This window comes from Peromyscus maniculatus, chromosome 23, assembly GCF_049852395.1.
Source record: "Peromyscus maniculatus bairdii isolate BWxNUB_F1_BW_parent chromosome 23, HU_Pman_BW_mat_3.1, whole genome shotgun sequence".
Taxonomy (NCBI): Eukaryota; Metazoa; Chordata; class Mammalia; order Rodentia; family Cricetidae; genus Peromyscus; species Peromyscus maniculatus.
This window is the reverse complement of record NC_134874.1, coordinates 41,861,208-41,932,485: the sequence shown is the minus strand read 5'-3', so window position 1 is coordinate 41,932,485 and position 71,278 is coordinate 41,861,208. Positions and strand designations below refer to the sequence as shown.

Genomic DNA, 71,278 nt, shown 5'->3' with positions numbered 1-71,278 from the left:
CCCATAGGCTCCGAGAGGCTTAAGTGGAAACATCTTCTGATTGGGAACCTGCTTTTCAACAGGTGCGTGGTTAAGTAAACCGTGCAGTGTCCATGTTGTGAATGAGCCCTATGCAGGCAGTAGAGAGGGAGGGACTCCTGGTGTATGCAGGGATCAGGCTGAACCCCCCCCCAATGGAGCAGAAACCCCAATCTCAGATGTTTACCCACTTTATAGCCTGACTCACAGGACACCTGCGAGACCAGGAGACACGGCACGGCCTTATGATGCCACTTTAGCGATGGCACCGTCTCCTTCCGATAGTCACAGGCTCACTCAGAACTGAGGGAAGAGATCCACGCTGCTTTCCAAAGGGAGGAGTCTAAGGCCTCATGGAGAGGAGGGCAGATGGGATGGAGGGTGCTGTGCAGCCATCTTGGCTTTGTGAGGAGAGCAGGTGGGTAAAAATCCAACACTGCCCCAGAGGCCTGAGGGGGGACGGGGACAGGAAGGGTGACAGGGAAATGGAGGAAGAGGGGAGACTCTTCTGTATAACACGGACCTACAGACCCAGACGGCAAGACACACGTGGAGCATTCATCAAAAGATGAATGACATCAGATAAGGATGCTGGTTTTCCTTCAGACATGAAACTTGCCCATGTTCTCTCCCACCCTGTGGTCATCACTTGCTTCATAGCGTCCCTTGAGGCACTGTACCATGTGTCCCTTCCCCTCCCCCCAGACAGGGTTTCTCTGTGTAACAGCTCTAGCTGTCCTGGAACTCGCTCTGTAGACCAGGCTGGCCTGGGACTCATAGCTATCCGCCTACCTCTGCCTCCCAGGTGCTGGGGATTAAAGGTGTGCGTTACCACGCCCGGCAACATGTTGGATTTTTTGACAAAGCCTAACTGGCTTATTTTTCCTTGCTTTGCTGGAGCGTTGTCCCTGAATCCAAAGCCATGATTTCCTGCGGTATCTTCTGCTGAGAGCTGTACTCACTCAGTTGTAGACGGTGGGGGTTGGGGGTGGTGGTGGTGGTGGTGGGGTGGCATCTGGCCTGTGTCACAGTGTGACGGACCCTGAGGATGTTCAGCGTGACACGAAAGTCTCAGCTTAACTCTCGACGCCCGAACCGGGCAAATGCAGTTAGAAAGGAGGTTGTGAGCTTGGGGCTGGAGACGGTGGCATGGTGGCAGTTTTTGACAGCACGGTGGGACATGGCAATGTGACTGCTAATCCAAGATACCGGCTATATCTCATGCCAACCAATACAGTTAAAATGAGGGGCAGGGGGCGTGGCACAAGGCCCTCAGTTCCACCCTCAGCATCAGGGGTGGTAGTGTACAGAGGTGATCTTAGCATTCAGGAGGCTGTTCAAAGTAACCTCACTTACTTAGTGAGTTGGAGGCCAGCCTGGGATACGTGAGACCTTGTCTCAAAAAAAAAAATTTGCTTTAAAGGGGTTAGGGAGATGGCTCAGTGGTGAAGAGCACTGGCTGCTCTTGCAGAGAACCTGAGTTCAGTTCCCAGCACCCAAATGGGAGCTGACAGCTATCTGTAACTCCAGTCCCAGGGGATCTGGCGCCCTCTTCTGGCATCCTTGGGTACTGCACACATGTGTTAACAGGCATACATGCAGGCAAACACACACACATATAAAAATGCTTACAGGTAAGAGTATTGGGGATGTTTAAATTAAAGTCTAACACCCGCTTAAAACAGAGGGGAAGTTAAGCAAGATTAATAGGTGTCAGAGAGTTTGTGTGTGAGGGAAGGTTGTGTTCACCTGTCGCTGAACCTGGAGGCTCACTGGCAATCAACAAGTCCCAGTGACCCTCCTGTCCCCATCCTTCACAGTAGTGGGGTCTCACACACACACACACACACACACACACACACACACATTCAGTCATACCTGGATTTTTACATGGGTTCTGGGGATTCAAACATAGGTTCTCATGGTTGTACAGCCTGGGTTCTTACCTACTGAGCCATTTCCCCAGTATGTATGTATGTATGTATGTATGTATGCATGTATGTATGTATGTATTGACATAGGGTCTTACAATGTAGTTCAGGCTGGCCTGAAACTTGAGATTCTCTCTGCCTAAGCCTTTGGAGCACAGGGCAGCGGCTCCTCCATCCAGGAGTGCCTATGTGGCACTAAAGTGTGGGAACAGCCTGGGTGCCCCCCTCCCACTATCCCCTCTTGTGTTCTGCTGGAGGGGGGTCTGGGGTGTAGGGAGTTGTGTGGACAGGGGCAGTGGGAGGTGGTACAGATTCTATGAGCACTGGAAGGCAGAGCTGAGAGGCTGTCGTGTAAAGGGAATTGAGGGTCAAAGGAGACCCCTGAGCTGGGGCTGAACAGTTGGAGGGCATAGAAAATAGTTACCATGGGAAGGAGGGAGCAGGGTGATACATGTGGGAAGTCGAACACCTGGCCTCACAGACAAGGTCACATCCACATCTGGATCCTCCTCCCATCACTAGAAGGCTTGGACTGACGACTCCACCCGGAGGCACCTGTCCTGTCTCCTGCCTTGCCTGGGTATACATGTGTCCCTAGTGAGAGTCCTAACCAAGCTCACATTTCCCTTCTCTAGACAGTTCTGAAGGGCTGCTGTGAGTTTTACACTTGAAAAAACCCAAAGGGAAGCTGAGTACTACACACCTTGATATTCCAGAACTATCCACTCATTCAGCCTCTTTTATCTCCGTAAGTGTTGCGTGGCCTTTCCTGGGGAGATGAGAACAGGCCCATACAGATCAAAGAAAACATTCCACCCAGGTCTAGCTCAGTGAAGCAATGAGTTTATTGGGGTTCCCTACAAGCACATGGCCCAAATGGGTGACATTCAGAAAAGTTGCATCCTTGGAGTTCCCTGTAAGACTAGCCCAGGTTTACCCTGTGGGAGCAAATGTTACTGTTTGTGTTACTCTGGTGAGGGGCCTTGTGAAGCCTGTAAGTTTGAGGAGCTTCCTGAAACTTGTGAGTTTGTTTACTTCCCAAGTTTCCTGGCAGTCTCCAGGAGGGAATGATTCCATCCCTGGGAATGGGTTTACCCATCAGGAAGCAGACTCATTGGACAAAACAGCATTTGTCTCCATGATGCTCTGGCAGATGTAGCCAAAGACCACTGTGCCATGCACTTCATCTCGAATCCCTGTGCTTGCATCTGCCACGGGTGTCCTACCCCCATTCTCACACCCAGGCAGCATGGCATCCATATGATACCCTTTCATGGCCCCATGCAAACCTGCATAGTCATGATGAATATATGACCAGTGGTGGTTTGAATAGGAATGGCCCCTATAGGCTCATATAATGCTTGGTTATTAGAGAGTGGGGATACTTGACAGGGATTAGGGGGTGTGGCCTTGTTGGAGGAAGTGCGTTACTAGGGGTTGGCTTTGAGGTTTCAAATGCTCAAGCCAGGCCCACTATCCTGAGGTGGAACTCTTGGCTCCTTCTCCAGTACCATGTCTGCCTGCATGCCACCATGTTTCCTGCCATGATGATAATGGGCTAAACCTCTGAACTGCAAACCAATCCCAACTAAATGTTTTCCTGTGTAAGAGTTGTCATGGTCCTGGTGTCTCTTCACAGCAATAAAAACCCTAACTAAGAAATGATCAGAGTTCCTGGTCCATGTGTTTCTGGATCATATGTGAAACCATACTGCCATTTCACCTATCCTTATTTAATCTAAAACAGACACTCACATGTATGCTCATGAGAACCAGGGACAGAAGAGAATCTTTGTCCATTCTGCTAAATGCAGATAACATTGACTGTAAATCTATTTTTTAAGATAGTCTCATGAACTCACAACACAGTCTAAGATGGCCTTGAACTTCTTTTTAATAATTTTTCTTTTTAAAAGAATTTAGTTTTATTTATGTGTATGTGAGTGCATATATGTGCATGAGTATGGTGCCAGAGGTGTCCAAAATCCCTGGATCTGGAGTCACAGGTGGTTGTGAGCCACCTGATGTGGGTGCTGGGAACTGAACTCAGGTCCTCTGAAAGGGAGATAACCACTGAGAAATTTCTCCAGCCCTGTTTTTGTTTTGTTTTGAAGACAAGGTCTCATATATCCCAGGCTGGCTTTAAATGCATTATGTAGTGTGAGGCCTTGGTTTGCATTCCAAGCATTGCATGAAACAGGGATGGGGGTACACGCTTGTGTTCTCAGCATTGTGAAGGTGGAGGCAGGAGGGTCAGGAGTTCAATGTCAGTATCAGCTATTAATATATAGCAAGTTTGAGGCCAGGCTGGGCTATAAGGAACATGGTCTTAGACACAAAACAGAACATCTGGTGGTGGCTGCCTGTCCTTGTCCCTTGAGTACCAAAGACCTAGAGATTGGACAGGCGGAGCCAGGAGCTCACAGTTCCAAGTCCCCAGAACCAGGGCCCTATTGCTCCTGGCTTTAGCAGCCACAGGACTATGCCTCCAGGTGCTCAGGTTGGAGACTTGTTGCTCTGAGATTTAACCACCAGTGACCCTGGCACTTGGCAGCTTCCAGCAGCAGTGAACGGCAGCAGAGGCAGCGGCGTCACAGCTTAGTCACAGCAGCATGAATGTCACAGCTTCCAAACTTGCCTTGGGTGCTCGACAGCAGCCAGGGTTTCAACTCTCAAGGCCTAGGTTGGGACCCTGGGCCCTTGAGTCTTGGCAGATTCTTGGCACTCTCTCAATCACTGTGGTTCTCAGTTTTTAGTCTGTGGTTGTTCTCAGTCTTCCATCCTTGGGCTCTCTGCCCTCTCTACTTCTATTCCCTCTCATTGTCTCTGCTTCCTGGCATTGCTTCCCCTCTGGGACTCTTCAGCTGCCCTTCTGTCTCTGTCATTGAATCATCATCATCATCATCATCATCATCATCATCACCATCATTGCCACCACCACCATCATCATCACCACCATCACCATCATCATCATCACCACCATCATCACCATCATTACCACCATCATCATCATCACCACCATCACCATCATCATCATCACCACCATCATTATCACCACCATTATTATCACCATCATCACCATCATTACCACCACCACCACCACCATCATCATCATCACCATCATCATCATCACCACCATCACCACCATCAGCAGCAGCAGAGCAGTGGTTCTCAACCTTCCTAATGCTACGACCCTTTAATACAGTTCCTCATGCTGTGGTGACCCCCCCAAACCAGAAAATTATATCATTGCTACTTCACAACTGTAACTTTGCTACGGCTCTGAATGATAATATAGATATCCGCCGACATGCAGGATATCTGACATGCAACCCTTTTGGAAGGGTTGTTCAACCCCAAAGGGAGTTAGAGTAAGCTGTTTAACAGCTAGGAGAGCATCTTCTGAAGCCAGAGTTGTGCTTCAGCAAGCGTCTGTGGTTGCTGTGCGGCTTCCTCAGAGCATCTGTCGTGTGCTCAAACCAACTGGATAACCTCAAGGGCCATCCGGCTAACTATTAGCTGATAGTCCTCTATGCAGTCTATCCAGGCACCAGGACAGGTTTGGTAGCAGTCGACTGGACTGTCAGATCACCCCAGACCCAAACATTTTAGGTGACTTCAAGGAAAACGAAACATTAAAAAGGTGTGCCATCGGCTTTGTTCACACCCATGGTGATTTAACAGTGTGCAGCTACTGTCTGTGGGTTCTTGTGGTCTGCCTCGCCCACTCACTCACATGAGAACTGGAGAAGGTGTGAAGACACTGGTTTAGAAGGCGGCAGCGGGCTGACAGTGGCACCTAATTTCTTGCCCACAGTTGTTGCAAGCTTCCAAACAGAGATGTGGGTCACCCATGCTTTTGACTTCCAGGAAGTGGCTTATTGTGCCAGCACACTGGCTTTTAGTGGATTAATAATCAAAGGCTGGAAAAGCCCCAGTATAGTGTGGACATACCTTTAATACTATTTCAGCTTCCTTGTCTTCCATATCGGATGGTTTACATTCTGCTTTGGTACTTTAAGCTGCTTGGCAGCGAGGCTAAAACAGATAGAATGTGGAGGGAGGGGAAGGAAGAGGATTTCAGGAAAAAACAACCCAGTGAAACTGGAAGTGCCCACACATACACTCAAGGACACCTACCAACAGTGATCAGGTCCTTTCTCTTGGCTTTCGGGGCCCCTGCCACATCCCCAGTCTCTTGACGTCATTTTATTTTTTATTTTTAATGAATATGAGTGCTTTGCCTACATATGTGCACCATATGCATGCATGCCTGGTGCCCCTGGGGGCTATCAGAGGGAACTGGATCCCTTGGAACTACAGTTATAGATGGTTGTGAGCCACAACGTGCATGCTGGGAACTGAACCCAGGTCCTTTGCAAGAGAAGCTCTGAACCACTGAGCCATCTCTAAAGCCCCATCACACATTTTCAAAATCTGTTTTATTACGTGTGTGTGTGTGTGTGTGTGTGTGTGTGTGTGTGTGTGTGTGTGTATACATGAGGAGGCCTGGTGTCAACCTCTGGAATGCCGTCCACCTCTCTCATTGGCCTGGAGCTCACCAATGAGGCAGACTGGATGGTTTTCCCTCTGCCTTCTCAGTGCTAAGATCACACAGGGTCTGTTTGCTGTGATAACTGAAGATTTTGAGGACAGTCCTGCTTTAAGACCTGGGTCCTCGCAGTAAAAGGGACAATGAAGTTTGAACTCAGAGCCACAGAGAGACACCCAGGATACACAGTCACTTCAGAGGCCACATGACAGTGGGCACCAGAGAGGCCACAGCCTGAAATGTCCCAAAGCAGACAGAGTGGTCAATTCTGTCCACACGTTGGTTTCAGACTCACAATTTCCAAACTGTGAGAGAACACATTTCTGTTGTTTTAAGCTACCAGGGTTGTGATCCCTTGTCATAGGTGGAACTGACCTTGGGTCACCGAGCAGCCGCTGCTAGAGTCTACTGTGAAACAGCTGTATTCAGGTCATTGCATGGACCTGTACAGTAACTCATAAAAGTGGAAATAGTGAAGATATAGAAATGCAGCCAGAAGATCATCAGGTCCCTCTGGGTGAGTGTGAGCAATTACAAACTGATGGAGAAGTCTTTAGTTTATGTAAAACAGGGGTTCTCAGTCTTCCTAATGCTGCAACCCTTTAATACAGTTCCTCATGTCCTGGTGACCCCCCAACCATAAAATCATTTCGTTGCCACTTCATAACTGTAATTTTGCTACTGTTGGAATCATAATGTAAACAGCTGATATGTGACTCCAAGGGGGTTGTGACCCATTGGTTGAGAACCGCTGATGTAAAGCCACGGCATGGTCTACTAGTTATCTATCCCTGTAACAAACAACTGCCACTTTGCTGGCTTTAGCTAGCAAGACAAGTGCTTATTTCTTTATTGAGCATGTGTATGACATATGTGTATATGTGTGTGTGGTGTATATGTGTGTACATGTGCATGGGTGCAAGTCTGTGTGTGCGCGTGTGTGCATGTGCAAGTGTGCGTGTGCGTGTGTGTGTGTGTGTGTGTGTGTGTGTGTGTGTGTGTGTGTATGCCTATGGAGGCAAAGATCAACGTTGTTCTTTGCATTTTATTGTAAGATGCACATTTACCTGAGCTCACTGATTGGCTAGCCTGTCTGGCCAGTAAACTTCCAGGATTTGCCTGTTTACCCTCCCCCCCATGCTTGGGGTATAGACATATGCCACAGCACTTAGTTTTTTATATGGGTGCCAGGGATCTGAAGCCAGCTCCTCATGCTTGTATGACATGAGCCATCTTTCCAGACCCACATGGAGCCTGCAGGCCAGGGCTCCTCAGCCCTCATGTCTTTCTGCCACATGGAGACAGCCTCCCACAGAAGAGATCAAATGTATGGCAGCTCAGGCATCTTGTAACCTGTGTGGCCTCCATGCTCCTCCCTGGCATATCCTCCTGTGGTCTCACAGCTCCCTGGACTGGGGTAAAAGGCAGGTGTGAGTTTCAGGAGTTAAGGTTCTTTGGCCCCTCTAGAGGCTTGTGGTACCCACAACAGGGACTGTGGGGGTGAGGATGATGGGCCAGGAGGATGAAAAGAAACAGGTGTGGCCAACCTACCCCCTGTGCGCGCAGGCTGAGGTGAGGTGCCATGAAACCCAGTGAGCGCACAGGCCAGAGAAGAGCAGGAAGACGGGCTTCCATGCTGCGGAGCATCTGCGTTTGACCCTAGGCCACCGCCTGGGTTTTGCACCAGCCCGAGTATCCATGCTGTCCTGGAGTAGCCACAGCAGATGCCTCCATGCCTCCTCTTATAGACCTCTTGATCCTCTCACAGGGAGGGAGGCCATACCACTCCCAGAGGGCACCAAGGTTCTGGACCCACTCCAGTCTTTGCTCAGTACCTGGTCCCGCCATTTGCATGGATTCACTCTCTGTTCTCTCCTTCCATCATGTGGGTCCTGGGGATCGGATTTGGGTCATCAGCCTTGGTGACAAACACCTTTACTCACTGAGCCATCTCACTGGATTTGTTTTATTTTTGAGATGGGGGTCTCACTCTAGCCCAGGCTGGCCTGGAACTCCCAGCCATCTTCCTGCCTCAACTTTCCAAGTGCTGGGATTACCTTATAAAAATGTTATAAGGGCCCGTGGCATTGGAGTAGGGGCCATCTGTGTGAAGTCAATCACCCTTTTTTTTTTTTTTTTTTTTGTTTTGTTTTGTTTTGTTTTGTTTTTCGAGACAGGGTTTCTCTGTGTAGCTTTGCGCCTTTCCTGGAGCTCACTTGGTAGCCCAGGCTGGCCTCGAACTCACAGAGATCCGCCTGCCTCTGCCTCCCGAGTGCTGGGATTAAAGGCGTGCGCCACCAACGCCCGGCGTCAATCACCCTTTTTACCTCCATCAAGCTCCTGTCCCCAGTCACACTAGCAGCTGGACATCCACCTGTGGAGGTGGGGTGTGCCTGACATCTTCATTCCTAATGACAGACGTCTGTCCCGGGTGATGGCTGTCCATTCGCAGTTCTCACAGGTCTAGTGACTTGGTCACATCTCTATCTCCGTCACTTCTGTAACCCAGTGACAAAGACTCTCTTTTCAGCCTGGCCTGCCACAGGGTCCCATAGGCCTGTTGGTAGTGGATGACCTTAGATTGGAGTAATGGTGATGAGATGTCCTGGGGCCCCTGTGGCCATGGACAGGGACACCTGCACAAGCCAACACTTGTGGCCTGCCTCCTGGGAGCCTGCACTGGAGTTGGCACACTGGGCAAGGGAAGTTGATCTGTCCTCAGCCAGACTGCCCAACGGTAGTTCTGTTTCCTCCTTGAGGCATGGGGCAAATACCGGGCCTTCTGCTGAGACAGGAAGATGGGAGGCAAGTTTGGGGGCCACTTGATCACTGTTTAGTTCCCTGGTGGTTCAGTGGCCTTAGGCCATCTGCTGGTATACTGTGCAGAATGTTCCCTGAGCCCAGGTGGGGACCTGGGGTCCAGCAGGCCTCAGCATCCCCAAGTGTCGAAGTGCCTGGCACTGAGTTTCCCAGCTCAGGAACCTACCAGCTTAGGATCTGACTTCTCACATCTGAGCCTCAGTTTCCCCCATTAAAGGAGGAAAACAGGGCTGGGGGAGACGACTCAGGCCACGAAGTGCTTCCTGTGCTAGGTGGAGGCTCCGAGTTCTGTCCTCAGAACACACACACACACACACACACACACACACACACACACACACACACACACACGGCATGGAGGTGGACACCTGGAATTCCAGTGCTGGGAGGCAGAGGCAAGAGTATCCCGGGACTCCAGGCCGAGCAGTTAAACCAAATTGGTGAGCTCCAGGTTCAGTGAGAGAATCTGTCCTAGAAAACAAGGCAGAGGGTGGCACAGGAAGATAGGTGACATCAGCCCCTGCCCCCCACCACACACACACCTGAACTGCATATACACACATACACATTACACAATAAGCTGGCCTTGTACTATTGCATCTGAGAACATCAGGGCTTTAACTGTTGGGTTCTAGTGCCACTACTGAGCCTCCCTCTCCCCCCGACACACTAAGGGAGTGGCATGTGAACAGGTCACAAGGTGACAGCTGGGAATGCCTGGAACAGGAGCAGGCCATGTTTTTTTTTTTTTTTTTTGCATTCTTGTGACTCAGGAGTGCATGGGTCCGTAGTGGGTCCTCGCTACTGTCCTCTCCTGGACTCTGCTTCTGGGAGGAGGCCCAGCCCCTGACCAGTACAGCAGCAGCTTACTGGAAGGAGGTAGATCCTTCCAGCAGATGGTGGGGGGTGGGGGAGAGTCTGTGGTAGTTTGAAAGAAAATGGCCCCCAAAGAAAGTGGCACTATTAGAGGTGTGGCTTTGTTGGAGTGGGTGTGGCCTTGTTGGAGGAAGTGTGTCACTGTAGAGGCGGGCTTTGAGGTCTCATATATGTTCAAGCCACACCCAGTGTCTCAGCTCACTTCCTGTTGCCAGCATAACGAGATATAAAACTTCCAGCTCCTTCTCCAGCACCATGTCTGCCTACATGCCGCCATGTCCCACCATGATGATAATGGACTGAACCTCTGAAACTGTAAACCACCCCAATGAAATGTTTCTTCTTTATAACTTTATAAGAGCTACCACAGTCACGGTGTCTCTTCACAGCAGTAGAAACCCTCCCTAAGACAGGCTCTGAGCCCTGAGGCTAGCAGCTCTCACTGGGCCCCTGGGCAAGCCCTTCTATGCTCCTGCTCGGGTATGTGGTGGCCCTACAGAGGGCTGTGTGGATGTCACCCTTGGGGTAGCCTCCTGTGGCTCAGGAGCAGGGCAGGATGTAGCTGAGCTCACATCACCTCCCTTGCGCTGCCCCTTCGAAGCACAAGCCTTGCATAGCCTTCTTATCTACTGGAGGCTGTGCAGGCGGATGCCTTCACAGCCCTAACGTGCTGAAGACCCAGGTCACACAGAAAGCGTAAGAGCAGACCTTGGCCACGTTGTCAGGCTGCCTAGGAGGACAGCTCAACCAAACACCAAGTCCCCACCCCAGAGAGCCTCGGCACACGCTTGCTGTATCTTTATTGCACTGTTACCTCACTGCAAACTACTCCACAAAAATGTCCCAAGGTGAGCCTGCTGCTCTGGGGCCGCGGGCAAGGCCTGCAGTGTCCACCTCCAACCAGAAAGGCCTGGCTACTGTGGGGCAGTGGACAAGTGGATGGCTGGTCGTCTGTATCCAAAAATCCGTTCTTGGGTGCCCAGCTGCCCCCACACAGGCCACGATGTCCAGCCAAGCTTCCCCTCCCTGGGGCTCTGCAGCCTCGGAGGGAAGAGGACCCAGGAAAGGGAAGCAGACAGTGCATTGTAATTGAGAGCTAGAGTGTGGTCACATCACAGAAGGCCCTCCAAGTGGCCCAGCGGTGATCTCTGGTCCGCTGGATGGTTCTCCATGGACAGGAGTGTGAGCCTTTTGTGAAGTACAAAATAGTAAGGAAAGGTCCCTCTGCTGCATGTCCAGAGTGCTTTGTCCGGTCTCTGCTGGACCCAGAGGCCCACACATCCCTATCAGAGCCGTGATGGAGACCTCAGGCTCCCTGCCGCAGGTCACGCTATGGGGATGACCCAGCCCATCCGAATTCACTGAATTCACAGGTGGCTCGGCTCTGCGCTCCTCCTTCCTCACAGGCAGCGCGGGTCACTACCTCTCGGTGGAGGCTCTGTGCTCAGTGGCGAGGTCGTCTTCCACCACACTGCTCAGCCCGTCCTTCTCCACGCAGTCTCGTACGGCCTGCAGAACTATGCGCAGCCGCCGGTCCAGGGCCTCCAGGTGCAGCTGGTAAAGCACCGGTGCCACCTTGTCATGCTGTAGGGACTCGGCCATCAGCAGGCTCAGTTTGTGCTCCTCCTTGGCCAGCAGCTGCAGCCTCAGGTAGGTGGACCTCCGGATCCTGAAGAGAGAGTGGGGTGTCACCACCGGGAAGGAAATAGGGTGGGGGCTCTGGCTGGGTGGCATCTGGAGAGAGAGACAGAGAGACATAGAAAGGCAGGGCATGGAGACACACAGACAGAGACATGAAGACAAGAGACAGAGATATGGAGACACACAGACAGAGACGTGAAGACAAGAGACAGAGACATGGAGACACACAGACAGAGACATGAAGACAAGAGACAGAGACATGGAGACACAGACAGACACATAGAGAGAAACACACAGAGCTCAGAGTCAGAGATGAAGACACAGACAGCGGTGTGGAGGAGGGTAACGGAGACGGAGAGGCATGGACAGAGCCAGAGAGATGAATTAGAGGGAGGTAGACACGGAGTGGACAGGGAGGCCTGGGACCCCAGACTCCACGGGTCTAAGTCATCTGGAAATGGGTCATTCTAGATCGGCGGTTCTCAACCTTCCGAATGCTGTGACCCTTTAACACAGCTCCTCATGTGGTGGTGACCTCCCCACCCCCACCACAAAATTATTTTCGTTGCTACTTCCTAACTGTAATCTTGCTACTGTTACAAATCGCAATGTAAATATCTGATATGCAAGATATCCGATATGCGGCCCCTGTGAAAAAGTAGTTTGACCCCCAGAGGGGTCGTGACCCACTGGTTGAGAATTGCTGTTCCTGTCCAGAGGGCAGGTGACAGGACAGGTACCCCAAATCTTGAGGACAGATCCAAGACTGGGGTAACTGCTCACCTGGGAGACTGTCCCTCCTCAACTGTCCAGTGGCCCTGGCCAGATGTACTCTGTGTCTCCAAGGGACAAAAGTAATTTGCTCTGGGAGCCTATGTCCAGCCACCAGTGTGTGTGTGTGTGTGTGTGTGTGTGTGTGTGTGTGTGTGTGTGTGTGTGAGTGTGTGTGTATGGGGGGTTAGGTTTGTGAGGCCGTGGGAAGTGGGCAGGATGAGTCTGGCAGCCATGGGCAGGACAGAAAGGACCCTTTGTCTGGACTTGCAACCCGCTGAGAATCCCTTATAGGTGGGAGGTGCCCAGGTGAGGTTTAGGGAAGAGCGGTCAGCAGGAGCCTGTGAAGTGAGGTGGGCGTGGTCTGTGGATGCCTGCCCACCGGTGCTACAATGGGAGGGGCAGGCTCCGCCCCCTGCCTCTCAGGTAGTGATTGGCAGGGGCTCATACCTGCAGCACTGATGAAGAGGTGCTAGAATGGAAAGCTCATCGTGTGAATATTTCCCAAACCTGCAGGAAGAAGGTCGAGTGGTCAGCTGGAAAGCCAGAGAGGGTACAGGGCCCCAGCCCTGCAGGGTCCCACCTCTCAGCACCATGGTGCCGCAGTACCATGGCAACCTCGTAAGGACCACTGGGGTCAAGGCTGATCCTGGCCATGTCCAGCATTGGCAGTATTGATTTTTTTTTTTAAATTTAATTTGGGGGTGGTATTATGTCTTATTAAGCAGAGGTTAACGGCCTCTCCCAGGCAGAATCCCAGGCAGACTGCTTGCTGGCCCTTCTAGTCAAGCCACAGGATCTCTGGCCTCAGTTTCCCCAGGGTAACAGGAAGGTATGATAGGAAGTACTCATATGACCACTGCCATAAATCCAGCACCCTGTGGGAGTTTTCCCTGCCGATGCACACCCTGACGTGTCTTAGACCCAGCCTCTCAGGTGATCCCCCTGCCCCAGGGACTGCTTCTCAGGCTAGTCTGGTCCCCCATGGGTGGGGGGTGGGGGATGGCTGGCTTCCCAGGGTCTTCAAGGGCACCGAAGACCCACCCGCGCCCATTGTCCAAGTGTATGATGAAGGTCTCATTCCCGAACTTCTCAAAGGTCTCGTAGTGATGTCGGTCCATGTTCCCTGCGGGGACAAGCACGCATAACTGCTCAGAGGGGCCTCGGCCCTTCCTGAGCTGTGTGGGTCACCAGGTGGTGCCCCCAGGCAAAGGTGTCTAGGCGTTCCTGGCAGCCAGCACGCCCTGTAGGACGTACCCATGAGGAAATCGAAGACAGTCATGTCCATGATGTCCAGGATTCGGTGGCCGCTGTCGTAGGGTGGCGTCTGCTTCACCTCCTCACAGTAATCGGGGTCCACTTCCCACCTGTGGTGGTGGTGGGGGAGGGGACATAATGAGACCAAAACTGAGGGCCTCTCCTCTGAGTGAAGAGGGAGGTCCAGGCCAGATGCTTGGTGCTTCCTGGCTCAGGAGATCATGGGCCAGCAGGTTCTCATTTTGTAAGAAGGATTCACAGGGGGGGTGGAGTCCCTGCAGGGACCCATCTTGGGACAGGCTATGAGGCTGAATTCACAGGAAGGAGGAGGGGTCTGGGAGGTGATGAAGCCATTCTTCCCGCCCTAGCTGGGACCAGGGCTGAAAGCACCTTTGGCTGGTGTCATTGGTTTTTATGGGGATGGGCTGTCTTTTCTAGCACCTGGCAGACAGGGGTGCGGGGGAGGTGGTTGTGTTTTGAGAAATCCCAGTGGCGGGCCAGCACCTCCCCTACCTCTTGGATAGCAACCCTGTGGTGGTGAATAGTATCAATTTGACTGGATTTAGAATCACCATGGAAACACACCTCTGGGCGTGTCAGTGAGGGTGTTTCCAGGGAGTTTTAACTGAAGCAAAGACCCACTCTGGATTTTGTGTGTGGGTGGCACCATTCCCTAGGCTGGGGTCCTAGGCAGAATAAAACAGGGAAAGTGAGCTCAGCATCTCATCTCTCTCTGCTTCCTGACTGTGACCAGCTAGCTACCTTGGGCTTCTGCTGCCATGCATCCCTCGTGATGACGGACTGCACCCTCAAACTGTAAGCCAAAAGCCATCTCTGTCTGCAACACGTAACCGGGACCCACGGCTGCCACTGTCTTACAGCGGCACAAGCACTGTCCTTGCTGTGCCTTTTGACCCTGAGCCATGGGCTACTGACTCTCCCCTCCAGGCCGGGCGTCCTCGGCTGCGCAGTGGGCAGAAGCTGGCCCATTAAGTCTCTGGGGTGCCTGACTCACTCTGCCTTCTTTCGCTTGTGGTAGGAGCGACGCCAGGGGTTCCGCCACGTCTTCCTCTTGGCCAGCGATAGGTCAGGCAGGAAGGCCGCCAGGGAGCCTTCAATCTGGTCGGGCTTCCCGCACAGGGCATGCTCCGTGGAACAGTAGTACGAACACTCCCCATAGAAGCAGATGTTATTGGCTGAAGAAGGGCAGATGCAGTCAGTCAGTGGCCGCCGCCCCTAGAAATGCCCACAGTGCAGCTCCCCAGGTACTTCCGTCCTCACAGCCACACAGTGGCTGCCACGACTCCCGATCCCACACCCCGGAACACCCTCGGAGCAGTCACGGGGAGTCAAAGTCAGGACTGCTTGCTGCTCACACTCCAGTCCCCTAAGAACGACTCGGGCTCTTGAGAGCAGAGAAAATGTAATCATACCCCTGAGGAAGCTCTAGTATTTACCTGCAAAGAACACTTTCAGGCCAGCCATGAAAGGAACCCCTTACTCGGGCAAAGACATGAACAGACCAGGTTCCAAAGAAATACAGATGGGGTCTGGACAGGCAGAGATCAGTGGCAAAGGCTGCCACAACCATGAAGACCTGGGTTCCAGCCCTGGCACTCCTGTAAAAACCCGGGTATGACAGCGCATGCTCAGAATCCCAGAGCTGGGAAGGTGAGACAGGAGGACCCTGTGGCTCACTGCTGGCCAACCTGGCCTGCTTGGTGAGGTCTAGATAAACATGAGGGACCCTGTCTAAAAAAAAAAAAAAAAATCCCAGCACTCGGGGGGCAGAGGCAGGTGGATCTCTGTGAGTTCAAGGCCAGCCTGGGTTACAGAGTTCCAGGAAAGGTGCAAAGCTACACAAAGAAACCCTGTCTTGAAAAAAAAAAAAAAAAGGTTGATAGTGACTGAAGGGCCCCCAAAGTCTCCACACATATGTGCACAGATACACATGTGCACACACACAAACACACGCACATTTGCAAATGGTCATAAAAATCCATGGGAAGACATTCAGTCATCTCCTTCATCTGGGAAACCTGCACCGAACCCACAGTGAGAAAGTAGCTCACACCCTCTTGGACGGTGACGACCAAAGGGCCATATGGTGACATGTGTCAAGGAGGTAAAAAGCCCTGGGCTCCCATCAGGGTCATCCAATGATGAAGACACTTGGAAGACAGCCTAGTAGCTGTCAGAGCGGTACATGTAGGGATTGGCTCCAACTCAGCTGCTCCAGCTTGGGTTCCCAGCACGTGAGACATGGGGAAACATTTCCATGCTCAAGCCTGTGTGGCTCAGAAAGGAAAGAAGCCACCTAGACACCGTCAGCGAACACTGGAGGGAGGAAACAGTTTGTTTTTCTTTTTCTCTGTTTTTTTTTTTTTTTTGAGACAGGGCTTCATGTAGCCCTGGAATTTTCTATGGAGCAGATGAATTTTGACTTGTATGTGTGCGTGCATGCATGGACGTATACACACGTGTGTGGGGAGTGCAGAGGACAATCTCAGCCGCCATTCCTCAGACACTGTCCACCTTGGTTTGGCGACAGGGTCTCTCCCTTACCTGATGCTCGCCAAGCAGGCTAGATGACTGGCCAGCAAGCACCAGGGAAGGCCCCTGTCTCCACTTCTTACATCTGGTATTGCAAGTATGTGACCCCACAGTGAGCATTTACGTCTATCTATTTATTCATTTGTTTGTTTATTTATTTATTTTAAGCATGGAGTCTGGGGGTGGAGCCAGGGTCCTCGCTCGGGCTTAGAAGACAAGCACTTTGCTGACCGAGTTCTCTCCCCAGCCTCGAACCTTGATCTTCTATTTCTCCTCCTCCCACCCCCTAAGTAAATGCTGGCATGCCAGTATGCATCACTACGGCTGGTTTATGTGGTGCTGGGGACGGAACTCGGGGCTTCATCAGTGCTAGGTAAGCAGTCTGCCAACTCAGCCACCTCCCCAGTGACTGGGTCCTGCTTGTAACCCCAATGCGGGGGATGTTCATACAGGGCGATCCCTGGAGCTTGCTGGATAGACGGTCCAGCCCCATCAGGGAGCTAGCTCCAAATTCAATAAGAGAAACTGGCATCGAAGAAGACATCTGAGGTCAACCTCTGGAACATACGCTGTGGTAGTTTGAATGTATTTGGCCCCCATAAGCTCCTTAAGGAGTGGCACTATTAGGAGGCGTGGCCTTGTCGCAGGAAGTGTGCTCTTGTTGGAGGAGGCTGGATGGCACACACCTTTAATCCAGACCTTGAGGCTGGAGGGCGCACCTTTAATCTGGGCCACACCTTCTGTTGGAAGTGTGTCACTGGAGGAGCGGTCTTTGAGGTCTTTTTCTCAAGCTTCCCTCAGTGTGACAGTCAGTCAACTCCCTGTTGCCTGCAAGATGTGGCACTCGGCTCCAGCACCACGTCTACCTGCACGCCGCCATGCTTCCCTTCATGAACACAATGGACTGAACCTCTGAAACTGTAAGCGAGCCACCTCAATCAAATGTTTTCTCTGTAAGAGTTGCCGTGGTCACGGTCTCTTCACAGCAATAAGAACCCTAACTAAGACACACACACACACACACACACACACACACACGAGGAAAAAAATAATGCGAAACAAACTCTGCAAAGCACACCTAAGCCATATAGCCATCAGAGGGGAAGGAGGCTGGAGAATTGCCAGGACCAGGTCTGGAAGGGGCAGGGTGGGAGGGGGTATGTGTTATCTATGATTTCAGACACACCCATGGCACACAAGTCCTGGCTGGCCAGGCTCACTGCCTCTCCTCTCCCCTTCCCTTCTTGGCTTCATCACCCCTCCCTAGCCAGTGCTGCATAATTAAGGTGGAAAGGATCAAAAGGAGACCAGCCCACGGCAGCTCCAGGTGCTGATGCAGTTTAGCCAGCTGCCCCTCACTCAGCCACCGTCACCCCTCACCCCTGCCTAGGGCAGACAAGCAGTGAGGCCAGGCAAAAGCATGATCTCCAGGAGTAACATTTCTATCCCACCTCTGGTTGGCCAGAACCATGAAATTGGATGCCTCTGTTAGCCCGCTGGCCCTACCTGAGCTGGGCTCAGAGCCTATCACGTTGGAAGAGGAGAGGAACCCTGTTTCTGCTCCACACAACTTGGTTTCACATAGGCATGAAGGACTTGCAGAAACGAACAAGGTGGGTAGAGAGGACCAGGGTATACATATTAGACGTGTCAGTGGAAACAGAGACAGACAGAAGTGTGTTCCTTAGAGCCGGGGGCTTCAGAGGCCCAGCCAAACCTCTCAGCTCTGGGGTGTGCGGGCACCAAACTGCCCTCTCTGAACTCTACTGCCCAGGAGCTACCGAGGATGGAGCTTTTGCGGGCTCCGTGCCTGAGCTTCCAGAAGGCCCCTCTGAGGCCTGCCCCACCTGGAAGGGAGGGGCGTGCACCTCCTGACTGACCCAGAGCAGAGCTGCTCAGAAGCATAAGGGTGTCTGCTGTGATCAAAGGCTTTCCAGCTGCACTTAGCTCTCAGAAGCAGCAATGGCAATTTTGGCAGCGGAAGGATCTAGAAGCGCAAGCAAAGCAGAAACAGCGAATCCAAACAGACCCGGCTTTCTAAAGTAAGATCAAAGCTGCCTCCAAGACCCTGTGCTTCAGAGGAAACCAGACATCTGGAAGGTGCTCGGAAGAAATCTGGCTGACGGGGCAGAGCGGTCTGGCAGGGACAGCTAGGGGGAGGCAGCTGTGTTCTAGAGTGGCCGGTGACACCCAGTTCTGCAGAGTGTCAAGAGTGAACCATCCAGGCCAGATGAACCCCCTTAGGGGGTCCCTGACAGCCAGGGAAGATTCTTGGGGTTCATGGGGGGGCAACCATGAGCTGCAAACGGGGAGCTGTGGGCCAGCGGAGGGAGCAGCAGCTGCAGGGGGTCTGTGGGGAGGGGACACCTGACAAATGGTGGGACGCCCAAGGGATGCGCAGGGCAATCAGCTGAGGTTCCCAACAAAGACATGTCTCATCTGCTCAGATGAGTATTTAGTTCAGTCTTTTGTTTATGACAAACCAACATGGCCTTGGGAACAGCTCAGCTGTAAAGTGCTTGCTGGATGAGGACCTGAGTGAGCTCCCCAGAACCCACATTAAAAAGCTGGGCACTGTGAGCCGGGCGGGCGCAGTGGTGCACACCTTTAATCCCGGCACTAGGGAGGCAGAGGCAAGTGGATCTCTGTGAGTTCGAGGCTAGCCTGGTCTACAGAGCGAGTTCCAGGACATCCAGGGCTGTTACACAGAGAGACCCTATCTAGAAAAACAAAACAAAACAACAGACAAACAATCAAACAAACAAACAAAGAGCTGGATACTATGGCTCACATCTGTGAAACCAACTTTAGGAAAGGCGGAAATGGTTGGATCCCTTCAGCTCAGTGACCAGCCAGTCTGGCTGAATCTGTAAGCTCCAGATTCAGTGAGGGACCCTGTCTCAAAACACAAGGTGGAAAGAGATTGAAGAAGACACCTGACGTTGACCCATGGGCTCCACGTGCACCTGCTTGGGCGTGTTCATGTGCCAAACAAAAATGAAAAACGAAGGACATCTAGGATTCTTCACTATTTCAAAGTGACCAAGCCCACAGTGTATTGACGCTGCAGCGGATGACCTTGGTGGCTCCTAGCGCCAAAGCCCTCATCTATGACCGCTGCTTGGACCCCCCATACCCTCACGAGCTGTCAACTGCCTTTCAGCAGGGCTGCTAGGGGCCTTGGGCCACAGAAAACACAGTCTAGCAAGTTCTTAACTTGCTGCTTCCGCCCTTCTCCTGAAGCCAAGCTGGATGTGGATTGCCACTGGTGGCAAACCATCTCCAGGGAGACTGGTAGGCATTTTGACAGTTGAGGTGACGTGACCTCACATCTTCAGATCCCAGTGCCAAGAAGTCACAGAACCAAAGAGGCCATGTGTCGGCCCCCAAGTGGACCGAAGGAGAGAGAGAGAGAGAGAGAGAGAGAGAGAGAGAGAGAGAGAGAGAGAGAGAGAGAGAGAGAGAGCGCACAGTGACCCATCTGGGACAGAGTGGGACAGAGGGCAGCATGGCCTGGCAAGGGGCAGGAGGCTGAAGGTTCTGGTGGTGGAGGGGATTCACAGATGTCTGTATTTAGAGCACTGAGTGATAAATGGCATCTTAAATCCTGCACAGAGGGCCAGGGAGGTCGCAGTGACTGGAGAAGCGAAGATCTGAGCTCCATTCCCCAAACCCACAGTAAGAAGAAAGCAAGTTGGGTGGGGTTGGTGCACATGTGTCCCAGGCCTGGGAAATACAGACGGGAGGCTCCCTAGGCCCACTCAGCAAGCTCCAGACCAGGGAGAGACAGACCCTGCATTCAAAAACAAGGTTAAAGGTTCCCGAGGAACGGTAGCCAAGGTTGGCTTCCGCATGCAGATGCGTGAGCACACACGTGCATACGCGCTCACATACCTACAGACGACACACATATGCACAAAATTCCATGAGCCGCTACAAAGCAGGGGCAAGGTGACACCTGTCACAGACCCATCCAGAGAAGCAGGAGAAGCTAAAGGAAGTGCTGGGAACTCCTGATCCCCTGCTCTGGCACCTGGACCTTCTCCACCGGGGCAGAGACGGGAACAGGTTGTCAGGAGGTAGAGTGCAGTCCCCCCGTGCCCCCAGCTGTGGACTTCCCAATGGCTGTCCCACTACCCACATGCTGTCTGAGAGCTCTGGGGGTTATCTGGCCCACAGCTGTGGGGAGTGAGACCCCGTCACTAGCCTGGAAGCTGAGCCAGCAGCTCTGATCTGAAGGGGTGGCCTAGGTGAGTGACGTTACTCAGCCTGCGTGGCCTCAGAAGGGAGTGTTCTCAGCGGTGACTGGCATTTAGACCCCTGCCTGACCTGCCCGGGATCATCTTTATTTCCTGTCCTCACTTGAGAGCTCAGGCTTGAGGCCTGAGGGGAAATGCAGAGTGCTGGGTCTGGGCAGCTATGGCTCAGCCATTGCTACACAGTGCCACCTCCGAGAACAGGGGGAAAGTCACCATGAAAGTTGGAATCAGGCCTGGAGAGATGATTCAGTCCGTGAAGGCCTTGCCACACAAGCATGGGATCCTGAGTCCATCCCCAGAGCCCACATTAAAAAAGCTGAATGTTGTGGCACGTGCTTGTAATCATAGCGCTGGGTAGTGGGGACAGGAGGGTCCCTGGGGCTCGCTGGCCAGCCAGCTTAATGTAACTGATGAACCCAGGTCCCAGTGAGAGACCCTGATTTAAAAAAACTAGGTGGACATCACCTGGGTAGGACACCTATATGAACAAGTGCATACAAACATGAATGAGCACACACACAAACATGAATGAGCACACACACACATTAATGAGTACATACAAATATGAACGAGTGCACACACACATATTAATGAGTACATACAAATATGAACGAGTGCACACACACACATTAATGAGTACATACCGACATGAGTGCACACACCTATATGAATGAGTGCACACAAACATGTATGAGCACACACATACACATTAATGAGTACATACAAATATGAATGAGTGCACACACATACATGAATGAGTACACACACACATTAATGAGTACATACTGACATGAGTGTACACACCCATATGAATGAGTGCACACAAACATGAATGAGCACACACACATTAATGAGTATATACAAACATGAATGAGTGCACACACCTATATGAATGAGTGCACACACAAACACGAATGAGTACACACATACACATAAAATGAGTACATACAAATGGGAATGAGTGTATACACAAGTTGGATTAGACTATGCAGCAAAGGACAAGAAGCAGTGAGGTCTCCAGGCACAGCCAGGCTTCAGCTCAGCCCCAGTGCCTGAGAGGTGTGCACAGCTGGGGGGCTGCGGTGGTCAGTCGCTGTGGGCAGTGGAAGGAGCTGGAAGGCAAGAAGCTAAGATCTGTAGCTGCAGAAATGAGAGGCCACCAGGGCCAGTCCCTGTGGCTGAGGCAGGCAGGGGTCAAGACGGGAAATCTCAGCAGAACCCATCTACAGCACAGGCTGTCTCGTGGGCCCAAGCAACTACGTGTGACATACTTCTGCACAGCTAACTCCAGAGACTCTCCACCCAGGATTGTCCAGCTCTTTATGGTCACAAGGAGCCAGGCACTAAGGGGCAAGGCAAGATGAATGTGTGTTTCCGCTTATTCAAGTAATTGTGTGTGTGTAGACCATAGAAGGATGTGGTGTTTCTCACTGTATCTGGAATCCCAGTGATCTTCCTGTCTCCGTTTCCCACAGCACTGAGGTTGCAGGCATGTGAGGGTCCATGCCTGGCCTGTGATGTGGGTGCTGGCGGCGGGGGGGGGGCATTTGAACTCATAACCTCATGCTCATGCAGTAAGCATTCTTACCCGCTGAGCCACCTCCCTAGCTCCCCTATTTCCTCTTATCAGGGGAATCTGAGATGGTGGATGGCGGAAGCGGAGCTTCAGCGAGGCGTGGGTTCATGGCCTCGATTCCGACACATTTATGAACGCAGCCAGGAAAAGAACCCCGAGTGCTGATCCGCAGAGACGACAAGCGAGAGCTTTGAGGCCGGCTTTTGTGAGCCTCCAAGACTGAAGATAAAGCTAATGAAGGCCTTGATTGGATGTCTCTGAGGAAACTTCAGGGGTTTGAGGCATGGTGGAATTCCTACCCACGCTGTCGGGGGAGTGTGGCTCCCAGGGTCAGCTGCTCCGCACTCCCCGACCCTCTACCCCGCTCTGCTTTGCAGGATGTCTATGGGACCCCTGACACAGACAAAAAAGAGGTGTTGCCTCACACACCTGTCATGCCAGCACTTGGGAGGTGAAGGCAGGAAGATCCACAGTTCAAGTCACCCTCTGCTACCTAGAGAGTTCCAGGCTAGCCTGGGCCACATGAGACCCCATCTCAAAAATACATCAGGGCCCGAGGACGTGGCTCAGTGGACAAAATATTTACTTCCCAACATGAGGACTGGAGTTCTGAGCCCTAGAAAGAGCTGGCCTGGTGTGGCGGCCACTTGCAGTGTTATTACTCAGGACGCAGAGACGGGTAAGCTGGCTAGCTGGAATAGTAGGGATTGGGGAGATTCTGGTTCAGAAAGAAACCCTGACTCAGTAAGAGTGGAGATCGGCCTAGGAATGAAGTCATTCCTTTGAGGTCAACTTTGACCACACACACACACACACACATACACACACACACACACCTATACCATACACACTATAACACACACTCCCATATACACATATACATAAACACATACACACATATCATACATACCACATACACACACAAACACCACACACTACACACATACTATACATCACACACTACACACACTACACACACACACACACACACACACACACACACACACCACATATACCCCCAAATAAAAAATAAACAACAACAAATAATCACACAGTAGGTAGAAGATTCCAGAGCCCAAAGGGGCATCAGAGAGACCTGAAATAAGCAGCCTGTCACAGGCCTGGACCACAGGGAAACTCAGAGAGGAGGGTTCGAATATCCATGCAGAGATAAGCACAACATGACTTGCTGTGTGTGTGTGTGTGTGTGTGTGTGTGTGTGTGTGTGTGTGTGTGTTTCATAGCGTGAAGACTGAAGTCTCATCAGTGTGAACACCCCAGGCACACACATCTCCCTGGAAAGCAGGGTGTCTAGCGGTGACCTTCAGTGCACCAGATATCTCTGGCCAGCTGCATCTGCAGGGGAAGGCTCCTTGCCGCATCTCCAGGGGACAGCCCCCCCCCCGCCCCCCGCGGCTGCTTTCTGATCTAGAAAGGTTTGGGAGAACAGGGCTCTCGATGACTGCCTGGGATACACAGCAAAAACCCGTCTCAAACAAATGAATCCACAGCCGGGTGTGGTGGTGCATGCCTGTAATCCCAGCACTTATAATGCCGAGGCAGGAAAACGGAGAATTTGGAGCCAGCCTGGTATACATAATGAGTTCCAGGCCAGCCTATCCCCCTAAAACCCAAATCAAACCCTAACAACAACAATAACAAAGAACCCAATCAATCAATCAATCAATCAATCAATCAATCAATCAATCAATCAACTTAAATGCACAATGGACCACAATGGAAACCCCTTTGCATGGGCACAGGAAGGTGTTACTGAGAGACCATATGTCTGCAGATTGGCACACATACATGTCACACATAGTGGCCACTCTAAGTGGAAACAGCTGCTAGATAGATGGATTCTATGGTCTCTGTGATGGTTAATATTGACCGTCAATTTGATAGGCTCTAGAATCGCCTAGAAGACACACCTCTGGGCATGCCTATAAGAAGTTTCCAGGTTAGGTTAAATGAGGTAAAAAGACCCACCCTCAGTGTGAGCAGCACGACCCCACAGGCTGCGGTCCTGGACTGAGTGAAAAGGAGGAAGCGAGCTGAGCCCCAGCATCCATCTCTCCCTGCTTCCTGACTGTGGATGCCATGTGACCAGCTGCCTCCTGCTCCTGCCGCCACGCCTTCCCTGCCATGACGGACTGAACACTGGAACTGTGAGCCACATAAACCCTTCCTTCCTTCCTTAGGGCGCTTTGGTTAGGACACCTTATCTGAGCAACAGGAAGAGTAATCTAATCCCTCATCTTTTTAGAGGTGACCAAAGCCAACATGTGGCCTAAGCCACATTAGTCCCCCCACCCTACCCTGTCCTCACAGCAAGGTTACCTGGAGACACGAAGAAGGTTCTCCAAAGCTTCTTATCCCGTGTGACATCCCGGATCTCCTTGGTCATGTTGATCATCCTGCCAGCCACCGGAGGGACTCGGCGGAAGTCTAGGATCCTGGTGAGAAAAGGTGGGAAGGGGGGTCTTTACTTCCTGGGGCTGATTCTCAGTGTCTGCAGAGGCCAGATGCTCTATTGTCACTCTTGGGTCGTCTGCCACACGAGGCTCTCGGGCTCAGCACAGCCCAGAACCATCAGTGCCGGGAAGGTGTGCACCCCAGAGGGATTGAAGCCTCTCTGCCTCATTCATTGACTCTGGCCCAGCCTGATAACTAAAATGTGCCCCCATTCCAGGGCTAAATTTAAAAAGGAAATTAAATTAAATTACCCACTCTTAATGGGGCTCTTTCTGCGCACATTGCCGCTTGCTTAATTAAATGGAGATGCCCGATGCTAGCTTTTTCCTGCTGACACAGGATGTCGAGATGAGTTGTCCTCGGTGGAAGGGTGGACAGGGGGGAAGGACAGACTACATTCTTGTGATGAGGGGCCCCAGGACTTCACAGGACAACTGCAGCCAGCATCCTGCCACCCCGAGCTTCATGGCTCTGTTTTCATGTGTGTGGACACACGTGGGGGCGGCACGTAAGGTCAGCCTTGTGTTCAGTTCTCAGGAGCTGTCAGCCTTGTTTTTGAGACAAGGTCACTCAGCAGCCTGGAACTCGCTGATTGAGCTAAACTGACTGGTTATCAAGCCGCAGAGGTCCTCTGTCTTTACCTCTCCAGCCCTGAATTGCAAACGTGTACCGCGATGCACTGAGGTACATGTCTGAGGACAAAGCCCATGTGCAAGCATTTAGCAGCAGAGTCATCTCTCCAGCCCCATGGCTGGTTTATAAGGTGGTAACTTGAGTAACCTCATGGTGTACTCATGGGTTGAGGATGCTTAAATGTCTGCCTTCTGGGGATTTCTAGTTCCCAGGTAAGGTGTGTGATCTGCACCCGTCTCCCAGGATCCTGTGAGAGAGCAGATCCTGGCTCATAGGTCTAAGATGGAGCCTGAACTCTGACGTTGAGCCAGCCCCATGACAGCTGAGTTAAGATCTGTGTCAAGCCATGGCTGCTATGCAGTCAGGGGGGTCTTGAAGGCAGAAAGCAGAGCCTTATCCCTCTTCTGTTGCCTAGGCAGAGGCCCCTCTGCTCCCCGCAGAGATGACCCCAGGGTCAGGCCTGTGAACAGCTCCTCAGGGCACAGACTGAACCATGTGGAACCGGTAGTGAACCAGGTTCTGCTGGGCCAGGGCTGTCCCTTAGGAGACAGGTGACAGAGTCTCCTACCTATTTATTATTACTTCCTACTGCCACTAAAACACCACTTCCTCCTGTTAAAATCCACAATGCCCAGGACTTCTCCCTGCTCTCATTTCTTCCCCCTTCATCCCCAGTGATACCATCTGCCATCCTTGCTGGGTGCAGGGGTGTTGGTGCCCATCAGGATCATAAATGCCATGAGGGCAGGTTGACTCTGGTTAAGGGTACGTATGGGTGGCTGGCTCTCCTGGGGCCTCACTTTTCCTGGTCTGTAAGATTGATACATGAGGCTGGGGAGACAGCAGAGCCTCAGTTCATTATCTAGCAATCAAGTGTAGTGGCACACGCTAGTAACCCCAGCACTGAGGGGCAGAAACAGACTGATTCCTGGGGCTCATTAGCCAACCAGCCACCAGCCTAGCCTGCTTGGGGCATTCCAGGTCAGCAAGTGCTTCTGACTAGCGGAGAGCTCCTGAGGAATGATACCTGAGGTTTTCTGTGCATGCCCCACACAGAAACACACACACACACACACCACCACCACCACCACACCACACCACACCACACTCTGATGGGCCTATGATGGTTTAGTATGGAGTAGTTGTGGAGGTAACAATGGTGGCTGCATGGATCCCTAAGGCCAGGCCCGAGCCTCTCTGTAGGTGGTATGCATGGGTACACAGAGGAATCTGGATCTGGATGGCTCTTGGCAGTGTGCAGAGAGGGGACTCACCTGTTGAGGAATATTAGTTTAAGATGTGTTACATTTGTGTATGCTGTGGAGTATTTGTTTACTGATGCAAAGATGAGTTGCATTTATGTTGCATTTGTTTAACTCTGTGAAGCTGTGTTACTGTGTCTGTCTAAAACACCTGATAAAAAGTTGAATGGCCAATGGCTGGGCAGGAAAGAGAAATGGGAGGGGCTACCAGGATATATAGGAGAAGATGAAGGAGCGAGAAAAGGAGAAGGAGAGGAGGACACCAGGAGCCAGCCACCCAGCCATACAAAGAGCCTCTGAGTAAGAGGAAAAGAGAGGTACACAGAATAGAGAAGGGGGAAAGCCCAGAGGCAAAAGGTAGACAGGATAATTTAAGTGAGAAGCTGGCTAGAAATAAGCCAAGGTAAGGCCACACATTCATAAATAAGAATAAGTCTCTGTGTATTTATTTGGGAGCTGGGTGGTAGGCCCCCAAAGAGTAAACAACAACAACAACAACAACAACAACAAAACAACCAACAACCAACAACACTCACCTGTCGAGGTGGAAGGCAGCGATCTCTGCATTGTGCCTCTCGTAGTCAGAGAAATAAAAGAAGTCGGGCGGCGTCTCCTGCTCCCTCGTCTGCCTGTAGAACACAGAGACAGAGTCTGTCACAGAGAGGAGCTGTGGATGGAGGGGACAAGCTGAGGTGCGGGTGCAGCTGGAACCCAAGCTGACACACATTTCCAGATGCTGCCCGCTAACCGGCTGCCAGAGGCTCATCATTGAGAATCAAATGAAAGGGCCCGTGAGATGGCTTAGTGGATAAAGGTACCTGTTGCCACAGCCGAAGAGCTGGATTTCAACCCCCAGGACTGTCATGACAGGAGAAAAGTCATGCTTAAAAATTGTCCTCTGACCCCCACATGTGCTGTGACATACATACTGCCCCGCCCCCACAAATAAGCACATGTTTCTTGAAAAAAAAAAACAACAAATTACAGGCAGTGGGGGAGATGGTTCAATGACTAAAGGCCATGCTTTGGATGCATGGGGACCTGAGTTTGATCATCAGGACCCACATTTAAAAGGCCAGTTCTAGGGAGGCAGACAGGAGGATCCGTGGGGCTCACTGGCCAGCCAGCCCAGCCTACTTGGTGAGTTACCAGTCAGCGAGGGATAAAAAAACAAGTTGGGTCAGATGTGGTGGCACATGCTTTTAATCCCAGAACCCAGGAGGCAGAGGCAGGCAGATCTTCTGTGAGTTTTAGGCCAGGCACACGGGAGAGGTCAGAATCTGCTCATGAGGAAAGTTGAGGCCACACTCATGGCTTTATATATGGTTGGAGTATTTGAAATGTTTAAAGAGTTTGTTGGCTATGTGTAGCCCTCAGGTAGATGGTCAGGTGTCGCTCATATCTGCAGCCCCATAAAAGCCCCCTGCAGCACCAATGGCATCTTCAGAACCCTTGGAGCAAGCCTCTCAACCTAAGGAACTTCCCGTATAAAAGGGCATGAGGTCTCGATTCTCCTTGGGGTCATCCTGAGCTCTCAGAACTGCGGGAGGCCAGCTGAGGAGAGCAGGGAGCATGCTGGATGGACAGGGGAACCCTTAGATCTCCACAGAGCCCTTCCTCAGTCAGGAAGTCTAAAGGTCAGTTGGCGCTGGCCAGGGGCTCCCATGCATCCATCCTGGACCTACAGGCATGTGACTGGTCAGTCAGCTTGGGTCTTAGTCCTATGCCTGTGTGTGTGTGTGTGTGTGTGTGTGTGTGTGTGTGTGTGTGTACGCATGCTAGCCAGCCTCTCTGGGCCCCAACACCAATATTTGGAGGGTTGGCACTTGACCCTCCCTGTCTCCTTGCCAGCCAAAGAACATGAAGCTTTGAAAGGTCAGTGTCATTCCACAGGAATCAAAGGTCTCCCCACTGATGCAATTTGACCATAACAATGTGAAATTGTTAGCCTGGCATTGCCCGTGTCCTTCTAACACAAAATCTGGGTCCCTCCTGGCTTCCCTACTTCCACCCCCAGCCAGACAGGTGGGAATGCAGCCTGAAGGCTCACCTCCCAGGATGGATCTTTCAACAGCCATGCTGTTTTCTTTTCCAGGTGTGCAAATGAGGGCCCGGGGATCACCCTGCTCTGTGGGCACTTTCGAGCAGTCTGGAATGCTCCCACATGGGGACTGGATGCTCCCACAGTGGAGCCACACACACCTTCCAGGTCTAGATCCTCCTTTATAGATGGCATAGCTGAAGCTGCTGGGCCCTTCGGGTCCTCAGCCCCCACGGTCAGGTGAAGCTAGTGTCCTACACACCGGTGAGTGATGAGATTTATAGACAAGCCTTCCTGTGGCCTAGGGTGGGCTTCAGGTAGCAGGCAGTAGCCAAAACAGCTCAGATCAATAATCACACCCCCTCCTGAGCCTTCCAGAAGCCAGTGTGGGAAGCTGAGTGTGTGTGTGTGTGTGTGTGTGTGTGTGTGTGTTTGTGTGTGTGTGTGTGTGTGTGTGTGTGTGTATGCTGGGGGGTGGGCAGTGTGGACCCCATGACTCTATGGACACACACCTTGACAGGTGGATCACGGAAAATAGTAGTGGCCTCACACACATGTGCCCATAAAAACTAGAGGACAACCCTGGGTGTTGTGTCTCAGGAGCTGTCCATCTGTTTGGCTTTTGTTATTGTTTGAGACAGGTTCTCACTATGCAGCCCTGGCTGTCCTGGAACTCACTATGTAGACCAGGCTGGCTTCAAGGCATCCGTCCGCCTCCTGAATGCTGCTGGGATTAAAGGTATGTGCCACTACACTACACTACTGCCTCTTTTTAGGACTAGGCCAAGACTCTTTGGCCTGGAATTCAACAAGATAGGCCAGGCTGGCTGTCCAGAAAGCTCCAGGAATCTGCCTGTCTCAGCCTCCCTATGCTGGGGTTACAAATGTGCACCTGTATATCCTGCATTTTACACTGGTATGGGGATCAAAGCCAGGGGGGCGCTCCCACCTTCATAACAAACACTTTAATGACTGAGCTGTGTCCCCAGGTCCCCTAGAAGGGAGGGTGCTGACAGACTGATAAACTTGCAGGATGGCTATCCACCGGACACTTGGCATGGGTCTCAGTGACCACCGAGGACAGGCCTCATGGAGTTGCAGTGTGCACCTGGGACCAGGAAGGGCTGAGTCAGGCAGTGGCTGCTGAGGGTCCATGCAGGGCTGAGATGGCTAACTTCTGGTCACCCACTCCAGGCATGCATACGCCGGCACACGCGTGCCGTCACATACCCACACAGGAACTGCACGTGTATTAACACTGTGCACATGTGTGACACACAGACACCCTACAGTGCAGGCTGTTGGGGGACTTTGGAAAGAAGGGGTTAAAACAAGCACCTCTGAAGCTTCCTAGGTCCAGGTATGAAGGGGGGCCTTGAAAAGGCAGCCTGACTACCCCCACCCCACCCACCTGACGAGCCTCCAAGCGGGACACACACACACACACACACACACACACACACACACACACACACACACACCAGCAACTCTCCTGCTGGAGTGCATGGATCCTGTGGTTAAAATACAGCCCGTGTGGGACTGAGGATGTGGCTCAGTCGGCAGAGTGTTAGTACTGGGTTCGATCCCAGTGCCACATCAACCAGGCATGGTGGTGCACACCTGTGATCCTAGTGCTTGGGAAGTGGATGCTGGAGGAGCAGAAGTTCAAGGTCATCCTGGGCTACTTGAGATTCTGTCTTAAGTTAAAAAAAAAAAAAAAGAAAAAAGGAAAGAAAACCACAAAACCTGCACGGCCACTTTTGCTGACATCAGCCCTCTTCCCTCCCACCCCCTGAATGTCCCAGGAGGACAGTCGAGACCCCCACAGCTGGCTTTGGCCTGTGCTGTGGCCCTCTTTTCTTGCTGGGAAGCTTGACTTGGCTGTCTTCTCTGCGTGCCCTATCCCGACGGGGGCAGAAGCAGAGCGGGGGCTCCCTCCCCAGCGCACTTGGCAGCGTGACACTGGAGGGCATTGTTAGCCAGGCCCTGGGAGAAGCACTGTGGAGGAGGGTGTCCCCTCCTCAGGATCCCGGGTGCAGCCAAAGGCTTGCCCCAGAACTGCTGTCCGGGGACAAAGAACAAGTGGGCAGCTGACCATCAGTCACCTCCACTCCCTGACCTGGGGACGGCCAGGCAGTGGACCAGCCTTCCTGTCCACAATCTAACCCTCTCCTCCCTCCCCCTGCTTGCGCCTTTGAAGAGGTGACATTTCTCACATCCAAGTGGCCTAGAGCCCCGTGGCTCCCTGAAAGGGCCTCTGGCATGACCTGATTCCTGGTTCTGCATCCCTGGGTTCAGACACTTACCACCCTCCACGGAAGCTGGCTGATGTCCCAGACCCTCATCAACCCCTCCTCCCATCACAGCCTGCAGGTGTCCCTGGCTCACAGGTACCTCCTTTCCTGGAATAAGCCAAGGCTTCATAGAAATGGCAAGTGCGTTCTATTCAGAGGTGCACCTCTCATGTTCTGAATGCCTCTCGGGCACTCTACGTCCGTTCTGACTTGGGACTCCTGGCGTTCTGACCTTCCTTCCTTTCCAGAAGAATCCAAAATGCTGCCCTGTGGAACCTTGCCCCTGAGGAGGAGCAGGAACAGTGCTTGCCCCTCAGGCCTCCATTTCCCTTGTCTGCTCAGGAGCAGAGAATACAAGAAGGGCCCAGCGTTGTCTCCAGGTGGAGCTGAGGTAAAGGAAGGAAGCATCCTCAGATGTTCCCCAAATGACCCCAAGCCATGGTTCCTTTCCCCAGGCCACCAGCCATTCCCTGGCTCTCACTGTACTCCACCTGGAGGCAGTTTATTCCAGACTCCCCAAAGTCCGGGATCCATGCGAGCCCCCGGTCCCGCTGGATCTCTCAGAGCACTCTGGTGACGTGACTATGGCTACAGACAGCTTCCACAACTTACGAATCCGTTTCTCTTAAAGCCAGGTTCTGGGGCTACTGGCAGCCAAGTTGCCCCTAAGTATGTGTGTGGAGGGATCTGTTACAAATGAGGGGCCCCACGCACCTCTTGTGACCTGCTGGGCCAGAGTCCTGGTGCTGGGCCCAGGAAGCTGCATTTTTAGCAAGCTTCTATGATTCCACACAACCAAAGCTGTGGCCACTGCCGTGGGCATCCCACTGAGGCTCTGGCCCCTAAAGGCTAGCCCGCTTATCATCCATAATTAATACCGACTTGCCTGTACCCAGCTCCCCCAAGGATGCCGTAATCTCACAAGAGTACCATAAGCTCCCAGGAGACAGGGTTTTATGGGATCGGGGCCATACTCAGGGTTGGAGACGCTGCTATTCCCAACTCTCTACCAGAGTCTAGGACACTGGTCCACTGACATGTTGGAGCCACCGCACCAGCCAGAAGAAGACCCAAGACATTAGATACTTGATGCAAGGTACATGAAGGGCCTGACAAGCGTGCATACATGGGGACCGAAGTGGGCCAGGACACAGAACCTGTCCTCTTGCCCTCCGAATTCTCCAAGAGACAACTCCGGAGCTGCCACCCACCCAACAGATTGACTCCGGTTGCCCCACACATCAGGTCCCTCAGACGTAGGGACCGCCCCCCCCCCCACTCAGTTCAGCAGTCTTGTCCTTGAGGCTGGGTGGTGGCCCTGCTATTATTACTCTTTGTGGTGGCCTGGGCCCATTATTCCAGCACTGGAAGCTGAGGCAGGGGGATCACAGGTTCAAAGCCTATTTTCTATAGAGTGAGTTCAAAAGCAGCCTGGGCAACTTACAATGACCCTCCCTCAAACAACAACAACAACAACAACAACAACAACAACAAAAACCCAAAACACAATACAATACTGCCACCGTGGTAACTTATGCCGGCCACCATGTGCACTGCTGACCTGCACCATAGCAAACAGGCCCTGGCCTGTGGAAAGCAACACTGCTATATGGACGCCCAAGAGGCCTGTAGACTCTACTCCTCCCTGTTACCCAAGGCCAGCTCAAGTCTGGACCCCTCCAGAGGCTTCTGGAACCTGCCACAGACCCTACTCAGGCTCTGGCCTCTTCCACACCATAGTGTTCTTGGGAACTGTTTCCCACCCTTCTGAGGCTGTGACCCTAAAGCAGTGACCGGTCTGTGTTGAGGAGGCCTCAGAACAGAACTAACTCAGGTTCTGGAGGTCGGTAGGACAGCTTCCCAGTGGATGTAGGCTCTGTGGAGAGGCAAGAAGGGGAGAAGCTGGGCATTCTGGAAGATACTGGCAAGGTGGATCCTTATGGTGCTACTGTGTCAGATCTGCACTGAGATCAGGTGGGAAATGAGGACCTCCCTTGGGGGACACTTGAAAAGTGCCCAGAACACAACCTTCCTCCTGGCAGCTAGCAGAGATCCCATGGGCAGCTGGGCTTCAGAGCCATATGCTGTCGAGGATAAGCCCAGGCCACTGAACAGTGACACAGAGACATCTCTGGAGTGACTACAGCCAGTGTTTCTATGAGACCTAAATGTTACCCCTCCTGTCCCTTCAGAGACCTGCTGCCTGGCACCCCTGTCCACTCTCACCTCTGGCTGGCAGACATTGGCTGCCTTTGCTGGGTAGAGACAGGGTGTCTGCCTCTGGCCGACTTTAGGGTAGTGCTTTGGAAAAGTACTAGACCGCTGTGCCCCAGGCAGAGGACACATTTGGTGAACCCAGTCACACAAGTTGCCAGAGCACTCAGGTATGGCAGGCAGGTGCAAGGGTCAGCCTTTACTTCCAGGAGGGAAAGATGTTATCAGACACTCAGACCCAGAACAAGGAACTGCCTGGACCAGGGGAGGGGTGGGGCTACAAGGCTGTGTGCTTCCTGGAACAGGAGGGGTCTTTGAGGAGGCTGGGAACCCACGGCCCCGGGGTGGCCACCAACAGCTCCCTGCAGGTTAGGCCCAGCCAGATGGCCTCCGTGTGGCTGGGCAAGCTGCCACCAGCTGGAGCAACACAGCCATCTCAGCAAGTGGGAAGTATCATGCTCACCCAACAGGCTTAGCATGGGCAGCCTGCTTGTGCTTTCGGTGGGGGTGGAGGGGTGGGGGATAAGCAAGGCTCTAAGTTCACAGAAAAAAAAAAAGTGAAAATAAATCAGTAGTCAGCCAGGCATGGTGGTGCATGCCTGGAACCCAGCACTCAGGAGTTAGGTAGAGGGAAAGGATGGCCCTAAGTTCCTGGCCTACATAGGGAGTTCCAGGGCAAGCTGGGCTACAGAGTATATAAAATCTACTTCCCCCAAGAGTCATCTGATGTATATATGAAACGAAGGAATTCTCTCCTAGGACTCATCTGGGGAGAGACGTTGTGCGTGGGCATCACGACCCACCTGTGCGTCCCCCGGACTGTGGCCGACAGCACAGCAGAGTGGTGCACCCTCCCTTTATGGAAAGATCTGGAGCTGGGGGACCGTGTGCTTAGGAGCATGGATGCCCGCAGCTTGTGCTGAGGACTTGTGGTGACGATTGCCCTCCTTTCAACCCTCCTGAGACCTCTGAGATGTGAGTGGCCCATGAGCCATTTTCCCAATGGGCTGCGGTGCAGTCTGGCCTGAGGGGGCTTCGAGACAAGGTCCGTGGTTCCTCTGCCCTGTGAGCATGGTGGGGCTCCACAGCCTCACAGTGGTAAGGGGGGCGGGCTGTCCTGTTACCTCCATGTCCTCGTGTGGGCTCTGGACCAACAGCTTGGAGTAAGAAGGGCCTGTGAGGGCCGGGTGGTGGTGGTGGTGGTGGTGGTGGTGGTGGTGGCGGCGGCGGCGGCGGCGGCGGCGGTGGCGCACGCCTTTAATCCCAGCACTCAGGAGGCAGAGGCAGGCGGATCTCTGTGAGTTTGAGGCCAGCCTGGTCTACCAAGTGAGTTCCAGGAAAGGCGCAAAGCTACACAGAGAAACCCTGTCTCGAAAAAGAAAAAAAAAAAAAAAAAGAAGAAGGGCCTGTGGGAGACTTTTGAACACCTGCCTTTTGGTCTGTGTAGGTCACTCACTCAAGTGCACTCGAGGTAACCCTGGGTAGGGGTGCCAGCGAGGTGCTGGAGGACACAGGGCATTGTGGCAGTCCCTCCCCTCAGTAGCCAACACCTGGGGAGACCCAAGGACTAGGAAGCCAGTGGGCACACTTCCCCTAACAAAGATCTGTTAGTCACGGGGACCCCCCCCCCCCCCCCCCCGCTCCCCACACACACCTTGGCCTCTAAGATCAAAATCAGCTCCAGATGGCCGCACCTGGCCTTCATCCTGAGGCCATCCGCTGCAGGAAGTTGCAGATCTGGCTTTTTAAACCACCAGATGGGGCTGGAGAGGGTCACGAGCCATGCACCGTGGTGATGGCTTCAAGCAGGGTAGTCTGAGCTATAATCCTGGGTTGAGGAGAGAGGGAACCCAGGAAATCCCAAGCAAGGTGCCTGGACAGACCTTCTATCACAGGGATGCTTACTGCATCATACAGCTCCACACCGGTCCCCAAAGGCCACGAGAAAGGCAGGCAGGCAGGCATCAAGGTGCCTACAACCTTCCACATTCTCTTTGCCTTGTCCCCGGGGCTGAAACCACCGAAGACACCTTCAGAACAACTTCTCTGAGCGCTAACGAAAACACAGTAAGTGTTGGTTGTGTTTATTCATGGGGATGTGAGAGCCAGTTCTCCCGTGCAGTCCTCTGGGCTGAATAAGGATCCCGCAACGATGTCCACATTGGGATCTCCAGGGATCTGAGCACACAGCTCCTTACAGGGGAAGAAGGAACTCAGCACACACTACTTGGGAACTGCTTGACACCGTTTTCCTCATGGCACAGCGAAGGAAACCAAGGCAGAGTTAGGAAATAACCTGCCCCAGGCTAGGAAGAAGTGGGGCCAGATTTTGCAGCTGAACGGGCTGACACCCCCAGTCCTGGCACGGAGCCACACCGAGCTGTACTGGCTACAGACCAGGTCTGGGCCTGGGGCTGACTGCCCACGCCCTTTCTGGGGCCAGCTGAGGCAGCAGTGGTGCCTGGCTAGAGGGCAGAGAACCAGCTGGGACCAGCCTGCTCCCTGCCTGGCTACAGTGCCAGCAGGCTTCTGCGGACCTCTCCAATCACTCACAATACACACGCCAATCAGCTTGTTGCTGACAACTGTGAATACCCACAGAGAACCTTCTAGGTGCGGGGCTCCGTCCTCGGAGCACCAAGTGTGCCTGCCGCATTTGCTCTTCACGGTTCGGTGAGCGGTGTTGTCAGAAGCCCATTCCACAGATGGAACTCGGACAAGATGCCAGAAGTTGGAACTCAGAGATCTGGGACTCAGAGAAGGTGCCAGAGGACACCAGCTGGGAAGCCAGAGAGAGGCTGTCTACACAGCCTCTGCCCTCCTCCATCCGCCCGAGGCCTCCTGTGTGTGCCTGACCATCTAGATCAGTGGTTCTCAACCTGTGGGTTGCGACCCCTTGGGCTCGAACAACCCTTTCACAGGGCTCTGTCTCCTTAGACCATTGGAGAACACAGATATTTACATCACGATTCATAACAGTAGGGAAATGACAGTTATGAAGTAGCAGTGAAAATCATTTTATGATTGGGGGGGTCACCACAACATGAGGGTTGAATTATCAGGGAAGTTGAGAACTACTGATCTAGACGGTGGAGGGCACTCACTGTGGACTTAAACTAATGCGGAACTTATCCTATCTGGGTGATGGAGGATCAAGTCCAGGATCAAGGCTGGGCAGGGCAGCTCCCTCCAGGGGTGTCCGCCATCCCTTGGCTCACGGCTCCATCACTCCATCTCTCTCTCTCTCTGTCTTCACAGGGTTTCTCTTCTGTGTTCAGCACCTAGTATTCCCTTTCAGCTCCCATGCACAAAAATGTGTAATTCTAAAAGGAACGCCGGAAAATCCAGGTACTCACCCCAGTCGTCCCCAAATTCCTATTTATCCACATCTTCAAAGACTCTATTGCAGAATAAGGGCATGGGGCTGGGGCTGGCTGGCTGGCTGGCTGCTTACCTTGAAAATACAAGGGCCTGAGTTTGATTCCCACACAACCCATGTGAAAATGACTCTAGGTTAATTGGTAAGTCTCAGGTCAGTGAAAAGATCCCATCTCAAAAGATGAGGATGGCTCCTGAGGCCTGCAAACACAAACACACCACACACACACACACACACACACACACACACACACACACACACACTGCATACTCATAACACATACACACACACACACACACACACATAAAAAGAGAGCATTTACAAGTTCCGGGGATTAGGAGCTGATGTCTTGGGGCATTCCCTATCCTGGGGCTGATGTCAAGGACACAAAACCTCAAGGAAGACAAGACCCCCCCCCTTTCCTGCTAAGTGCACAGTGGGTCCCTGACTCACCAAATGAAGGCGTGGAGGCAGAAACCAGCCCTTCTGCCTCCAGTAATCTTCCCGTCACTCACGCAGCAGAAAACAGCCCCCTTGTCATTAGGGAGATATATTAAGCTATTTAATACCAGGCTTTCTGCAAGTGAATGTTCTGGAAGGTGAGGGGGCTTCTCCTTGGGAGAAGATCAGTGTGACCTTCAGTCCTGGAGTGCTCAGAGATGCTTCATGCTAAATGTGGCATTTCTCGTTTCAGCCCCTCGGGTGCCACTGTGTACCCGTCTTGTTTAAAGCCTCAGGCACCGTGTTTATACACCAGTCTCTCTCGGGTGGAGCACATATGGGCCATGTCCTTAGAAGCTGGAGCGAACGACATCTGAGGACAGGAGTGGGACCCACAGGCCTAGCCAGGTGGCTGCTCTTCCCTGGTCTTTCTATGGGCTGTGGGTAAGAATCAGAGGCAGGGAGGCCCCGAGGACTGGGTGGGTGGATGGTGGCAGTGATGTGTCATAACTCTTTGTGTGCTGGCAGGAACATGTGCCAAGAGCCCCAAGAAGGCAACGTCCTCACAGCGAGGGGAGATGTGACTCTGTGTGCCCCACCCTTGAAATGGACCAGTTCCCTGTGTGTCTGGAGGTAGCGGGGAGGGTCCCTTTGGTAGGATAATTCCTGCTGGCTGCCTCTGGAGGATCCTTGAAGGCCATGGGCACCCTGTCTGTGTGCCTGCACTGCTTCTTGTTCATGTGGCTTGAGTATCCTAAAGCCTCTCCGTCTCCAGCCAGCGAAGCTCCAGGGCCAAGACAGGTGAGCTCTCCTGGGTGTGGTACCCTCAAGGAGCATGGGCTTGGCCAGCATGGTTGGCTTTATAAACACACGGAGGCCATCGCATGCCAGCACACGCCAACAGTTCTAGTGCTGAGTGGTGGCCATTGACTGGGCTACCTCTGTGGAGGGAAATGGATACAGTCAGGGACAGGGAGGCTGACAACCCAAAGAAGCTGCTCAAGCAATGGCCAGACGGTGTCTTTGTTTCTCCCCAGGGTGGCATCCCACCACAGCTCTGTAAGAGGGGCAGCCCTCAGACAGGACCCATTATCCTCCTTGGCTCACAGGTAAGAGTTTGCACGCAGGCAAGACTCCATGCCCCACTGCGTCACGACTGTCTTGAGCCCAGTCTCTTAAACAGCTTAGGGGTGTCTAGATCAGCAGGGGGCACCTGAGCTTATAGTGCTCAAAACTGCCACAATGCAGGATCCCAGTGGTCTCTGTGAACTGGAAGATTCCTGGGTCTCTACGGAGAATGTTTCCCAGAGCCCAGGGGCCCAGAGGCACCATGACACCCCTGCCCTGCTTCTTATGTTGACTGTTCTATTGTGGTGCTAAGGATTGTTCCCAGGACTTCATACATGCTAGGCAGGTGCTCTACCACTGAGCCACACCCCAGCCCCTCACTGGGGGATTCTAGGCAGGTGCTCTACCACTGAGCCACACCCCATCCCCTCACTGGGGGATTCTAGGCAGGTGCTCTACCACTGAGCCACACCCCATCCCCTCACTGGGGGATTCTAGGCAGGTGCTCTACCACTGAGTCACACCCCAGTCCTTCACTGGGGGATTCTAGGCAGATGCTCTACCTCTAACCTACTTTTTACTTTAAAATTTTGAGACCAGGTCTCACTAAGTTGCCCAGGCTGGCCTTGAACTCACAATCCTCCTGCCTAAGCCTGCCCAAGTACTTCGGATGGCAGGCCTGTTCCAGCCACTAGGCCTGCCTGATTTACTTATTTGTTTGGGAAGCTTCCTTGCTTGTTTTGGGTTTCCCAAGGAACTCATAAGGCAGAAGGTCTTCTTTTCCTCTGTGACCTGGTGAGGACCTGTGCACCAACTGTGACTCTGCTTCTCCACTGGCTCTGACAGTCTGGTTGTACAGCCAGAGCTTCAGATCCAACTGGGGAAAATGCTGACATTCAGATAGCCAGGACCCTTCGAACTCCTGGTCCAGCCAGCTCTGCACAGTGGGGTGTAGGAGGTAAAAAACGGCTGGCCTCTTGGATGGCTGAGAACGAACTGGAGCGGAGCCTCCCTGCTATGGCCAAGTCAATGACAATCAATGATGATTCAAAGGTTTGTAACCCGGGGAAATTCAAAGTCATGCAAAGATGAACGCCAAGGGGCAGACTAGGTTTGAAAATCACAGGGGAGGGCTGGGGAGATGACTCAATAGGTAAGGTGTAATACACACACACACACACACACACACACACACACACACACACACACACACGAACATATATATGAACATCCCCTCAAAACAATAGAATCAGGGCTGGGGACAGGCTTACTAGGTAAAGAGCTTTGCTATGCAAGTGTAAGGACCTGAATTCGTATCTCCAGCATGCATATAAACACTAAGAGGGCATGGGGACCCACTGTGACCCCCACCTCAGGAGACTGAGATAGGCAGCCCCAGCTATAAGCTGTCTATCTACACTAATCACATCTTCAAGCTCTGGGTCCCACTGCCTCAATATATGAGGTGGAGATCTACACCCACCTTTGGCCTCCATACGTGTGCACATTCATGTGTACGGGGGATCTGCGCACACTTTTGTGAACACACACGCCGTGCACACATGCTTGCATACCCCAAATAAAGAGAATAAAGTAAAATGGCAGAGAGTGGACCTGTCTGAGGTAAGAGGTCTCTCGTAACTTTGAAACTGTCTGCAGCTCAGCTCGGAGGGGATGGACAGGGAACGAAACCGCGCTCTCCAGGCTCCAGGAACGCAGAACCCTCTTCCGCGTACCTCAGTCAATTTATTTAAAGGTGATAAAAAATCAAAAACAAAAACAAAAAACCAAGACGCCAGGAACGACAAGGCTGGGATTAAATATTTAGCACAAGTTGCCGCTCTCATCTTGCTTCCCCTCCAAGGAGCCCTCGATGTTTAGAAAATACCAATAGGGGAAATAAACTGAACCCGGAGCCAGGAGCTCACATCTCAGACTGTTCTCTGGCTTAAGGAAGGTCTTAAATCTAGAATTTCCTTTGGGGGCCATTAAAAAACAACAAAACGAAACAGAAGACTAAAGCCGAGCAGATCTAGTCAAACTGCTTTGGAATGAACCCCCCCCCCCGACTTTCATCTCCCTCCCCCGGAACGGAACGAGGCGAATGAAAAACGGTGTTTCCCACCCTGCTTTGAATCCTCTGCCCCCACCTCAACACTGTGGGCTCCATCGCGACTGTCACAGCCACAGAAAAAAAAGGATGACACTTTCCGCGTGGCTGTTAGGAACAACTTTGGAGAAAAGGACTTGCTGGGTTTTTCAAAAGTGTGGTGGGGGGGGAGGGGGGTCGCCTTCCCTGGAGCCTCCGGAGAAGAGCCCCAGCATGAATGGTGCCGAGGTCCCCAGGAGGCCACCAAGGGCGCCAGGGCTCAGCAGGTGCAGCAGCCCCTGAGCTGGCTTCGCTGGGTTTTGTAATTCATTCTCGTCCCTGCCCCGTCTCCCAGCATCGCTATACAGTTTGTTAATAATTCCTTTTTGTGGTATTAAGTAAATAGCCTTCCAGCTGTTGAGTGGGGACAGGAGCTGGCTAACTGCTGAGGTCAGCCTCAGGCAACGCCATTTTGGCCATCTGGGAACCAGGTGGGTGCCAGGGCAGCGGGGGTGGGGGAGGTGGGGGGGTGGGGGTGGGGTGGGGTGGGAGCTTGTGGGGCCTTAGCAGCCAGAGAACCATATCTCAGGCATTAAGATGGGGCCATGGCTGGGGATGTGGCTCAGTCAGTAGGATACCTGCCTGTGATACACAAGGCCCTGGGTTCAATCCCCGGTAACCAAAACCAAGCCAAGTCAAACAACCAAACCAACCAACCAAAAAACCAACCAAACAAACAAAAGCCCAGAAGAGTGCTGGCACAGACGTGTAACCCCAGGCCTTAAGCTGTTGAGGCAGGAGGTCACAGGTTCAGTGCCACCCTCAGCTACATAGTGAGTTTGAAGGCAGCCTGACAGGAGACTTGTCTCAAAAAAGAAAACAAAAGAAAGTGATCGGAACAGCTCGAAGACCTGTGCTGACCAGATAGACTGAAGGGAGGAGGCTGCGGTGAGTCCCAGCTCTGCAGACACATGGTCTGGGGGCATTTCCTTCCTGTGCTCAGGGTCCTTGTCTGTGAATGTATGAGGACACCATGGCTCTTGGGAGGCTGGCTGAGACCTCTTCACCGAACTGGAGGTAGCATGGGATAGTTCCTGACCAGTCTTTTCCAGAGGTTCAAGAGGGATAGAGGTGGTAGCTGTGACCTGAAGTTGGACATGGGGACCCCTAGACAGAAGGAGAAAGGCCACAGAGCTCCAGCTGAACAAAGCGGGGATGACAAGGGAGACTCTTTTACCAGTGGTGCCACATGGCCCTCTGATTGGTCAGCTCCACCCCTGCCTCTCACAAAGATCACCTCGGATGTCGTGGACCTCATTAGAGTCTGCTTGTTCTGCTGACAATGGACCTCAGCAGCTAGCAGCTGTTAGAGGTGCAGGCAGGCCAGGAGCGGAGGGTTTGTGCTGGAAGGCTCTGAGCCCAGGCTCAGCTGAGGACAGGTTCCCTGTGGGGGGCAGCGCACAGGCCTCTGAGGCCCCTGAACTCCTGCCGTGTCCCAGATCCTCTGCTTCCTGGATCTCTAAGCTGACTCTGTCAGGGTTATTGCTTGCTTGTTTTTCAAATTAATACAGATCATGTTCTTATGACTACAAACATAATCCCCAGATCTGAAAATGACCCAATTGTCTACACCTGAGCCAGTGTCGTACTATCCAAGGCAGGAAGGTGACACTGAGTGCTCCAAAGAGAGTGCTCCAAAGAGAGTGCTCCAAAGAGAGTGCTCCAAAGAGAGTGCTCCAAAGAGAGTGCTCCAAAGAGAGTGCTCCAAAGAGAGTGCTCCAAAGAGAGTGCTCCAAAGAGAGCAGCCGCTGGGAATGCCTCCAACACCAACAGACCCTTCTGCAAAGTCACTGCAAGGACATGTCCACCCCCCACCCCACACACAGCATCTGCCCCCCAAGTCCAGGTCCCAGCTGCCACTCTGTAGTTACAACTTTGGCTCTGACCCAGATAAATGTGCATATGCTCACACACGAGCGTGCACACACACACGTCAGGTAGGAACAATGCAATATACACCCACATGCAGGAGCATACAGAATAAACACCCATACATACAAGCACACACATGTAATAAACATGAGCACATACAACACATACTCACACATAAAAGCATATACATGCAATATGCACATGGGTATATAATATATATATATATTATATATCCATATAAGAACACACATACAATACATACTCACTCCAGTACATACTTACTCATGTGCAAAACATACAAGAACATGTGCATGAAATATGGAAACACATGAACATGCATGGAACACATACTCATGTACACAAGCACGTCCATGTATATATGTACACACAGCTGTACACTCTCACCCAGAATGTATAAACCTATGGATGCATGTTCCCGACACGCTGTTGACTCTCACACTGGTGTTCCTCATGTTTCAGTTAGTTCCACCGGGCCTCTCCCCTCTGCCTTGCTCAGACCTGGGTCCTGGATCTCCCAGCCCTCAGTTAACCTCAGTGGCAACCTCCTCCCCACCACCCAAGCCCTTAGGGGAGCAGGACATTTCTTACCAGTCATCTGCTCCTCGCAACAGTGCCTGGGAAACCAGACCACAGGCCTCAGGGAGGAATCAGAGACTAAGATGTCCAGAGGTGCTGGGCTGCTGTGAACCCTGGTTCCCTCCATCCTTGTGCCAGTGCCCTGGTGGGGCCCACCCCATAGCTCATGGGATGTTCTCATGAGACGCCCCCATCCCCCACCCCCACCCCGCAATTGCCCATGCTCGGCTGAGGGACTCTACCCAGCGGGTCATATCACAACACACGCGCAGACCAGCTCACAGCCACCTGGCTCTCAAGTCTTTGAGTGGCCTCCAGGACTGTTCCCATTGCTAAGGCGCCCACTATTCCTGACACTCACGTCCTTGCTACTCCAGGGTCTCCTGTGTCCAGTTCCTCTCACAGGGCCACAGAACTGCCCGCCTGGTCCCAACTCCTGGCCCTGTGTCTACAGCTTTGCCTCCGACGCCATCTCATGCTCTTGCTGCCCGGGGAGAACCAGAGGAGAGTGCCATAGCCCATGTTCCCACCAGATGCCATTCAGAAGGTGGCTGAAGCGCCTGTAAGGCCTCCTGTGCCGTCACGGGTCCTCCCTGCAGCTACTCTCTAGCTCCAATCCTGCTTTGAGGTGCTCTCCTCAGAATCCGTGCCTGCTCGTAAGAGTGGCTCTCTCTGCGCAGAGCTGGTGGCAGGGTTCCCTGCCAGCCCCTAGGCTCTCTGATACCACCACGGTCCATCTTCCTCTGCCTGGGTGTGCTCCACTCACAATAGGATCTACTCCCTCTGGAGTGTCCCTTTCACTAGTCTGTGTTGACTGTCTCCCAGGGCGGGGAAGTGTGTCTTTCTCATGGTGGCTCAGCAGTCACTCAGAGCGAAAGCCCAATACGCATGCCAGGTGGGGGCTGGGGCCATACGGAACACGGAACAGGATTCTGTCAACCGGGTATAGGAAGGCTACCTTTCAGACAAGTCCCATGTGCCAGAGGCCAGCAGCCTTGTGAGTGGTGAGTCACAGAGCAACCCAGATGGTATGCAGGGGTTCAGGAGGCCCCTTGATGAATGAGTAAAGGTCTAAGGTTCTGATCTGTGATCCTCTCAGAAAGCCAGAAGGCCAAGCCACAGTACAGCCAAGGATGGGCACAGGCTGGGAGACCAGTGTGAGCGCACAGTAGATACAAAAGGGGCCTTGTCTACTTCTGGTCAGGCCCAGGCCTCTGCTGGCTCCACACCGTGACCAGGGATGGGCAGTCTGTTTGTTTTGGGGGCCTGGTGAAGGCCCTGAGCAACGAAAGCATGAGCTGTTCACCAGCAGGCCAGGGGATCCTTGGAAATCTCTAACCCTGCTCACTGGGCCTCAAACCTGAGTGTCCCTGAGCCTTGCCAAGACCATCCCTGTATAAAGTTCTGTTCATCCTGTCAGAGGGCACTTCACCCCAGGAACATGCTTAGACCCCTTCCTGACTTCAGAACTTCTTTGAGGCCCCTTCCTCAGCTCAGGAATACCCTAAGGCCTCCTGCCCGGATGGCTCAGCATGAAACTCTGTTCCTCCCCCCCCCCCCCCCATTTCCCCTTCCCTTCCTAGCACTGAACAGCCTTGACCACAGGGTCTGAGACCACAGGGTCTCTGAATGGATGGCTGACCCCAAGCCAGAGCTCTCTGCCCGGGCTGTTTCTACTGTCTCAGACCCTCTCCCTGGCCCCCCCCCCCCCCCGATTTATTTTAGTATTTTATGTGTACGGATGTTTTGCTTGCACGTATTTAAGTGCACCGTGACTGTCTGGCGTCCAAGGAGGTCGGAAGAGGGTTGTGAGCCGCCGTGTGGGTGCTGAGTCCTGGGCAAGGGCAGCCAGCTCTCTCTCTTAGCAGCTGAGCCGCCTCTGCAGCCCGTCGCCTCTCCAGCCCGTCTTTGGCATTTCCTCTTCCTTCCTTCACTTACACACCGGCTCTTTGGCACAAACTTGAGCGTCAGGCGTCTGTGACATGGACAGCGTCTCCATCCCACCCTGCCTTCTCCAGCCTTCTGCCCGCTCCTCCCCAACCCCTTCTTCCTGGTGACCAGGCTTCCTGTCACCCAGAAAAGAAACACACAGAGAAAAGAAGCCCCTGGTGCCACATCCACCTTTCCCCAGTGGTGTCCAAAGGCAGGTGCTCGGTGCATGGCCTGTTAGGATGAAACACTCACTGTATTTCTCAGCTGAGCCCCTTAATGACCTCCGAGGCTTCTGAGCCAGTCATGCCCTGTGCTCATCTGGGTTTAGGTTGTACCCGCATAAGCTATAGGTCTCCAGACTGTTGGCTGCCACCTCCCACTTCCTGACCAGCCTGGGGCTGAGCCAGGCAGAGGACATGATCCACACAGCACGTGGGAGGCCACCCACAACCCTCGATGTCTGCCACAAGGACTAACCAGACTCAGGCTAGGGTATGAGGTTCCCACTGTGATTTCACTGAAGACAGTGAGTCACATTACAGTGTCCAAGGGCCACACTACTGGGCCCAGTGTAGACCACTGAGGTCACCAGCATACTGCACGACACTGGAAAAAGCCCCAGAGGGGCTGGACATGGTGGCATATGCCTACAAGCTTAGCACTCAGGAGGCTGCTGCAGGAGGATTATTACAAGTTCAAGGCCAACCTGAGATACAGAGTGAGTTCTAGGCCAGCCTGGATTGGAGTTGTTATGCCCCCTTAGCAGACAATGTCTGGATCCAGGCTTAGGTAGTCTTTCCTCCAAGCAGTAGTGTCCCTGGCACCTAACCTAGGAATCCTGGCCTCATATCCTGGCCTGTGGTCTGCTTGTTGCTTGCTTTCGACTCTTCAAGCCTTGTTCTTCCACCATTAAGGACAGTCGATCACAAAATAATACACACATGTGATACCCGGGCAAGTCAAAGAATGGTGATGTATGCTACAGAGCTGGCATTTACATAAATCCCTCAACTGCCCACAGCCACCCAGCTGCCCACAGTCACACAAATCACCTAGTCACATAACCTCATCTAGTCACACAACCACCCAGTCACAAAATCACCCATGGTCACAGCCCATCCAATCACACAATTGCCTGTAGCTACAAAACCATCCAGCTGCACTACTGCCCGCCATCACACAACCACCCACGGGCACCCACGTGATCGATAAGTACTCCGCTGCCCACTCACACAACCACCCACAGCCACATCCCTGCACAGCAACTCGGTTGTCCAGGACATCCTAAATCAGACCCTACCCCTACGCGAGGTCCACCTAGGGTGGCCCTCCTCCACACCACCAGAGACACCTCAGTCCCAGCCCACAGGTATGCACAGCTCTGAATGGTGGTGGCACCTTTGGGTCTGTCTGGTCAGGAACCAGGTAGGATGTAGGATAGGCTGTCCCACTAGCCAGAGGCTGAGGTACTCCCCAGGCTGGGATCAGCCTCTGCAAGCCACCCCTGGGCCACTCAAGGTGGATGTTTACCGAGAGTCATTTAGCAATGTACTGAATGTTCTTTCCAATCCCTTGGGAAATGAAAGCAAATGCAGCCAGGAATCAAACAGGCAAAGAGTAGATTACATGTAGGATGGAATCGCTGTCCTCCCTCCTTGTAGAGTGACCTCCTCCCTAGATTAGAGCCTTCTGGGAGGGAAGGGTCCTGGACCTTATGCCCAGCAAAGAGAACAGTCTGGAGGGATGGGTCACACAGTAAGCTTTGTGGCTAGGACTTGACCTAGAGGTGTTCCTCTGTGCTCCAGGTGCTACGTGGATGTCCCAAGTGGGTCGCCAAATGCCATCAGCCACAAGGCCAGAAGTCACTGTGCCCAGAGAAGGGTTTTGTACTGGTTAAACTTTGTCAATTCAACATAAACTAGAGTCACTTTGGAAGAGGAAGCCTTAATTGAAGAATCGCCTCCATTAGACTAGCCTTTGGGTTTGTCCATGAGGCATTAATAATTGATGTGAGAGGGCACAGGTCACTGTGAGTGATGCCACCCTTGGGCAGGTGGTCCTGGGTTGTATAGAAAAGCAAGCTGAGCAAGCCTGTGAGCAGTGTCCCTCCAGGTTCCTGCTTTGAGCTCCTGTCCTGACCTCCCTCAATGATGAACTGTAACCTGTAAGCCAAATAAACCCTTTATTAGCCTAGTCGCTTTTGATCCGTGTTTTATCCCAGCGACAAAGAACCAGCCTAGAACAGTTTCCTCAGTGCCCTCCTCCATCCCACTGCCCAGCCTCCATGGGCATCCTCTTCCCCTTCCTCACGCTCCCACTCTCATTCCCCACAGCCTCCACCCCACCCCACCCCACCCCCAGCTCACCCATCCTGTACTGAGGCAGGAACTGTGCACCCTGACAGCCCGAATACTTATCTGAGGCAAGGGCCCAATGTCCAGGTCCTAAATGTCCTCAGATCGGGCTGCTGCCTGGTCTCACTCAGTGCTCATGTCTGTGCTCAGACCCCAGACTTTCCCACCGGACCCCACAGGAATGTGTGGCCCATGTCTTCCAGCATGGTACCCCTTCAGCATGCAGCTCTGAGCACTTGGTAAGCAGCTGAAATCGGAGGAGCTGAAGTCCACTGTGGACAGCTGCGTCCAGTACCTGCCGCACTGACGCCTGTGCTTCAGAGAGAGCAGCTGAAACCTTGTAGGGAGCCGATCCTGACGGTGTCAGCCAGCCTCTTGGACTGTGCACGGGGAGGGGGAGAGCCCCGCCTGCGGCCTGGACATATCTGGCCTTCACTTGACCTTCACACTCTCGTGGCCTCCTTGAAGGCTGCTTCCGGCTGAGTGTTCTTGCAGGGTTGTCTTTCCTTCTAGCCCTGACCCTCCTGACCCTCCTGGGGGAAGCCTGCCGGTCCATCTGCCTGCCTCACAGGTGCTCCTTCTCCAGTGCATTCTGTGCATGACTGCCTAAATAGTAACCACAGCTGCCATGGTGAGCTAGACACACACACACTAGCTCATCCCTTACTCAGCACCCAAGTGACCCGCATCTGGGGATCACAGCCCTGGGGCTTTCCCACGAGCCTGGACCTTGAATCATGTCTGCGCCAGACCCAACCCAGAACCTCTGGAAGTACCTGCCGCTGCTGGATGAGTGTTTCTGCCATGAGACGGTCAAGCTGCATCAGGGGCAGCCTCAGGCATGCCTGGAAGGTTCTTTTCCAAGAAACAACTTGGTATTTGTACTGTTGAGGCCTGCAGCTGACTCCACCCTGCTCAGCTCTGCTCCTGTAAGCAGCTTCTGGCGAAGCATCCAGGGCATATCCTAGGCCAGCTCCCAAAGGCAGAGTTGGGATAAGCTCTCAGGCTTTATATCTTACAAGGCTTTGTGGACAGATGATCAACTGAGTCCCAGGGAGGCCTCATGGTTTCTCTGACACGCACACAAAATTATACTAAAGTTTAAATAGCTCACCAAACCCACAAATAACAAAAATGAATAAAACGGACACCCTAAAAACTCATAGCCTCAAAGGATACCATCTATGTAATAAGAGTTTTTTAACCCTTTGATAACAAGAGACAAATAACCAGCCAAAGAGATTGCAGGAGTGCTGAACTGGTGTATCTCCAAAAAAGACATACAGATGAGCAACGAGCTCATGAGAAGACTCTGGTGTCCTTGGCCATCAGGGAAATGCAAGCCAAAGCCACTGAGAAGTCCCACTTCATACCCATGAGGACAGCTACCATCAACGACAGACGTACAGGATGTGCTGGTGGAGACTGGGGAAGCTGACACCCTGGGCTGTGCCGGCGGGATTCTAAAGTGGCACAGCTACCATGGAAACTAGATGTAAACAAATGAGAATGCTGAGAGATCCAGTAGCCTTCCAAGGCTTGTGCCTAAGAGACCCCAAACATGGGGCCTGGCCAAGGTGGTAAAATAATTGCCTTGAAAGCATGAAGAACCAAATCTGGTGCCCAGAATCCATGTGACAGTGTCAGGTGTGGTGGCCCATGATGGTAATCCCAGTGCGGGGGAGGTGGAAGCAGACAGATCCCTTGGGCTTTCTGGCTAGTCCTCCTAGTAAGTTCTAGGTCAGTGAGAGAGCCTGTCTCCAAGGAGGCTTATGGTGTTTCTGAAGACGACACCCCAGGGTGTCCTCTGGCCAATGCACATGCACCGCACTTGTTGTTATAAAATGGGGTCCTCTGAATAAAACAAACGCCGTTCTCACTGGATCAGCACTGTCTGCTGCAAGAGGCCATTATGAGCAGACCTACTGGTGTTCCCTTGGGGAAGGAGTAGGCTCAGAAGGCCGTGAGACCTCAACTGAGGTTCCAGCTGCTCCTCCCAGACATTTTATGCAATTGCATGTGGCCACTGGGGCCTGTGAGGTACTAGAGTGTATAGTAGTGGTTCTCAACCTTCCGAATGCTGTGACCCTTTAATACGGCTCCTCGTGCTGTGGTGACCCCCAACCATAAAATTATTTTTGTTGTGACTTCATAACTGTAATTTTGCTGCTGTTATGCATCATAATGTAAATATCTGATGTGCAGGATATCTGATATGGGACCCCCCAAAGGGGTCATGACCCACAGGTTGAGAATCACTGTCTATAGGACTTGGGAGGTTAACTGAAGTGCGGGGGGAGGCGCTCTATTCGTGCAACTCTGAATAAGCCCCCATCCACACTGGGTGAAGACTTTTAGGTGTGGTAGCCATGGTTCCCTCACCCATGCTCTGTAAGCCCAATAAACTTACTGGTTCCGCAGGTGAACTCCGGTAAAACTGCACTGTGTTTTGTTGTTAGAAGAGGGTATCTACACTGTTTATCTTTCTCCAGGGAAATAATTTCTCACAACGCACATGCATGCAACCCCCCTCCACATGAACCCCTAAAACATGTCCACGTGACCAAAGGTTCAAAGCAGCATTATCCATTACAGACCACGAGAACAATCCATGCCCACCAGCGGATGGATGGATAAACAGGGCATGGCCCATCCTCACAATGGAATATTACTCATCAATAAAAAGGAAGGGAAGCATTACCATGCGTCCCAGCATGGGTGAATTCGGAAAGGACTGCATCACTGTAGGCCAGACAGAAGGCACCACGCACCACACGATCCATGCCCATGAAAACCCAGAATAAGCAAATCCACACAGCGAGACAGGAGATTAGTGGTTGTCGGGTGCTGGGGAGGGGTGGGGAGAGACGGCTAGATGTTTAAGGAGTTTCCTCTTAGAACAATAAAAACAAGTGGTCAGGGATACACAGGGCACTCAGGCCCGGAAGCTACGGGACTCGAGCGAGTGGTTTTGGAATTGGTGCCAGTGGTGCGCATCTGGTGCCAGGAAGGCCACTTTTTAACTAACAAACAACAACAAAAGAAAACCTTAAATACTTTAAAGCAATGGTTCTCAACCTGTGGGTCATGGCACCTTTGGCGGGTGTGTGTGTGTGTGTGTGTGTGTGTGTGTGTGTGTGTGTGTGTCTCGAACGACCCTTTCACAGGGGTTGCCAAAGACTATCAGAAAACACGGATATTTACACTATGACCCACAACATTAGCAAAACTACAGTGATGACGCGGCAATGAAAATAATTGTAGGTTGAGGTCACCACAACGTGAGGAGCTGTATGGAAGGGTCGGAGCATGTGAGGATGGTTGAGAACACACACACCCCCGCCCCCCCCATGAGCTGCAGTGCTGGTTGTGGGTTCCTCGTCCCTCCCTTCCTCCTTCCCATCCTTCTTCCTCCTCCTCTCCCCTTACCTTTTCTCCCCCTCCTCCAACAGGGACTCACTGTATTCCAGACTAGCCCCGAAACTCATGGCAATCCTCCTGCTTCAGCTTTCAAAGTTCTGGATCACGGCTGTGATCCACTATGCCTGCAAGGTATGTATGTGTCTTTTAGTGTCTGCTAAAATACGTAACTCCTTGACACTGCGTGGTGACAGCCCATCCTGGCGATCCTCCTGACTCGACTTCCCCAGGGTTGGGACTTCAAGCGTGCACCACCACACCTGGCTTTTTCACACGGGTTCTAGAGCTCCAACTTAGGTCCTCATATTCGCGCGCACGCGCGCGTGTGCGTGAACACCTTACTGGCTGAGCAATCTCCCCATTCCCTGTCATGGGTTTCGACTCGTTACGGCCATGGCCAAGAACCACATCATTCCATAGCCTCAGAGGAGCAGGGACAAAATGGGCACCAGTGTCAGGTCCTGGGCCCCTGCCCAAGGTCATCAGGGTCATCCATCGCTGGCCGGAGGACTGGAGTCAATAAGTCTCAGGTGCCCAGAAATTTCTGGACCTGGTCCATGGAGGGACAGCAAAATGACCCAGACAGACAGTGTGAGAAGTTTACAGCAAACTGGGCCACCTGCTGGCATGGGGACCCCACCCACAACCACCCGCCCCATGCCCATTTTGAAGACAAAGTCCAGGCTGGCCTCAGGCTCTGTCTCTGGCCAGCCTTAAACACACCCTTTCCCTTTCTGAGTCTTCGTTTCCTTAACCTGTTTCCCTAGCAACACCCTCACCTGGCTGATACCTCCCACCCTATCCAGGCCACACACTATTTTCCCCTATTCCAATCACAGCCCTAGGAGCCCTCCAAGGAGAGGTGGGATTCCCAAGGGGGTCCCATTTAGCCCCTTATGTGACCACTCAGGGATAGGGTGGTGCCCACCAGGTTGGGGCTCCTTATAGGGCTCTGGACATCTCAGCACCCCAGGCTCTGTGTCTGTATGTAGTTACGAACAGCCTGTCTTTAGACTCCTTTGTGGGGACGAAACAAAACATAAAAACCTTGAGTGCAGAGCCCCATTTCTCTCCCTCTTCATGGGACACAGGCTATTCAAGAGCCTGGGAACGGCTATGGTTGCAGCTGTCCACAGCTGGACATACCTTACTCTCCAGCTACTCACACAGAGACAGGACACAAACCAGAACCCAGAACCACCCCTATCTCCACTCATGTGGCCATCTGGATCTCCAGGGCTTGCTGTCCTGAAACTCTGGGCCACGGGGAGCCTCTCTGAGCAGCTCTGGACGTGTCTGTAAATTTCTGCCAGGCTTGAAGATACACTTCTCAGACAGGAAGCACAAACCTGCCTCCCGGAGCCTAGGCTCGCAGAACCTGGCTGGAAAGGAGATGCATATGCTGTCATTTTCATTTATGTCCCCAGATGTTGGCCAGCAGCAGGCTGTCCTGATTCATTTGTCACCTGGCCTGGCCCTAGCTAGCCTCTATACAGGCAGGTTCTCATGGCACTGTCCTTGCGAAAACCAGAAACCAGCCTTAAAATAGCCTGAGAATGGGGCTCAGTTGGTAGAGTGCTGGCTTAGCATGAACAATGCCCTGGGCTCCTTCCACCCTTAGTACTGCATATACAGGGTGTGGTAGAAGTGTGCATGTGGAGACAGGAGGACAGGAAGTTCAGGACTATCCTCTGCTACAGAGCACATGTGAGGCTAGGCTGGCCTCATAAAACTCTTTGCCCAAGGAAGGAGAATGAGAAAGGGAGCGGGGCGGGAGGAAGGCAGGGAGAGACAGGGGAGGGAGCAAGCCTCCTTTAAGCAACACGTGGAGGTTCATTCTGTAATGGCAGCACTCTGAGAGGTCTGAGGTTAGAGGGCTGCTGAGTGTGAGGCCAGTGTGGGATACAGTGAGATTCTGTCTCCACTAAAGCCCCCTTGAGAAACTACAGGAAGTCATGCCATTCTCCCAGGCATCTGGCCCTCTAGGACATCCTGGGATGACCACACAGGCTCCAGGCTATGTGGAGACCTTCTGCTTGCTCCTAAAGGACAGGGACGCCTAATGCTTGACTGTGTACACTGACCCTGAGTGGTGGTGTCCAGCCCGTGGCTCTTCTCATGCCAAGCTGACATCACTCCCTGCACAGGACAGATGCTCATGGGACATTTCCTTGCATGAAGAGGGAAAGAAATGCTGTACTCTCAGCCGCAAAGCCACGTGGCACCCTTGGCCGCTCCACATCACAGGCAGCAGCATAAGCCTCACTGTGTCCTGGTTTAAGCCCCATGACCAGGTTTTCCTTTGCCTGTGGGAGTGGGAGGTGCTCCCGAAGGCCTGTATATGAAACAGGCTGCCTGTCCTCCTTGGGAAGCCAGGGAGGCCCATTTTCCCCCGTGAGCCCATGCCGATCTGCCTGGAGACATAGAACAAACAGGAACAGCAAAGTGCCTTCCCTGATTCCGGAGTACTCAGCATTTTTTTTTTTTCCAATTTGAGGATTAAACAGGAGGGAAAGCCAGATCTGTAGAAAATTCAGAGCAGATAGCTGAGACCTGGTCGGCTAACACAGCTGGTCCAGGGACCTGCACCCTGCAGCCAGTTGAACTGAAGCCTCACTCCATGATACGCATGTCCTCCTTGGCCTTTGTGGCTGCAACCCGTGTGTTAAAGAACAATACCAGAGCCTGTCTGCTGAAAAAAAAATGCAAAACCTTGGGCCAAGCAGGGGAGCCAGCTGTGTCAATGAGACGCATGCTCTGGCAACTCCTGAGTGTCCTGAGTGGACAGGTGTTCCATAGCACTCCCTCGGTGATGCTGGTGATGAGATGTCTACCTCTTCTGTGGCTTTCTGTGGGGCAGAGAGCCCACTCCAGGACTACTTCATGTTAGGATGAAGTTGTGTGAGTGTGTGCGCGTGCATGTGCACATGCATACTCTCAGCCTTGTATTTTGAGGCAGGGTCTATCACTGGACCCGGAGCTCACCAATTCAGTTAGACTGACTGGCCAGTGAGTGCCTGGTATGGCCCTGCCTCAGCCACCCCAGGGCTGGATTACAAGCAGGCCACACCATGCCTGGCTTTTAGCATGGGTGCTACAGATCAAACTCAGGTCGTATGCTCTTGTGGCAAGCCCTTTACTGATTAAGCCATCTCCCCAGGATGAAGTTGTATGATGTACAGGCTCCCCACAGGTGACTGACGGTGCCCCACCGCCACCTGGATTGGACAGCAGGCTGAGTGAGAAAGAAATAGGCCATACCACCTGCAGAGCTCTGGATGGCACCATCGGCCCGGTGTGGAGTCCCCCACAGCCTCTGAGCGTGTTAGAAAAATGCAGTCTCGCCTCCAGGGGTCTCTTACAGCCCCACATTGCCAGCCCCTTATTAAATACAAGCACTCACCTTCCCAGAACAGGATGGACAACCATCCCTAGGTGTGTGACGATGGTGTCAGGCTGGAGAGGGACCAGGAGGGTGCAGACAGCCTGGCTCCTCACTCAGCCATCACAGCAGTTCACCCCCAGATAAATGTTGCCCCCCCCCTCCACCCGGCCTTATGCTTGCACACTGTGGCCCGGCCTCACGCCCACCCTGGTGTCAGGCACTTACTTCATGGGTTTGAATAGCGCCTGCCCATAATTCTGGAAGGTCATGATGAGCTTCAGCTGTGTGCCCCCTGACTTCATGGCTGCAGGGAGGGAGGGAAGAACAAACAGGGTGACTCGGTGGCTGCCCCAGGCCCCCAGCTGCCCCCAGACAGCAGAGCCGGATAAAGGCTCCAACTACCAGTCGGCTGGATCTCCTGCACGTGGCTAGGGGTGCCCATTGTGCCTGAGACGTGCGCTTTGCAGCAATGATGCTCCCCAGCGAGCTGCCCCGCCCCCCATGCAGCCTTTGAGTCCTAAGCAAACTCCACAGTGTGAACTGGCAAAGGGCCCAGGGGGTGGGCAGGTGCACTTGCCTGCCAGTCCAGGAGTGCAGACACACACATGCACACCTCCACACAAATGCATACTTCACGAACACACCTACACACACCCTATGCCCCACAAACAACACCTCCACTCTTACATAAACATCCCCATACTTACCCTTAAAATACCCACCCACATCTACACACACACACACACACACACACACACACACACTCACTCACTCATCACTGCTTGCCTAGGCAGACACAGGCAAGCTACTAGAATTTAGTGAGGGTCTGAGTGGTCACTCTGAAGAGACCCCCAAGTACCTTTAGGTTAGAAGCTCCTATGTCATCAGGACATGGAGGGATAGGAAAGCTTCAGAAGGTTCCAGAAGGCACAATGTTCTGGCACCTCACCATGTCAGAAAGCAGATGGATTTCCAACATGACCTTTCTTCCCCTAACCTTGGATTTCCCTGTTGCTGATGAAAGAGATGGAAAAAGCCATGGGGGCTTTTCTATTCTAGGTCAGCCATGGCAAGTGCCCCTGGGTTGCTCAGGGCACAGGGACACGAAGGGGGCATCACACTGCACAATGTGGCAAGCCCATGCACACAGGAGCATGCCTGGTGTGTACCCATGGCAGGCCCGGGGCAAGGGATCGTGTTACAGATGTAACAGACGCCTGCATTGGACATGTGGGTAGACAGGAAGTTACACAGGGTGAGATAACTTGACATTCCTTGGTGTAGGAAGAAATGCAGGCACGTGCCGGGGCCGGAGGTCACCGCGACAGCCACTCCTAGGGCCGCATAGGGTTGGCCATAAAAGTGCAGACATAGGCCCTGGTGGGGGGCGGAGGCAGGCCAAGGATGGGAAGGCTGTGCAGGGGCATCCAGAGTCCCCCGAAGGAGGCTGGAGATAGGTGGTGGTGATGGCAACTGGGGACTTGCTCTGGACATCTGGTCCCCAGGTAGAGGACTGGCAGAGGACTGTGGTTGAGACACCAGGGTCAGGGAAGGCTCACGGGTGTATGCATGTGTGAGGATGCCACAGAACAGTAAGCCTGAAGGTGTGGTGGAGCTGGGCCTGGAGGCACACATCTTCAATCTGAGTACTGGGAGGCAGAGACAGGGGGATCTTTATGATTGCAGGCCAGTCTGGTCTGCATAGTGAGTGCCAGGCTAGCCAGGGCTATATCGTAAGACCTTGCCGCCAAGGTCTTACCCCATGTTCGGTGGAAGAATGACCACGGCGGACCACTCTGATCTAGACACCAAAGTCTGCTTAGCTTCCCCAGGCTGAGTATCCTGGAAGGAACCTTCACTTTTCCAGCCTCAGTTTCCCCTTCTGTAAAATGGGGCCATGGAGGCTTGCTTATCCTTATGTAGCTAATTAAAACATCTCCTCCTGGCTGGATGTGGTTGCACACGCCTTTAATCCTAGCACTTAGGAGGCTGAGGCAGGTGAACCTCTACGAGTTTGAGGCCAGCCTGATTTACACAGTGAGTTCCAGGACAGCCAAGGCTACACACTGAGACCCTGTAAAAAACAAAACAAAAAACTCACCCAAACCAACCAACCAAACAAAAAAGATCACTCTTTGTGGGAGGCTCATTAAGATTTAGCAAGTAAATGAAACTTAAAAGGCTTAGGAAGTTCTAGTTAATAGAAGCAGTAACCGTTGACGGGGAGAGAAGACCCTCCCTCAGGCCGAGCTGCCTGTGGATCATACAGGGGGCTCCAGGGGTGTGGTTCTCCAGAGTCTCGCCCACACCATGGTGGTTGTGTGGTACAGCTGCCTTTGGGTCATCCGTACAAAGTTACCCAAATACACTCATTGGTTCACTAAGCCAGACTTGGTCCGGTCATTAGTGCCCTGTCTAGGGAGAGTGGGCATTTTTTTCATATCCCCTCGGGGAAAGTCACATGAGTTGTGGAGAGGATCGGGCTCAAAGAACAGCAGTGGCCTGGACTCACCTAGACCGTGGGGACAGCCCCCCCAGGGGGGGCTGGTATTGGGGGGGGACCTTGCTGGGCCTTGGCTGCTTGCTGTGTATGACAGGCTGCATCGGAGACTTAAGACTGATTTGGGGCTCCACCAGGCCAGAGGTGGGGGTGTGAGCTTGTGCCCTTCTCGGGCCACCACACACCTCACGCGTCTCTCAAACTCAGGATGCAAGCACAGCACCCAGGGCAGGTGGTTGGTGGTGACCCCATCATATGCGTGGCTACCACCCCGCCTTATGCTTACGGTTTGCCGAGTAAGCAGGCAGCTTATGAAACATTCATGCTCCAGGAACCTCATTCTCCACCCCCCAGAAGACAGGGACACATGGATTTTTTTTTTTTCAGCCCTGAGACACAGACCAGCAGCCAGCTTGCACCTCTCCCTTGGGAGACTGGCAGGGGATTTTAATTTTCTGTCTTTTCCTTATCTGTGCTTTCTAAATTTGCACACCGAACATCCACTGCATTTCCGGCAAAGTGAAAAAGCAGGAGGTGATTAAAAAGTTTGTGGCACCATTAAGTCTTGGTGCGTGTCCCATTTGCACCTAATAACAGAGACTCCTGGGCTTAACGGCTCCTTCCTGGGCACCAGACTCCTTTTCAGGTTTGTAATCCTGGCTTTCAAAGAGCGAAATATTGCGTTAATCGGGCCAGCTTGGCCTGTCCCCACCCCTCCCCTGCCACCAGCTTTTCTTGCTTTGAATAGGCTCTCATTGTAACGGAAGCTCGCCTCAAACTTGCTATACAGCTGAGGATGACCTTGACCTCCTGACCCTCTTGCCTCCGCGTCCTCAGTGCTGTTTACGCAGTGCTGGGTATGGACCCCAGGGCTGTGCACGCGCTAGCCAAGCACTCTAACCACTGAGCTACACTCCAGTCTTGTCAATCTTTTCCCTGTTGCCCCGACATGGTATATGGCCATTCCCCCCCACCACCCCACCCCCTGCAAGGGAGGCAACCAGAACTTTAGAACACAGAGCCCTGAGGTGACGAAGGTACAAACCGGAAGGCTCTGTCCTGACTCAGCCTACCCTTAGCACTGCGAGCTGTCTGAAGGTAACTGGAGACAGTCTGCTTGGAGCCCAGACCCCACATATCTGACACAGACTGCTCTGTGTAACGGCAAAGGCTCAGGACGTCTGTCTAGGTGGGCAACAGACACAAATACCCACCAGCTTGTGTGCTAGGCTGTCCCCACTGGGCACTAAGGAGATGGGCCAGAAATGGGTGGTCAGGGGGGAGGGGCCAGGAGCTGGCAGGGCCAGTGGACAGCATGGGTTTTCCTCGTGGAGACAGATGGAAGGTCATGTTTAGAGGAAAGCCCCTCCCCCCTTACTGGGGCAGAGAGGTGGCTCTGTGGGAAAGTGAGACCCACGCTCCAGGCTTGAGAGCCACTGGACACCTCTTAACAGGGCATTGTGTGGTTTCCAGTGGACTGAGACCACTTTTTATATGAACTAATTTGATTTTTTTTAAAGACCTATTGGGGACTGAGGACGCAGCTTAGTTTGGTAAAGTGCTTGCCTAGCATGTCCTGGGTTCTCTCCTGAGCACTGGGGAGGCTCAGGACTTCAAGGTCATCCTTACTTCCCAGCAAGTCTGAGGTCACCCTGGGATACAAAAGACTCTATCTCGAAACAAACCAACAAAGGCCAGCGGGTCACACTTGAGATATCGGTTGGTGGCCCTTGGGGACGTCACCACTGCTGGACTTGACCTTGTTGTCTCATCTGGGTAAGGGGACTGGTGATTCTGTTTGGGGTCCGTCAGGCAGTGGCTTGACTATTTTCACACACACCCCTTGCTGCCTTTTAAGGGACAGAGGGGAGACTGTTCTGGAAGATTAATGGAGGCAGGTGTTTGCATTGTAAGCGAAGGCCTCCCTAGGGAAGACTCACATTCGGAGAATGTACCACTCAGCTTTCCCCAGCTTGTCTCACATGTCCCTGAACTGAAGAGGCATGACCATGGTTTAGATGCTGGGCACCCACAGAGTCCCTCTCCACCTGCTAGTCTTTGACTTGAGGAAATGGGCATGGGGCACATTTACATGGTGGCCAGCGGCAGATTCCCCAAAGCCGGCACTGCAGGCAGAGCTGGACAAGCTGAGGGAGCAGGCGTTGACTGTGGCTGCGGCCGGGTCTTCAAGCTCCTGGCCTGTTGCGAGGCTTTCGGCTTCAAGCCTGCCACTGGCTCAGACCAGACCCACGTGGGGCAGCTTCTGTAGCCTCCAGCCTGGTGTCGCTATGTCATGCTGTCTCTCGGGCAGCTCACTTTTATTTTGAGAGTGGCAGTCACAAGAAACCCCAGAAATACCCGGATGGAGCTTGCTCTGTCCTGCCGAAAGCCAAGAGCATGGGAGCTTGGCTCAATCCCTGCAGCTTCCTGGCTGCACAAGGAGAAAATGGGGAGAGGCGAGGTGGGTTGGGGCAACCCCAGGCCCCGCTGGAGAACACCCTTGCTCTTGTCTTTCTGTCCTGTGGCACTGAGCAACGGATAGCTGTTCACTGCCTCCCAGGTGCACTTGATCTTGGGGTCCTTGTTATTTCAGGAGGTCCCTCTACCACTGAGGTCTGCGACCTGCGGTCACTCTCCCACTTCCCCGCCCCTCACGCATGCCGCGAGTGAGAGGCAAGGACCTGTGACCCTGTTGTGGCTGACACTGTCTCCTGAGAGCTGTAGCTCTGTTGCATCAGACAGGGATGAGACACCCTCCCCCACCCCCTTCACAGGCAGTATTTCCAGGGACACCACCGTCATGGGCCCTTTGTTCCTTGACGCTCACAGCCAATTCTCCCAGATTCCATCTCCATCCATTCTTTCCCTCGGGCAGATCAATTAATGACAAGGACTTGAGTCCTGTGGAGTCAGTTTTCTTTTGTTCTGCCTTGTTCTCGAATCCACGGGCCTTGATCTGACCTAGATGGAGCCACCTTAGAGATCTCTGCTCAGGCCGGAGGCCGCCCGGACCCTCCACTTCCAGGGAGACTTCTCCCTCAAGCGATTTCAAGTGTAGAGCGTTTGCATTCGCAATTGTACACGATAGCGATTTGATTATCACCGGTCCCAGCCGAAGGCGTGGCAGGCCTGACTTCCAGCTGAGCAGAGGTGGATGTGTGGGGAGCCTCTTTCTTTAAAGGCAGCAGTGGCCTGTTACCAGGCAGCCTGGAGCCTGGCTATAAATAAATCTCTATTGGCCTTGGCCAGCTGCGCTGTGGGCCACACAGAGCCTCACGAAAAGGAGCAAGAGGTTCTAAACAGGCGAGACTTAATGGAACCATTCCAAGAGGGTGTGGAACCCCCCTGGCACCATTTCCCATCACAACAGTTACTTCCGGGCTCCATATTTCATAGTGAGATGAACAACTTGAAGATTAAAGTCATCACTTCGGGGGCTGGGGCATGGCTCTGTGGATAATGTGCTTGTGAAGCAAGCATACAGACCAGAGTTTGGAAGCCCAGAACCCAAGTAAAGGTTGTACAGATGTGGTGGCTGCCTGTAATCCCAGCCCTAACGAGGCAGACAGGGAATCCCCGGAGCAAGCTGGCCAGCTAGGCTAGTCAGAGCTGGAAAAGTCCAGATTCAGTGAGTGACCCCGCCTTGACGAGTTAAAAATGAAAAATAATTGAAATGCCTAATGCCAACTTCAGGCCTTCACCCCATGGGCACGTTTCTGCATATATACCCACAAACACGAATGCACACCTATACACACATGTGCACAGACGCTAATAAACACAAACAACACACGTACTCATACATGCTCACTTATACATACACAAACTTAAAAATACAAAAATAAAGTTGTCACTGGTGGGCCACAGGGAACCCTGAGTCAGAAGCAAGGGGATACTACCCACAAGCAAATCTCCCTTCTGTGGAGCATCAGCTTCTGAAGTAGTGGGAGGAAGTTGGAAGACAGGACTAGCCTTTGGAGGCTCTACTTTAGGTCACAGCAGCACCAGGCCCCGGGCAGAAGCAAATCCTATTTACGAGCGCCCAGCTTGTCACCTACCCAGTGGCTCTAATGAATGCCCAGGAGAGGCTGTGCCTCAAGGACCCAGGTGTCCACTCAAAACTTTGGCTGGACTTTTACACCCACGACAACCTTTGGGGCAGCTCAAGATGAGTCAGGCTGGCCAGAGTGGCAGGGAGTTGCCTCCAGCAGGCAGTCTCCAGGACAGTGTGCAATCTCCAGGGCATGATGCTGTGGCCATGGACAGCCATTTCAGGCTACTCCCGACAGAGCAAGATGTCTGGGCCAGGCCCACTTCTGCAGGTGTAAACCCTGCAGCCCTGAGAAGATATCGGTGTCTGTTTGACACCGGCATTCTAGGCAAAGAGGCTTGGTGTGCCTTGAAACATGGTTGCCACCTAGAGATCCACCAGGTAGGTGCTGTCCAGTTCTGCTCTTGCCTCTGACTCATATCTACACCCTGAAGCCGGCTCCACTTGGGGGGGGGGGGGCAGATGCCACGTATCTGAACCTTCTGGGCAGCAGGATTTGCGGATCCAGAAAGGAAGCATTACTCCCAGCCATGAAGCACCTGTGACTTCACCTTGGGGAAAAAGCCATCTTTTACAATGATCTCAGACTCACTTGTCACCCCCAGATACATTCAGGCTAGATCAGGTTTTTCTGCCTCGTAGCTGTTTAACTGAAGTCACTGTTGACTAGTGATTGGTACAGCTGGGATCCCTCAACACTCTGCGGGCAGGCAGTGTCCTTTGTCTGCCTGGGTGATGGCCATCTCCACTGATCTACCTTCCAATAGCTGCTGGGTACCTGAAGAATGAAGGACCCAGCATGTCCAGGATGGGAATGGACGAAAACCACCTCAGCCATTGTGTTCCGGGACATCAGTGTAGGATCTCCTCAAGTATCCCTTGGGCCAAAAGGGTACTGACCGACTCCAGGATGCTCCACCAAACCAAGGCCCAGGAGGCTGAGTCTAGGCTGCTCCTCCATCGGCAACAGAGCTGTTCACCCCACGGTGAAGCCAGAGTTCTACCTCCATCATCCTTCCCGAAGGATGAAGATGGACAAAGGTCCTCGAGGGAGCACAGCTACTGGTGAGGCCCTGGAACCCCGCTCTCCCCTGATCTCTAAGATCCTGGGATAGATCCCCTCACCTTTGTATAGAACAGGTATCAGTGAGGTAAGGGAATAAGAAATCGAAGCACCCACAAGGGGCTGGCCAGCTGTTGGGGTCATTTAGCATTCAAGACTCCTAGGCTTGTTTTTTGCACATACCTAAGGATGTCACCATCTTCAAGGTCATTGTAGTACATGCTCCTTACTCCTCTACTGAGTGGTCCACAGAGGCAACAGTACTTCTGAAGGCCAATCTTACCACAAGGCCCTTCCACTTGCTAGGATATTGCTCTCCCACTGAGTCATGCCCCCAGCCGCTCATTGGGGGATTCTAGGCAGGTGCTCTACCACTGAGTCACACCCCAGTACCTCACTGAGGGATTTTAGGCAGGTGCTCTACCACTGAGCCACACCCCAGCCCCTACTACCAAGCTGCATCCCCAGTCTTCTTTTAAGTTACTATTTTAAGAAAGGGTCTTGTTAAGTTGCCCAGGCTGGCCTTGGACTTTGGATTTTCCTGTCTCAGCCTCCTGAATAGCTAGATGACAGGCTTTACCTTCATGGCCAGCTTGGGTATTTCTTTAACAGTCCTATTATAATACTCCAAAGAGAAAGGGGCATTGTGTCTTCTTTATAACGAAGTTCCTGTGTGAACAAGGACTATTCCTCACTCATCCCAAAGCCTCTGGACTCCATAAGGGGCATGGCAGGGTCAGGTGGGGGTGCACTCAGATCCCTGTGGTGGGAGGAGGGGGCATGAAAGACCACTAGCTCGCTAGGTAAGCTGGCCAAACCCTGGGGGAAACTGTGGGTCCTGGCTTTTCTGTCCAGGCAAGAGCCCAGCACACACACGGATCAGCAGAGGCCCAGACACCTCTAAAGAGGTAGTTGCCGCAGGCAGGCAGCTTCTAACTGCTCCATGTCAGCAATTGGACCAAAGCCCATAACTGGAGGGAGCCTGTTAGCAGATCTGCTTTCAAGACACATGGCAGGCTACCCAAGCACGTGCAGCTGGGCACACCAGGGCCACCCCATACACAGCCCCAGCCTTCAGCCTGTCCTAGGTCACCTCTCAAGCCACAGTGACTATCAATCACTCACAACCTGATAACATCCTGCTCAGAAACTGCCCCTGATGCGCTATTTTCCTGAAATTTAAAACTGGATTTTTTTTTTTTTGGCTCATTAGATCACAAAGCCCTGGAGATGTTCCCTTTAAACTGCTCCATCCAGGGTACCTAGGCTCCAACTTGGTTCCTCCCTGACCTGGTGAGATTCCCCGCGCCCCTGCTGAGTTCTGAAGGGAGCAGGCTCAGAACCTCAGGCCCTGGCTGAGCCATGCAATCGAACTGCCCCTACAGGAGGGACAAAGATGGCCCATGCATAGGTGCTGGAAGGAGGTGCCGCAGCCACCACGGGTCACCAGGGCATTCTTTTATGGAGGAGGGAGGGCCTGCATGTCTGTGCATATAACCCTATTGGGGGCAAAGTGGTGACCCTCACTTGCCAGCGATGAGCCCTGAGGTATCCATCTGGCTCCTGCATCACCAAGGTGGCCATCTAGACACCTCTAGAAGGTGTGGCTCTTTTGCCAGCGACCCGCATAGGAAGCCAGCTTCACACAGCCCTGGTGTTCGTCCACCAAGGTACACTTGCACCAAGCGGCAAGCAGGTAGCTACCTACCGACGCTCGTGATCTTCTGAGAGCCGAGGTCCTGCAATAAGGCATCAATGGCCGGGTTGTGTCTGGAGTACAGCTCATACCGGTTGATGCCAATGTGGAATTTGAGCCAGTTAGGATAGAACTCCACGGCTGCCTCGCCGGTGGGCAAGAATTCCGCTCCTTCAGCACCTTCATGTGGCCTGCAAGGAACAAAGGCAGGCTACGGTCAAGTGTCAAAAGAGAGGTAAAAGGCTGAAGAATGTTGGGGAGCTGGCCTGAGGGTCGGGTTCAAAGTACAGGTTCACTAAGAGCTGCTTTTACACTGCTCTGTCTGCACTTTCTTTCCCGGCTGCGGTTCCACCACCTAATAACACACCTTAAGGCCTGTAATTCCTATTTACCCTCTAGAGACGCCACAGACAACCCTAACTACCACCGGCCTAGACCCAGAGTGTCAGCGCTCTCCCAATACCTCTGTCCTGGGGTCACCAAAAGTGCCCCCACAAGAATGATGTCAACTGGGAGTGTGTGGGAAGGGGGACCGTCAGCTTTTCCTGGGGCCAGACAGCCTGGAAGTCGTAGGCACACCCAGCCAGCCAGAAACCTCCCCAGCTTTCTGCCTTTGTTCCAAAGACCAGGGGCAGGGATGATGCAAGGGGCTGAATTTGATTTTTAATGAGTGCAGCCCTAAGTGGGGAGAGCTAGATGAAGGAAGTCAGTCAGTTCAGCCCAGGTTCAGAGGGAAGATCTGCTGCCTGCCTTCCCCGGCCATGGGATTGTCTGGAGGAAGAACGGGCCCTCTTGGGAGCCTGCTGGGCTGGAAGGGAAGAGGGGCCACTTTAGTTCTGCTGCCACTGACAGGTGAGGCTCCTTCGACTCCAGTCTGTCCCACACTAGAAGCAGAGGGAGGGCTGGGGTCCTCCAAGAAGCCACACCCTGGCCACTCTCTGAGCTGCCTCTGCTGGATGGTTTCTGGCCAGCAAAGCCCCAAAGCCACCACACAGCTCACATGTGCAGCAGGCAAAAGGCACAGGGCCTGGTCCCATTCCAGGGGGGGGAAGGATTTCTGAGGCTGTTTTGGACGGGTGGCTCTCTCTCTCTCTCTCTCTCTCTCTCTCTCTCTCTCTCTCTCTCTCTCCTCTCTCTCTCTCTCTCTCTCTCTCTGCTGCCCGGGAACCTTTGCAGGTTATTTGCTCTAGCCAGCTGGTGGTTAATATTTCACTCTGCCGGGCTTATTTGGATCTGTGCAGCTGTGGGGGTGGGGGTGGGCACAAAGCTGGGCAGCTTGGAAGAGAACTCCATCCAGGATTGCTCGTCTTCCTTCCAGTCAGGGTGGCCCCGGTTCACACCCTTGCCAGGAGGCCTCCACACAGCCAACATCACTTCTCAGCTGCTTTTTGTCCCCGGTGACTGGATTTAAAAGACTTACTAGGTACATTCAGGCCTTCTGGAGGTGTCCACCCCGAACAGCTCACCCATCGGTCTCAGAGCCAGCAGCCCAGCCCTTCCCAGGGGAAGGCGGCTCCCACTCTCCCTGGCTGGCTCTCCCAACATATTCATTCATCTGCTTCCTCAGCCATCGCCAGGGCTGGCCAGCATGCTTCCTTGTAGGTGGAGCACTGTGCTCTCCTGGCTCCTGGTGGGCCGCCAGCTTCCCACACCAGGGTACTAGGGGCCTCCCAAACCCCATCAACCCTTCTCCCTAGGAAATCATTGTGGAGACAAAGGCAGGGCCCAGAGCAAAAGGCGCATCTGCCCCGCCCACCAGGCGTCCCTACTCAGCCTCCTCTAAGAGTCCCCAACGGTACACAAAATGCTTGGCCTGTGAAATGGCTTTCTAGGGGGTGTCTTTATTCCCGGCAGGGTCGGGTGCGCCAACCCCACCCCAGCCTCCCACTCTCTGCTCACCAGTCAGGATTCTCTGCCGCTGCCTTGGGGTTAAACCTGATGTCGCTGTTCACATTAAACAGGACGTCGTCCTCAGTCAGAGGAGGTACAGCCCCCTGGTAGAGTGGGTGCTCAAACAACTTGGCCAAGAGCGATCCGTCCCCGCTGGGGCCAGGGGGCGGCACCCGTGGCCGGGGTCCAGGGTCTCGAAGCAGCGGCCGGTGCGCAGGGTCACGGGGTGGCGGGGAGCCGGGCTCCGGACCCCGTGGAGCGTGATCAACCGGCTCCGCTGCAGGAGGCAGCTTCTCCAAGGAGTGGGAGGTTAGGTTAGAGGCTGGATCTGAGCTGAAGTCTTGCAGGATGCGCAGTGTATGTTTGTTGGGCCAGCCTGCGTCGCCACCGGCGGACTCCCCCGGGCGGCTCCTCGCCTGGGCCCAGCCTGGGCCAGCTGCCTCTGCCGCTGGCTGAGCGCAGGAGCAGCCAGGCTCCCCGGAGGATCGCGCGGCGCGCCGGTCCAGCTTGGGTAGCAGGTCAACAGCAATGTGCAAAGCGCAAGCCAGTAGGAACACCACCAGGATGAGCACACGAAACCTGCGCACCAGGATCATCTTCATGGCCGCGCAGGCCAGCGGGCTCGGGGGGTTCCGGACGCGCGCTCCACCGGCGCCCCTCAGCTTGGCAGCAAGCCGGCAACGACTCGCAGGTCAAGGTCCATTCGGCGTATGAACAGCTACCAGCTCGGGGGCTGTCCCCAGATTCGGACGTCGGGGAGGACACCCGCCACCAAAGCACCGGCTCTCCAGGCCATCTCGGGGGTCGGCCAGCGGCCCTCGTCTGTGGCAGTGATGACAGGGAACACAGCAGCGGACGAGGGTCTCCGGGACGGCGACCACACTCATTGGGCGTGTAGGCAGAAGACGCGGCTGTTCATCCCGGCTTGGGCGCGACGGATCCGATCCAGAGTGCAGTGCTCCCACTGGGCCACTCCGGGTGCTGGGCGGGTGACAAGGCGGCTCCTCCGTGGTGTTAGGCTGCAGCTAGGAGGCCAAGCTGGAGAGGCTGGGGCGAGAAGGGGAGCGCGAGGGGGCGCGCGGGGCGCAGCCGCGATCTGGCAGGTGCAGCGGGCAGACCCGGAGCGCAGCGCCTGCACGGCGGAGCTCCAGGCGCCCCGCGCCCGGCCCGCTGATATCCGAGCGCCGCGGAGCCGCCCCCCGCGTCAGCGCCCGCAGATTGGCGGAGCCGCGGCCCCGCGAGGCCCGGCCGGCCCGGCGCTCGCCCGCGCTCCGCTCTCTCCTCCCCTCGGCCGCGCCCCGCGGTGTCGCCGCGCCTCCTCCGGGCTGAGCCGGGAGCCCGAGAGGCCCGGCAGGGAACCCGCAGGCAGCGCGGGCTCCGGCTCTGCGCGCGCGGCTCTCGGCCTGGTCGCCTGCGTCCCCGAAGCTCCGCGCGCCGCCAGCTGCAGCCGCGCGGCTCCTCCCCGGCGAGTGGAAGCCAGAAAGCAGGCCAAGTCCCTCCCCGGAGCCCGCGGGGCGTCTGCGCGGCCGGACGAGCTCCCCTCCGGGCGGTGTCCTGGCACCTCGGTCCCCGCAGCCCGCTAAGTGGAGGACGAAGGGGCGACGTTGCCACGCGGCGGAGAAAACGGCGGGGGAGCGCGTTGGGCCCCAATCCGAGGGGACGCCAGGATCGCGGCAAGGCTGCCGGGCCCACCCCACCCCAGGGGACACGCCTGCGCCTTAACCCTGGCAGCGCCGCGCCCGGCCTGGCGGAGAGGCTCGGATGCGTGGGCGGTGGGCGGGGCGCGTCTCGCTGCCTGCCCTTTGGGATGCTAAATCGGGGTGCACACTTAGGGGAGATCTGCTTCCACCACGTGGCCTCATCTGTCGCCACGGGACTTCTGGATCTCCAACCCCTAGTAGGAAATAGAAATCCATGGGAATTTCCGCCTAAAATTCGGGGAAGGTAAGCGGGAAAGGGTCACACACAAATCCACAGGCTGAGCAGACCTCTCCGGGCTTCAAGCACCTGCAGATTTCCACCGCAGCCCAACCCAGCTGCCTCTGTCAGGGACCCAGGGGCGGAGCCTGTGCGCTAGGGAGCCCCTCTTTGTCATGCTCTCCTGGCTGTGCTCCCAGGCCCACTAATACTCTCGGTGAGTCTGAGTTCTCTGTGAATAGAGTGCACCGCACATGTTATTTCTGAGGATTCAACGGTGAGTCTGTGGTAGCTGACATCCAGTAGATGCCCACTAGCTTGGGAGAGAAGAAGAGGGTCACAGCCAGCCAGCTGGTCAGCAAAGGTGCCTCCTGGGCCGTTAGAAAGGGTGGAGTTCCATACTCCGGTAACAGGAGCTGATGCCTGTGTTGGACTACGTAGGGAAACCCAAGAGAGCAGTGGGTGGGGCACCCCCAGAAAGGTATGGCTTACACCCAGGAAACTGAGCACTCTGCGTTCATCCTTCCTCCCACTCACACAATGAGTCTGTGTGTAGACCGATTCTAGAATGGCCAAGGAGGTGGTGGTCCTGAGGTGGGAGGAGGGAGGGAGCGCCTCAACCTAGGACCTTTGGGGATAGACGAATGCCCTCAGAGCAGAGGCACCAGCTGCTGGACTGAGGAATGGGGGCGTCAGTGTGAGGGCTTCCCTGGGGCTCTCCTGGTGTCCTGGACACTCCATTCACTACAGCTGCGTGGCTTCCTGGGGGAATTCCTGGCTCTCTGGCTCTTACATAGGGAAGCAGGGTGTAAGAGTGAGTGTATGCAGGGGGCCTGCCCCCCCCTTTTTTTTTGCAGCAACACCTGTTGATGTCTGCTAACAGGCGTCTCTTTAGTTACTCCCGGCCCTTCCTCTCCCCAGGATGCATGCACTTCTTGGAGGGTCTCAAGGAGACTTAGCTCTCTCTCATGGCTCCACCCAGAGGCCCCAGGAAGGCCAAGGTGACTCATGCAGAAAAGGTCTCTGAAGGCATCAGAGGGGTCAAGATGGTACCTCTCCCGAAGAGGAAGGCATGACTACTCCGAGCTGAGGAGGAATTTAATGGGTAGATGCTCACAGATGACACACGTGGAGAAACACAAGGAAAAACAGTGACACACAGACACACGGGTGCACAGAGACACACCCTCTCACACAGACACATGCACATGTGACAGCACTCTTAATACAAACAGGTAACACACAGATGTGAAATGAGTACACATAGAAACACACACACACACACACACACACACACACACACACACACACACACAGAAAGAGCCTCATTAGGCCTCTACTTTATGCCTGTCTGGGCAGATGCCCCACCAGGCTAGGAGGGGCTGTTGAAGGAGAACCCTGATGATGGCATGCAGCACCTGTCGGAACCCAGGAGAGGGTTCTGGAGCATTTTTGCTTCCGAGCTGGAGCTCTAGTAAACCATTGTGAAACATGCCCAGAGTGTACAGGCTCAGCAGAGGGGTGGTAGAGCTGGAAGGAGACTGCTACTTTGTCGGGGTGGCCGGGGAAGCCCCCGAGACAGCACTCTTAATACAAACTTGTATGTCTGCATATGATGCTCATTCAAGGATTCCTGTGCAAAGGCCCGGGGGCACGCCAGAGCAAGTAGACCCACAGAGCTGGAGCTGAGTGGAGGGTGTGAGTGAGGACAGCAGGGAGACTGAGGCAGTGACAGTGTGCGTGGGGGTGGGGTGGGAGGGGCAACGTGGCCGCTCGGGAAGCCCACTGGTGACTGCCAAACAGTGAATTATGTCTCAAGCGAGGCAGGTCGTGGAAAGGGTAGGGATAGGCCTAGAATGGGGCCATGTGCCTGGCTGTTGTGTTAGTGGTTTGGCCACAGAGGGGTGGAGATGGTACCAGAAATGGGAGGAGTCGAGAGGGTGAGCAGAGGGGGATACCAGAGCCCTGGGACTGAGTGGCCACCCCTGGAGGCACAGACAGGACTGGAGCCAGAAATGGATCGGGGATTTCCATTAACTGTAGGCAGGTTTGGACCCAGGAACCAGAAGAGAAAACTAGAGACCTCAGAACTGGGCTGGGGCCAGGAGGGACAGGAACGTGTAGGGAATGCAGCTAGAATAACCCCCGTGAGCAAGAAATCCCGGGGGAATCCTAAGCATCTCCAGAAAGTCAAGAAGCACTTCCGGCCATTATGAGCAGCAGAAAGAAGGAATAAGAAAGGGGAACAGAGGCTGGAGAAGGGAGTATTATTATGCCCCCCAAACAAGATCAATTGGCGTGGGGAGGCCAGGCAGAGCAGCATGCAAAGTTGAACCTACATTCACTGGGGGGAGCTAAAAAAAAAAAATCTGGTCCCTTCCAAGTGTAGAGAGAGTTCTTAAGTCCACAGAAACCTCCCACAGAAAGAGATTCCTCTTGTTCCGAGCTTCCCAGGAGCCTGTCATGTATCAAAACAGCTCAAAATAACCAATATGCTGAAGAGGCACCGTTGAGGCATATTCTAATTTCATGTAGTCATAGGAAGGTACATCCTCTTCCTCTGTACTCATAGAGACATCTTGATTCCTTGCAGTCATACGGGGACATATCCCATCCCTTGCACTCATGGGCCATACCTGTACCCTAGACCCCTACAGTCACATGGGGGCATATTCTGGTGTCTTAGAGCCATATTTGTCATCTTATTCTGACTTTTACATGAGAGAGAGAGAGAGGAGAGAGAGAGAGAGAGAGAGAGAGAGAGAGAGAGAGAGAGAGAGAGAGAGAGAGAGAGAGAAGAGAAGAGAAGTGGGGTCGGGCCTGGGGATGCTTGCAGCACAAACTTTCAGTTGCTGGGAGGTTGAGGGAACTTGGGGTCTGCCCTTGACTCAGGAGCTCATGGAATTCTCTGAAGACACTTTGAATGAACACCTCCCACCAACACCCATCCCTCCACCAGCTTAAGTCAAGAAGATCTGCCTAGGAACACCTGGGTCGCCTGAGTCAGTACATGCCTTTGCACTCAGGAAGGTGGCTGGGCCCGGGGGTGAGGCTCAGGGCCAGTGAGGACCCCCAGAAGGGTTGGAAAAGGACCACGGGCGCTTTGGGGATTCCAGTAAGCTGGAGGCAGGGCTCTGTGGGCAAGGTTGGACTCCATACAATATTAGAGCAGGGCTCTGTTTCTGGAGACCGCTGGGAACAGTGGGCTGAGAAGTGGTCTTGTTCACTGCTCTTGGGACTCCCGGAGTCAGAGGAGATGCTTGTGTGCCCTGGAGCCTCAGGGAGCTGCCAACCCCTGGCTGGCCTGTCTCAGTAGCAAGGCTGCTTGCAGGTGGATAAAGTTGACACAGAAGCACAGGCCCAGTGAGCAGTTGCCTCCATGTGACAAAGAAGTTGGGTGTGCATGATGCTTAGAAAGACAGAACATGGCGGAAAAAAATCCAGGCATGGATGGCACTGTAGCAGAGGGAAGAAGAGACTTGGACTAGGAAATTTCAGTGTACAGTAGGCTGGAGCTGGCCCACCTGGGTGTGTTGGCCAGTAGGATGCACTGTCCATGTGCAGAGGGACCCCAGGTCCTCCCAGGCTCACTGAGGCCGATCTTTGTGGGATGCCAAACATTCCTATCCAACAGGTAGAGGACAGTCTGGATAGGCCCAGGACCCCTTCCTTCCCAGAGAAGGGGAGAAGTGTAATCCGGGAGCTGTCATGTCTCCTGGACCCCACTCTGGTCAGGCTTGGAACTGCCCAGGTGGCAGTAGAGAGGGGGCCATTGGGCCACACAGCCCTGCACTCACAGGACTCTGGTGTTCCTCTCTTTGAGGCTTCCTTACCCACATGTCTCACAGCTGCTGGGGGAAACAGGCCCTAGTATCGGATTTACCCTGCAGATCTAATTAAAGTTCTTGGCTGGGGGTGGTGGGTGGTGGTGGGGAGGGAAGACCTCAATGGGATCTGCATCTCCTAGGCTGAGTCTGAGGGACTAGGGTAGGAGGATTCCTGCATGATTGGCAGCTCTCAGCATAGGTATGCAAGGTCATTGACCATCCCATGGATTCTGAAAAACAGGAGTCCTTTGTTCTAAGCAAAAGGAACAAATCCAGAAGCCAAAGAGGGTTTAGGGACACAGGCTTGGTGGCAGCACTTGGGAGGCCGAGGCAAGAGGAGGTTCTAGTACAGCCTGAGCTACTGAGGTATTGAAGAAAACTTGGCTCAAGGAAACACCATCAAAAACAACCTCAGATCACACAAATATAACAAAGAGCTTGACTTTATACACTCTGTATGCTTTAAATCCCGGGCTTATTTTTTTCCCCATTATACAAGAAGTAGTTATAAAAGCTGACCATCTTTGGAACATAGTAAGAATGTCAAGGGATTCCAAAGGGCTG

The 71,278-nt window shown here is 53.5% G+C and overlaps 1 protein-coding gene across 1 annotated transcript; it reads right to left on the bottom strand.

Annotated features, from left to right (window-relative positions):
* Positions 1-10,980: 10,980 nt before the first annotated feature.
* Fam20c (FAM20C golgi associated secretory pathway kinase) lies at positions 10,981-65,572 on the bottom strand. The gene is made up of 10 exons (XM_006996092.4): positions 64,980-65,572; positions 63,093-63,271; positions 53,996-54,074; positions 27,161-27,253; positions 24,595-24,710; positions 14,882-15,062; positions 13,867-13,976; positions 13,654-13,735; positions 13,060-13,119; positions 10,981-11,866 (listed from the first exon to the last, which is right to left on the bottom strand). The coding sequence occupies exons 1-10, from the start codon at positions 65,570-65,572 to the stop codon at positions 11,617-11,619; spliced, it is 1,743 nt and encodes a 580-aa protein (XP_006996154.1). The 3' UTR covers positions 10,981-11,616.
* Between the last annotated feature and the right edge of the window lie 5,706 nt (positions 65,573-71,278).

What these genes read in the sequence shown, in the direction of transcription:
- Fam20c (XM_006996092.4), bottom strand. Translation starts at nt 65,572, where the DNA reads ATGAAGATGATCCTGGTGCGCAGGTTTCGTGTGCTCATCCTGGTGGTG. An exon ending in TCAGAAGATCACGAGCGTCG is followed by an intron (nt 54,075 to 63,092) that starts GTAGGTAGCTAC and finishes CCCTCCCTGCAG; the next exon opens with CCATGAAGTCAGGGGGCACA. An exon ending in TGTCTTCGATTTCCTCATGG is followed by an intron (nt 13,736 to 13,866) that starts GTACGTCCTACA and finishes TTGTCCCCGCAG; the next exon opens with GGAACATGGACCGACATCAC.